The sequence below is a fragment of the Herpailurus yagouaroundi genome, unplaced genomic scaffold (assembly GCF_014898765.1).
Source record: "Herpailurus yagouaroundi ecotype Mexico unplaced genomic scaffold, PumYag 192, whole genome shotgun sequence".
Taxonomy (NCBI): domain Eukaryota; kingdom Metazoa; phylum Chordata; class Mammalia; order Carnivora; family Felidae; genus Herpailurus; species Herpailurus yagouaroundi.
The window spans coordinates 6,909,139-6,981,227 of record NW_024412423.1 but is presented as its reverse complement, the minus strand read 5'-3'; positions in this window follow the sequence as shown (position 1 = coordinate 6,981,227).

Genomic DNA, 72,089 nt, shown 5'->3' with positions numbered 1-72,089 from the left:
CTGCATTCAGAAAATTAATTGGAAATGTAGATGTAGCCAAAAGTATGTGCTGTTCCAGGCCAAGTTTTGTGGTGTAGGAAGCGAATTCCTGATGGTATTTTCAGTTGCAGCGGTTGTGGTCATGACTTTTTAAAAAACTGCACTTCTGAAATTGACAATGCATCATCATAATCTTCTTCTGTGCAGGAAACACCCACTTAAAATAGTTGGCTTTTTCTCTGAATTCCTGTAGGCAGATAATTTTTACAATCAAGTTGCATAGAAACCCTTCATTCATAAAGGATAACATCTGAGATCTATCAATGAAACATTCATGACCTCTGCTTTTTCTAAGCAGTAGGCAGTGACTTTGAAACTGCCCATTTCTTTCCTTTGAAAAAGATCAAAAAACAGCACCTGCTCAGAAGGATGTGTGTGTGTACACGTTATTATAAAGAGAAGTCACACCGTAATGGCCTGAAATCCTTGAGGGCAGAAACCACGTCGGCTCATTCAGTAATGTCCTCTCAATGCCTATGAATGTGTTTGGCATGGAGTAGGTTCTGGTGAATGTTGAGAAAATACATTTTCACGTGGTATCCTGGAACCTGCCAGGCTCTCTTTATAGGCAATGTCAGCCTACCAGTAAATTGACCACAGTTTATAGTTTAGAGTCAAAACACTGTCTGATTGTCTGAGAATATCTTGACATAGTCGAGACAAATGAGTGAATGTTTGCCTTATGGATTTTATGTTGTTTACATGCCTGTTTATTAGAAGTGCTACTGTAAAAAGTGAGTGATGATGAACCTTGCTATTTTGACAGTCTGCTAAGAATGTTTGGTTAAAAGCAGCAAAGGAACTGGAGTAGAAAATGGTTGAACACCTAGTCTCTACTTTGCCATTTATTTTAAAGAGGAATCCTAAAAGCATCATCAATAATTTCATGTGAAATGAACGTGGAGGTTGTTGACAGAGTAGCTGTTTATCAATTAGTCTTTGTGTGTAGCTTGAGCTAGCTACTTGCTCTCTGTACAGAGATGTCTTTGGTCTTCGCTTCCAGTGGGAAAAATCTATTAGAAATTCTACCTGTGATCGAAAAATAGTACCAGTGCCCGCTGACTGGAAAGGTTGCATAAGGGGAATCTGAGTACTTTAAATTCTACCTTAGTTCCAACATAGTCAGATCTTCCTGCCTCTGCTACAGCAACATGCTTTATGAGATCTTGACATTTTACAACCGCAGAACTTTCTTGAAGTACTTGCACAGAACTTTTTATTAAGATTGGGGAGAAAGAATATATAGATTTATTATTGTAAAAGTTAGATTATAGGAAAACAGCAATTTAAGAAGAAGGAATAAACATTAGATAGGGAGAGTATTCTGTTTCTCTGGGCCCTTTTTTTAAAGTAGACCCAAATTAGTATGGAAAACATGCAACTTAATTCCCTTTTTATTACCTTAAATATAGGGAATCATAATACAGTAGATTAGAGGAATATTTTTTATAAGTTATATAGAATTGGAAAATGCTTCTTAGAAGCAGGTTTTGGGATTTAAATGCCTGGTTTCTTCATCTTTATCTTTCAGTAAATATGTATTTTCCTAAAATCACAATGATAAGGTTTAGGTCACAAACATGGTTGTTTTTAAATACAGATGAGAAGAGAAAAGAGGTCTCATTTAGAAATGGAGGTTTTTTGCCTTGTCATGGTGGCTTATTTTAATGGAGTTACTTGTTTTTTTTTTTTTACATTTTCTTAAAATTTATTTTAATTCCAGTATGATTAACTTGCAGTGTTGTGTTAATTTCAGGGGTACAATAAAGCAGTTCAACAGTTCTGTCTCCTGGACTGAATCAGTTCTATGCAGACTAAGCTAGGACAGATGGAACAGCAAGCCGCGTCATCATATGACCCTTCAGTCATTGTGCGGAAATTGAAAACTCTAACAGTTATTTTAGTGGTTCTGAATATTTCCCCCTAGAGTGGGAAGTGATCATGAGCTTACAAGTGTGAGGAAAGTCTTCTAATTATGAGCGTGTTGGGTGCTGCACAGCGGTGAATCGACTGTTGAAGCCCATTTCCTTCCTATGAATACCGACTCAAATGAACTTGAACTTGGGGTCTCTCTGTGCATCACACTCCCTACTCATGCCTTCAATAAATACATTTTGAGCACCAACCCTGAACCTGGTACAGTATGGTCACTGGAGAAACACCAATAAAAGTATAGAAATAGACAAATCTATAATAGAATGTTAGGGAAGAAAGACCATAAAGAAAAATAAAATCTGGAAGGACATAGAGACTGACAGGTGCTATAATTTTATATTTAGTAGTCAGGAAAGATTTCTCTGAGGAGGTGATATTTGAACAAAAACATGAATGATGGCACGAACAAGGTGAGGGTGTGAACCATATGTGTATTGACAGGATGAATGTTCCAGAGAGTGAACCATGGGTGTAAACCACTTGAGGCATGAGTTTGCTTGGTGTGATGAACAGCGAGAGAACTGGTATGGAGGTGGGGGAAAGAAGAAGGGCATGAAATGAGGCCAGAGATGTAGCCAGGCTCCTTAGGGCCTTGTGGGTGTGGTGAGGCCTTAGGATTCTGTTTTAAGTGTGATCACTCTGGATGCTGAGTCATCAGGGCTGTGAGGATGGAAAAGTAGAAGCACAGATTGTATTTAAGAAGCAATGGAGCTCTCAGCTGGAGACCCTAGGGGACTGGAATGGTAAGATAGTGGTAAACTTGGTAAGAAAAAGTTGAGTTCATTTGTAGATTGGGTATGGGGTAGAGTGGCATTGAAGAAAGATTGAGGATTTCCTGTTAAGTATTTTCAAGCTGAATATTTTCAGATAGTGTTATTCTTGAGTACATAGATTTTACCAGGCTTTAAAAATAAGTCATAGAATAGTTTCACCTGCTCTGAAAAATCTGTGAAGCTTGGTAAACATTGCGCCCCACCCCCCGTGGGCTATCTCTGCCATTCCTTCATGTTTGCCCCATGGCCTGCTCTTTTAGAGGGTCCTTGCCTTCTCTTAAATTAATATTATGCTGATGGGCACCCACATGGATCTTTATCTTCTAGCTGTAATTGTGAAATCCCATTCACGAATGTCGTTTGTTCATTCCTGACCTATCCTTCGTTCTTTATTCTTCATTAGTTCACTTAGACAGCAAACACTCGTTCTTTTAACAAATCATTGTTATCTGCAGTGTACTAGGAATGAAGGACTAAACAAACCAGACAACATTCCACCCGCAGGACACTTAGTTCAAACGGAGGGAGAGAGAAGTAGATGAATAAACGTGCAATTTACCACGTGTTGGGAAGTCTGTGCAGGAGATGAAAGCAGTGAGTGGGCTTGCTGGGTTAGTGGGGCAATAAGGGAGTCTTAGAGTTTAAATCAGATGTCAAGAAAGGCCTCTTTGAAAATATGACATCCGAAGCAGGTAAGGCAACAAGCCATCTGTGTTTGTGGAAGGAAGTTGGTCCAAGGAAAGGAAATGCCATGTGCAAAGCCATGCAAAGGGGGATCAGCCCAATGAGTTCTTGGAATAGCAGGGAGGACAGTTTGGCAGATGAGCCGGAGCAAGAGGAAGAGGGGGTCTAGGGAGGGCAAAAAGGGCAAGAAAGCACAGGAGTCAGTTGTTGGATCTTTGAGAAAGGAAGGCTCCAGAAGACATTTGAGTAGGGGAATGACATGTTCTTATGTTCTAATGGGAATACTGTTGCTGTGTTTAGAATGATGTGGAAGAAGGAAGACAGCTCTGGAGGCTGTATCAATATTGCCATTATTGATTACATAAGCACAGTGTTCCACACATGTGGTGGGATTTGCTTGCTGTCCTTGGGAGACATTGTCACTATTGAATGATTTATCCTCTGTACATGGAAGACCATGATATTTCCTCACTGTTTTTGATGTCTGTGTGTGACTTAAATTCTCCCTTTTCCTTCCTGTTGAGATGATACGCCTCCCTCTTCATAAAACTTTTAAATCTTTTGAATTAAAGAATAGAAATGGATTCGCAAGCAACTTTAGGGTTCTAATTTTTACAAGAAAAACCTAACTATAGCCAATCATGTAGAAAGAAGGGTTAGAAATATGACATAAACCAAAAAAAATGAGTCTCTGAGGGGAAAAAAAAAGCTACCACCAGAAGATATAGCCCAATTTTCGTACCCACTGGGAGAACATGTCATATGCACTAAGAGTTAATAGGATTTACCTTCTGGAGATTATATGACCTCATTGTTGAAAGGAATTCAGCCTAAGTGTAGGTGGGAAATCTGAGAACTACTGATAGGGCCATCAATCTCTGCTGGCTGAGGACTTCTGTACAACAGTGGATGTAGCCACCCCACTCCTGGGCATAGCGGAGCTGCCCCTCATGTTTCCTGTCCTGTTCAAGAGCTCTATGTACTCTTGTCTGAATCCTTGTGCATCTGCTGTCCTGCCTGCTGAAGACTGCTTTTCTCAGCACAGGGAGAAAGGATGGAATTAGGACATCTAGTGAAGAACAAGGGGAGAAAGTTCAGGATTCAGGAAGCAAAGCTTTTGCCAGATGTCAATGAGAAGACAAATGGGGGGATGGATTTCTGATGTTTAGGTGACTTGTATGCAATGGAAATAATACTAAGAAATACATGTATAAGCCAGCTTTAATTGTTGCTGGAGCCGGCTCCTCATTTGGGTCGTCTGCCTTTTGTTCTCTCCTGCTAAGAATATGTTTAAGATGGAGATGGACTTTAAAACATAAAGGTATAAAGGTCTGATGTGGAGTTTTGGCAACCCAACAGTATGTGACGATGAAATGGGATTTTCTCCCAGTCCTCATAATTTGACTCCTCAGAGACAACCATTTCTAATAGATAGGTGTATTTGCATGCATTTTACCAAGACATTTCAATTTTTTAACATACCATACACTGCATCTGTTAAACTATAACCTGATAGTTTACTCAGCACCACTTCCTGAGCATTTTTCTGTGTCCATTTCTTACCCAATTGTGTTGGCTGCAACATCTCATTATGTGAAAGTACTGTAATGTTTAATCTGCCCACTGCTGCTGTTGGAAAGTCACTACCATATTTTTTCATGTAAACAGTATTGCAGTGAACATTCTTATGTGTTTCTCTCTGCCCTTGTATGTGATTTCTTTTTAGATTAAATTCAGGGAATATACATATGGAAATTTGGATGTATACTTTAATATTGCCCTCTAGAAAACATAATAATAAGGTTTCACCAGAAGTTTGAGTGCCCTTTTTATCCGTATCAAAGTCCATATTAGAATTTATTATTTGCTGTATTTATAAATATTATAAAGGTTGATATTTCATTACATTTTTAATTGAATGTATTCAAGTATTTGTGGGATTACACGTATTTTTATTGTCCATTCGCCATTGTGTCTTTCTGAGACTTAATCATTCACACGTTTTACACATTTTTCTAATCACACATTCATTATATATCCTACTCTTCAGAAAATACAATTTTTTATTTAGTTAGTCCATTGGTCTTCTCATTTATAGCCTTTAATAATACTTTCCAGGTCTTTTCCTGCCCCAATTTTATTAAAAAAAATCAGTCTCTGATGTTTTTGTGCTACATTTTGACACTTACCAACCACCAGCTATTTATAAATTATTCTTGCCTATGCTTTAATCCCAGTGAGAACTTCAGCAATTTTCTGAGACTTTTGGTAGGACTTCCATTGTCATATCTAGTTTGGCTGAAATAAAGATAGAATGACCTGTTTGTTTGTTTTTTTCCTTTGTAAAAATAATAGCTAATTAGCAAGCATCTTGTGGGATGATTCAGCTTGTCTGGAATATACCTTGCAAGTGTCAGAAGGAAAGGGGTGAGAAAGACAGGAATGGACCGTTTTACTGCAAGATGTATTCTGGGGCTAAGTCACACTTGTTTAATTTTCATGTAGTTGGTAGCTTTTTACCTGAGATAAAAGAAACTAACAACAACAACAAAGAAAACAAAGAAAACGAAGAAGATGAAAATGACATGTCTGGGGCTTACCCTGGAAGAAGCTGCTTTGATAACTACCCTATTTTTGCCAGAATCCTCATAAGAATAAAGAAAAAGTAGAGAAATAGAGCCAGGGCTTCTCGGCCTAGAGACAGGCTCTTACCATTGTAACAACGTTGATGGCATTCATTCCGTTGATAACAATTTATCAAAAGCCTATTCTGACGAGGCAGTGTTCTAGGGGCTGTGACTATAAGAGTAGGCAAAAGGCATAGTTCGAGTCATGGAAAGCTTACATTCTCACAGAATAGACAGACAATACAAAGTATAAGTGAATGCAATGTAATGGGCTCCATAACAAAATGGTAATGGAGACTGTGATTTGTGTTAGAAAGCACTCTATTGAAGAGAAGGTGGACGGGAGGGGTCACATTGGTGGAACGTAAGGTGAGTTGGCAAAGAAGGCCTTACTGAACAGGGATCCTTAATTTACTAAACCCTATAATTATTTTCCAGTTAGGTAGCCTGGCATATTGAACATATCATACATGTGATGCCAAAGTATTTTGGCTTAAAACTTGGTTCCTTTGGCACAGATGGTTACAAAAACGATAAGGAGTCTTAAGATAGTGTATTTATCAGACTATGTAACAGTACTTTTCTGGAACTGTTGACAAAAATATCCAAGATGACAGTGTTAACATAGAAATGGTTAGTGGCCTGTCAACTGCTTTATTTGAAGGACAGCCATACTTGGATTATACATTATGAGATCTGTGTTTATTAATCCATAAGGATGCCAGGAAGAGTATTTACTGAATTAGTGATTAACTTTTACACAGAGGAAAACAATTTATTTTAGGAAAGATTTTGTGGGGTTAATAAGCCAGAATTTAAATGTAGGCTGATACTAACCCTGTATCTGATATGTCATTAGCAAAGATCTCCCATTCTGTCAGCTGCCTTTTAGTTTTGTTGATTGTTTCCTTTGCAGTGCAGAAGATTTTTAACTTGACGAGGTCCCAGTCCTTCGTTTTTGCTTTTATTCCTCTTGCCTTTGGAGTTGTGTTGAGCAAGAAATTGCTGAGGCTGAGGTCAAAGAGGTTATTTCCTGTTTTCTCCTCTAGGGTCTTGATGGTTTCCTGTCTCACATTTAAGGTTTTCATCCATTTTGAGTTTAGTTTTGTGTATGTTGTAAGAAAGTGGTCCAGGTTCATTCTTCTGCATGTTCATGTCCAGTTCTCCAAGCACCATTTGTTAAAAAGACTGTCTTGTCTTTTTCATTGCATAGTCTTTCCTGCTTTGTCAAAGATTAGTTGGCCATACATTTGTGGGTCCAATTCTGGGTTCTCTATTCCACTGGCCGGTGTGTCTGTTTTTGTGTCAGTACCATACTGTCTTGATGATTACAGCTTTGCAGTAGATGCTAAAGTCCAGGATCGTGATGCTTCCAAAATCTATAAAGAATTTACCAAACTCAACACTCGAAAAAGAAATAATCCAGTGAAGAAATGGGCAGAAGACATGATTACACACTTTTCCAAAGAGGACATACAGATGGCCAACAGACAAATGAAAAGATGCTCAACATCACTCATTGTGGCCAACATAAACAACTCTGGAAACAACAGCTGCTGGAAAGGATGTGGAGAAATGGGAATCCTCTCACACCTCTTGTGGGAATGCAAGCTGGTGTAGCTGCTCTAAAAACATGTGGAGGTTCTTCAAAAAATTATAGAACTACCCAATGCCCCAGCAATAGCGCTACTAGGAATTTATCCACAGGATACAGGAGTGCTGATACAAAGAGCACATGTACCCCAATGTTTATAGCAGCATTTGCAGCAATAGCCAAATTATGGAAATAGCCCAATTGTCCATCAACTGATGAATTTATAAAGATGTGGTTTATATATACAATGGAATACTACTTGGCAATGAGAAAGAATGAAATCATGCCATTTGTAACAACATGGAAGGAACTGGAGGGTATTAGGCTAAGTGAAATTAGTCAGAGAAAGACAGATATCATATATTTTCACTCATATGTGAAACTTGAGAAACTTAACAGAAGACAGTGGGGGAAGGGAAGGGGAAAATAGTTTCAAATGGAGAAGGAGACAAACCATAAGAGGGTCTTAAATACTGAGAACAAACTGAGGGTGGATAGTGGGGGTGGGGAAGAGGCGAAAGATGATGGGCATTGAGGAGGGCACTTGTTGGGATAAATACTGGGTGTTGTATATAAGTGATGAGTCACAGAAATCTACCCCTAAAACCAGGAGCACACTGTATGTACTATATGTTCGCCAACTTACAATAAATTATATTTAAAAAAAAATTTAGACTGAATAGGAAAACCTAAGAAAGTTCTTTGTTCCCAAATACCTTCTCCATCAGCTGGTAGGGGTCTAACATACTGTTTATTTCTCCATTGAAAATGCAAATGCTGTTGGTTGAAGATGTTTTTAGCCAATGCCCATGAAAGAAGTTACATGTCGCTAATGATCTATTATCCTACTGAGTGTGAATACAAGCTCAGAATCATTCTTAAGTTACTACTATGGGTGAATATTAGCAACAGATCAGTCAGCCTTGCATTGAACATATATATTTATTTTTATATATTTTTTACACATTTTATTCATCAATGAACTGATTATACCTATTCCTGACAATTGATTTGTGATAGGAAGCAAGGGGAAAAAAAGGATCACGTAAAGGGGGGCTATTTAGGTGTTTGAAATAATTTTTCATATATTTGTAAAGGATTTTAACCTTGATTTATTTATTCGAGGAGTTGCAAAGGCTGCCATTTTTGTTCTAGGAAATCTGCTAGAAAAAAAGTAATTCCAATATTTCCTGCAGTGAAGCTTACATACTATTAAATTAGGAGAGAATATTGGTGGGGAGGAGGGTAGGGAATGGAGGGAAACATGGAAAACCATAAGTAATAGGAAACCTGCAGTCACATGAAAAAGTGGAATTGAAACGAAAAATTTGCCTCAAGTGTTTGGTAAGAAACCCAGGTGACCCATGAACAATGTGGGAGCTTCATGCTAGCCCCTCATGCAGTCACAAATTCAAGTAAAACTCTGGGCTCCCCCCAGACTTAATTGCCAATAGCCTATGGTTGCCAGGAATCCTTAGTGGTAACAAAAAGAGTTGAAGGGGTGCCTGGGTGGCTCAGTTTGTTAAGCGTCCGACTTCAGCTCAGGTCATGATCTCACTGTTCATGGGTTTGAGCCCCCCTATCAGGCTTTTGCTGACAGTTTAGGGCCTGGAGCCTGCTTTGGATTCTGTCTCCTACTCTCTCTGCCCCTCCCCCACTCAGACTATGTCTCTCTCTCTCCCTCCCTCAAAGATAATATACATTAAAAAAAAGAGTTGAACATCCATTTTGTATGTTAAATGTATTATATATTATATTCTTAAAGTAAGCTAGAGAAAAGAAAATGTTGAGAAAATATGTTTAGAGTGCTATGCTGTATTTATTAAAAGAAATCTGAGTTTAAGTGGACCCAGACAGTTCAAACTCATGTTGTTCAAGGGTCAGCTGTATATGTAGAGGTGTAAAGTGAAAATACTCATTAAAATAATATATTTTTAATAGACCTGTATTGATATTTTTTAAATACTTCCAGTTCATGACTATTGATTCAGAGCAATTTGTATACTAGAAAAGCAAACACAAAGTACTAATATTTCATTATAATTCTTTAGCATTTTAATAACTGTTAATTTTGTCATAATCTGCTAAAGATCTGTCAACACTGTTACCAAAAGATACATGTGTATATATAGGCCCACACATGTACACACATACATCTATCAACTTTCTTTCAATTATCATATACAATTTATTAATAACAAAAGCCAATGAAAACCCACATCTTGTCATTTTGAGAATACGTTGCAGACTGAGTATCAACTTCTCTACTTAACATTGTGGTGAACAAGACTGAGCCTGGAGAGGCTCGAGTGAGTGTTACTAGTGGTGTCAGATGACCTCACCAGGAATACTGATTTCCAGCCCAGTTTTTGGTCCTTTCTACTGACAGAGAAAGCCTTCCTGAGAATCACGTACTTCCTGGACACAGGGCTCTTCCTTGAGGAGTGTATTTGCGCTTTCCAACCTGAGAGCACAGTGGGATCTGATTGAGCACGTAGTTTAACTGCCGCCATTCTTGTCCATCCCACCCTCTTAAGTCATCTGCCATCTGTGGTTTCTGGACCCGTGTCTGCAACAAAATGCTCAGTGCATAGATTCTGCGTGGGTGTAAGGGGAGCACAGTACACCTTTTTCCCATGGTTAGTGAGTCTGTACTCCTCAATAACTTCTTTGCTGTTAAGACAACGCAAGGGGAAAATTCTGCTCTCCTTGAAAACTTAATGCTCATGTGGAAGAAACTGCCCTTTCATGTCCGAATATACATCATTGATTTCATCTCCTTTCTTCCTTTCCTACTCCATCACCTCCTACCTTCCTTTCTCCCTCCTTCCCTGTCTCTGTCTTTATCTGTGTCTTTCTCCATCACCTGTATTGGTTCAAACCAATAAGTAATTCTAAAATAACATATTTTAATATTCACATTACTGAGTTTAATATTCCCCTTCAATTCTCTATATTGTTTTTTCCATCTGCCACCTGTTTTGTTTTCTGGACACATAAAAGTGCATATGTAATGTAAGGAAGAGAAGAACTTGACGTCCTCAAGGAAGTTACTTCGTAAAACACAATGAATAGAAAAGTAAAAGTAAATTTTCTGTGAAGAAGTACATTTCATGTACTGTTTCTATTTTTTGGGGAATTTAATGTGTAAAGAATTGCAAACAATAGTATGTATACCTAACACCTGGAATTAATAATGGCTGATATGCCTTCATATTTCTTTCTAGACTTTTTTTTTTACCAAAAGATATCATAACATTATGAGTATTACAGATAGGACTACAATTACCTTTACCAATGCCTGTGTTCCTATTTCTCTTCTTCCATTTCCAGAAGTAACCAGTATCACACATTTAGTATTTTTCTTTGAATTGCATTTTACACACCTAAGTATGCATGCACAAGCAATCCAAGGGCATTATTATTGGTGTATTCTTTATTTATTTATTTTTTTATTTTTTTAAATTTTTTTTTCAACGTTTATTTATTTTTGGGACAGAGAGAGACAGAGCATGAACGGGCGAGGGGCACAGAGAGAGGGAGACACAGAATCGGAAACAGGCTCCAGGCTCTGAGCCATCAGCCCAGAGCCAGACGCGGGGCTCGAACTCACGGACCGTGAGATCGTGACCTGGTTGAAGTCGGACGCTTAACCGACTGCGCCACCCAGGCGCCCCTGGTGTATTCTTTATACCAGATCATTGCCGTAGATTGTTCTACATCTTCCAGCCTCATGTTTTTGAGACATATCCACATTCTTTATGTTTTATAATGTTCAATCCTGAAACCGTGACCCATTGTACAAATGTCTTCCTCCATTTTTCCACTTGGAGACCTTTGGGTTGTTCCCTTGATTTTGCTATTAAGGAGAAATGCTTCTTCATGTATGTCTTTTGGTGTACATGTGTAAGAGATCTCTTAGGTATACACTCAGAGGTGCAGTTGCTAAACTGAGATGTGTGATATACACGTACTTAAAATGACTGGTGATTGTCAAATTGTTCTCTATGTGAGTGTATCAACTATGGTTCTACTGGCTGTATCTGAGAGGACCAATTTTTTTTCCAGAACTTCCCAGTACTTGACATTATCAGCCAGATCACTTTTTACCATTTTGGTGAATTGAGTACAATTGCAGTTATATTAATAATGACTTTCTTCAATTATTAGTGAGGTTGGATGACTTTTTATGATTTATTGGCTATTCTGGTTTCTACTTTTCATCTCTTTTCTCATTGGCTACATATGTTTTATATTACTGATTTGCAAGTGTTCTATACACATCTGGAATTCAGAGTAATTAAGGATGACTCATTGTTTTTGGCCAGAGACACTAGAAGAATGGAGGTGCTATTTACTGATATGGATGGGATTTTTTAATTTTTAAGTGCTTCAGTTTATCAGGATAATAAAACTATTTCAAGTAGCTTTCTTGAGTCTTTCATAAGCAATGCTGCAAGGAAAATAATAAACAGGGTCCCAACCCTGAAAGACAAGAGCAACACAGTTTCTAGTTCATTCTTACCTTGGGATGAAGCTACCTCCATTTGGCCAGCACTATTGTTGTGTTATGACATCAGTGATGAAGAAGGGTCCACCCAACACAACTTCGTCTCTTTCTCTTCTACGGTCTCTTTTTCCCAGTGGTGTGGGGCCAGTGTTAGGGAGGAATGTAACTTTGTTCAGTTACAAATATGAGTGTTCCTTTCTAGAGGATCCCACAATGCCTTGGTCTGAAAGAGCAAGTTATCTTTGAACAATCTGACTCAGCCACTGCTGTAGCAGCCTTCAGATGGCATACAATATAGATCAGATTGTGAACGGTACTAGAAAATCTAAATGTGTTAATTCTGAACTAAAGAGTAGGATACTGATCCTTTAGCTCTTATGCATGTCATAATAATGTCATGTTAGTTACTTGTATTTGTACCTTGCTCATGGTGAACTTGGATATGTACAAGTGTCTCCTGTTAATGTAATCAAATTTATTACTGCTTTCCTAGGGTATGTGCTTTGAAATCTTTTTTTTATTGTTAATAATTCTTTTTTAATTTATTTTTTTAAATTTAATTTTTTAAAATTTACATCCAAGTTAGTTAGCATATAGTGCAACAAAGATTTCAGGAGTAGATTCCTTAATATCCCTTACCCATTTAGCCTATCACCATCCCATAACCCCTCCAGTAACCCTCTGTTTGTTCTCCATATTTGTCTCTTATGGCTTGTCCCCCTCCCTGTTTTTATATTATTTTTGTTTCCCTTCCCTTATGTTCATCTGTTTTGTCTCTTAAAGTCCTCATATGAGTAAAGTCATATGACACTTGTCTTTCTCTGACTAATTTTGCTTAGCATAATACCCTCTAGTTCAGTCCACATAGTTGTAAATGGCAAGATTTCCTTCTTTTCGACTGCTGAGTAATACTCCATTGTTTGTGTGTGTGTGTGTGTGTGTGTGTGTGTGTGTGTGTATATATATATGCATGCATACATACACCCCACATCTTCTTTATCCATTCATCCATCGATGGACATTTGGACTCTTGCCATACTTTGGCTATTGTTGCTAGTGCTGCTATAAACATTGGGGTGCATACGTCCCTTTGAAACAGCACACCTGTCCCGTGGATAAATAGCTAGTAGTGCAATTGCTGGGTGGTAGGGTAGTTCTATTTTTAATTTTTTGAGGAACCTCCATACTGTTTTTCAGAGTGGCTGCACCAGTTTGCATTTCCACCAACAGTGCAAAAGGGTTCCTCTTTCTCCACATCCTCGCCAACATCTGTTGTCTCAGTTGTTAATGTTAGCCATCCTGATAGGTGTGAGGTGGTATCTCATTGTGGGTTTGATTTGTATTTCCCTGATGATGAGTGATATGGAGCATTTTTTCATGTATTGGTTGCCGATCTGGATGTCTTCTTTGGAGAAGTGTCTATTCACGTCTTTTGCCCATTTCTTCACTGGATTATTTGTTTTTTTGGGTATTGAGTGTGGTAAGTTCTTTATAGATTTTGGATACTAACCCTTTATCTGCTATGTCATTTGCAAATATCTTCTCCCATTCTGTCAGTTGCCTTTTAGTTTTGCTGATTGTCTCCTTTGCTGTGCAGAAGTTTTTATTTTGATGAGGTCCCAGTAGTTCATTTTTGTTTTTGTTTCTCTTGCCTCCAGAGATGTGTTGAGTAAGAAGTTGCTGTGGCCAAGATGAAAGAGGTTTTTGCCTGCTTTCTCCTTGAGGATTTTGATGGCTTCCTGTCTTACATTGAGGTCTTTCATCCATTTTGAGTTTAGTTTTGTGTATGGTGTAAGAAAGCGGTCCAGGTTCATTCTTCTGCATGTTGCTGTCCACTTTTCCCAGCACACTTGCTGAAGAGACTGTCTTTATTCCACTGGTTATTCTTTCCTGCTTTGTCAAAGATTAGTTGCCCATATGTTTGTGGGTACATTTCTGGGTTCTCTCTTCTGTTCCATTGATCTAAGTGTCTGTTGTTGTGCCAGTACCATACTGTCTTGATGATTACAGCTTTGTAGTATAGCTTGAAGTCTGGGATTGTGATGCCTCCTGCTTTGGTTTTGTTTTTCAAGGTTGCTTTTGCTATTTGGGGTCTTTTCTGGTTCCATACAAATTTTAGGATGGTTTGTTCTAGCTCTGTGAAGAATCCTGGCGTTACTTTGGTAGGGATCGCATTGAATACGTAGATTGCTTTGGGTAGTATCGACATTTTAACAATATTTGTTCTTCCTATCCAGGAGCATGGAATCTTTTTCCACTTTTTTGTGTCTTCTTCAATTTCTTTCATAATCTTTCTATGGCTTTCAGTGTATAGATTTTTCACCTCTTTGGTTAGATTTATTCCTAGGTATTTCATGGTTTTTTGTGCAACTGTAAATGGGACTGATTCCTTGATTTCTCTTTCTGTCGCTTCGTTGTTGGTGTATAGGAAAGCAACCAATTTCTGTGTGTTGATTTTATATCCTGCAACTTTGCTGAATTCATGAATCAATTCTAGTTTTTTTGGTGGAATCTTTTAGGTTTTCCATATAGAGCATCATGTTATCTGTGAAGAGTGAAAGTTTGACCTGTTCCTGGCTGATTTGGATGCCTTTTATTTCTTTATGTTGTCTGATTGCAGAGGCTAAGGCTTCTAATACTATGTTGAATAACAGTGGCAAGAGTGGACATCCCTGTCTTGTTCCTGACCTTGGGGGAAAGCTTTCAGTTTTTCTCCATTAAGGATGATATTAGCATTGGGTCATTCTTATATGGCTTTTATGATCTCGAGGTATGCTCCTTCTATTCCTACTTTCTTGAGGGTTTTTATCAAGAAAGGATGCTGTATTTTGTCAAATGCTTTCTCTGCATCTATTGAGAGGATCATATGGTTCTTGTCCTTTCTTTTATTGATGTGATGAATCACGTTAATTGTTTTGTGGACATTGAACCAGCCCTGTATCCCAGGTATAAATCCCACTTGGTCGTGGTGAATAATTTTTTTTAATGTATTGTTGGATCTGGTTGGCTCATATCTTGTTGAGTTTTGCATCCATGTTCATCAGGTAAATTGGTCTATAGTTCTCCTTTTTAGCGGGGTCTCTGTCTGGTTTTGGAATCCAGGTGATGCTGGCCTCAGAGTTTGGGAGTTTTCCTTCATTTGTATTTTCTGGACAGCTTCAAGAGAATAGGTGTTAACTCTTCCTTAAATTTTTGGTAGAATTCCCCTGGAAAGCCATCTGGCCCTGGATTCTTGTTTTTTGGGGAAGTTTGATTACCAATTCTATTTCCTTACTGGTTATGGGTCTGTTCAAATTTTCTATTTCTTCCTGTTTCAGTTTTGGTAGTGTATATGTTTCTAGGAATTTGTTCATTTCTTCCAGATTGTACATTTTATTGGTACATAATTGCTTTTAATATCCTCTTATTTTCATTTCTGCTGTGTTGGTTGTGATCTCTCCTCTTTCATTCTTGATTTTATTTATTTGGGTCCTTTTTCTTTTTGATCAAACTGGCTAGTGGTTTATCAATTTTGTTAATTCTTTCAAAGAACCAGCTTCTGGTTTCATTGATCTGTTCTATTGGTTTTTTGGTTTCAATAGCATTAATTTCTGCTCTAATCTTTATTATTTCCTGTCTTCTGCTGGTTTTGGGTTTTATTTGCTGTTCTTTTTCCAGCTCTTAAAGGCATAAGGTTAGGTTGTGTATCTGAGATCTTTCTTCCTTCTTTAGGAAGGCCTGGATTGCTATATACTTTCCTCTTAAGAGCGCCTTTGCTGTGTCCCAGAGGTTTTGGCTTGTGGTGTTACCATTTTCATTGGCTCCCATATACTTTTTAATTTCCTCTTTAACTTCTTGGTTGGCCCATTCATTCTTTAGTAGCATGTTCTTGAGTCTCCAAGTATTTGTTACCTTTGCAAATTTTTTCTTGTGGTTGATTTCAAGTTTCATAGCATTGTGGTCTGAAAATGTGCACAGTATGATCTCGATCTTTGTGTACTTGCTGAGGGCTGATTTGTGTCCCAGTTTGTGGTCTATTCTGGAGAACATTCCATGTGCATTGGAGAAGAATGTATATTCCACTGCTTTAGGATGAAATGTTCTGAATATATCTGTTAATCCATCTCGTCCAGTGTGTCATTCAAAGCCATTGTTTCCTTGTTGATTTTTTGATTAGATGATCTGTCCATTGCTGTGAGTGGGGTGTTGAAGTCTCCTACTATTATGGTGTTACTGTCAATGAGTTTGTTCATGTTTATGATTAATTATATACCTGGGTGCCTCTACATTTGGCACATAAACGTTTACCATTGTTGGGTCTTCTGGGTGGATAGACCCCTTGATTATGATATAATTCCCTTCTGCATCTCTTGATACAGTCTTTATTTTAAAGCCGAGATTTTCTGATATAAGTATGGCTACTCTGGCTTCCTTTTGTTGACCATTAGCATGATACATGGTTCTCCATCCCCTTACTTTCAATCTGAAGGTGTCTTTAGGTCTAAAGTGGGTCTGTTACAAACAATATAGATGGATCTTGTTTTCTTATCCATCCTGTTACACTATGTCTCTTGATTGGAGCATTGAGTCCATTGACGTTTAGAGCGAGTACTGAAAGATATGAATTTATTGCCATTATGTTGCTTGTAGAGTTGGAGATTCTGGTGGTGGTCTCTGATCCTTTCTAATCTTTGTTGCTTTTGGTCTTATTTATTATTATTTTTTTTCATCTTTTCTCCCCTCAGAGAGTCCCCCTTAAAATTTCTTGCAGGGCTGGTTTAGTGGTCACAAGCTCCTTTAATTTTTGTTTGTCTGGGAAACTTTTTATCTCTCCTTCTATTTTGAATGACAGCCTTGCTGGATAAAATATTCTTGGCTCCATATTTTTCTGATTGAACACATTGAATATATCCTGCCACTCCTTCCTGATCTGCCAAGTTTCTGTGGATAGGTCTGCTGCAAACCTGATCTGTCTTCCTTGTTGGTTAAGGACTTTTTTCCTCTTGCTGCTTTCATGATTTTCTACTTGCCTGAGTATTTTGTGAATTTGACTGTGACATGCCTTGTTGATGATCAGTTTTTGTTGAATCTAATGGGAGTCCTCTGTGCTTCCTGGATTTGGATGTCTGAGTCTTTCCCCAGGTTAAGAAAGTTTTCCACTATGATTTGCTCACATAGCCCTTCTATACCCCTATTTCTCTCTCTTCCTCTTCTGGGACCCCTCTGATTCTGATGTTCCTTTTAAATGAGTCACTGGTTTCTCTTATTCTTAAATCCTACTTTTTTGCTTTGATCTCCCTTTTTCTGGTTTGTTATTCTCCATTAATTTGTCCTCTGTGTAGCTGATTCTCTGTTTTGCCTCATGCATCCTTGCCACTGCAGCATCCATTTGAAATTGTAGCTCAGTTATAACATTTTTTTATTTAATCCTGACTAGCTTTTACTTCTTTTATCTCCACAGAAAGGGATTCTAATCTGTTTCCGACTCCAACTAGTATTTTTATTATTGTGATTCTAAATTCTGGGTCAGATATCTTGCTTGTATCTGTGTTGGTTAAATCCCTGGCTGTCATTTCTTCCTGCTCTTTCTTTTGGGATGAATTCCTTCGTTTTGTCAATTTGAAGGGAGAAAAGGAATTAGGTAGAAAAAATTAAAATTAAAAAAATTAAAATTAAAAGATTAAACACACACATACACACACACAAAATCAAATAAATGATGCTAGATCCTAGGTGTATGTTAGTCTAGGTATTGAAAGTGGCTTGGTATATTAGATAAAAAAGGGGAAAAAAGAAAAAAAAAGGATATTATTTGAAAGTTTGAAAAAAAGAATACACTGAAATAGACTAAAATGAAATGATGGAAGTAAAACAGAATTTGAAAAAAGTTACACAAAAGTAAAAAATATGGTAGAAAAAAATTAAAGAATATTTTTAATAAAAATTGAAAATAAAAATGAATTTTTTCTTTCTGTATTCAAGAAAAAGAAAAATGAAAAAGAGGAAAAAGAAAGAAAGAAGCAAAGAAAGAAGGAAAATTGAATAGTTGGACCAGCTAACAGACTGAAATATGACTGAAATTACTTTGTTTTCCACTAAAAAAAAACTGTGAAGCACTTTATAGTCCATAAACTAAGCAGGTGGTGAGACTTGTGTTCTTGAACAGTAAGGTTAGCCCAGTTGGGTGTGGCTTAGTGTATCGGCTCTGTTCTCCACTAGAGGGCGCTGCTAGCTTACTGGGGTGAATTGTTGTGGTGCTTGTAGGTGTGTATGTGTATGCACGGGAGCGGTGAAAATGGCATCACCCAGGTACCCAGTCTCTTGTACGGTAACTCTTTTCTCCCCAGTCAACAGTTGTGCCCCTGTCCTTCATCTTCAGCTTCCATCCACTCCCTGCTTCCACTCCATCCATGACCAAGCCCCAGGTAGCACCTCCCTCCAGAGTTTTGTCTCAGATGCGGCTCCCTTCCCTGGTCCCCCACTTGTAAGGGACTGTGGCTTTGACCTGCTCAGCCCCATCGAGGAGGGTCTCACCAAGCAATAGCTGAAGGCTGGCCACACCCATGAAAGTTCATGGGACCGTGCTGCTGCCAATGCCCAGAGACTGCGGTTGGGTGCCAGCCCACCCCAGAAAAAGTTTGCAGGACAGCATAGCAGCAGCGCCTCAGGGATTGTGGGAAATCACAACACATATCTGGCACCAGGCTTCACCCCCAACAACATTGTTCTAGCACAAGTGAATGTGGTCATTCTCTGGTGCTGGGCCTGGGTGGCCACACAGCCTCTACCAAATGTCCTTCCAGCAGTGGAACTGCTTCTCCCTGTGTGGCCGGAGAACCTCCCAGACCCTACTCTGCTCCTGGGGATTTGCCCTTCCCACCAGAGCATAGCCAGGTATCAAGTTGTGGAGTTGCAGACTCTCTGCACTCCCCTTGTTTACAGTCTTAATGGAATTTAAACCCTTTCCTTTCTCCTTTCTCCCCTTTTAGTCCCTGCACTTGTTGCCAATTTTCCACTTTGTCTCCAGCTGCTTTTGGGAAGGGGTGCTTTTCGCACATTCTTCCCCAATCTCCTGTCTCCATCCTCTCTCTGAATGCAAAAGTGGCTCCCTGTCCTCCGTGGTTTCTCTCTCCCCAAGTTTACCTCTCCACACTGCATACCTGCTGAATTCTGTGGTTCAGGTTGTGCAGATTGTTCTCTTGATCCTCATGTCAGTTTTCTCCGTGTGCAGGATGGTTTACTGTTGGTCTGGCTGTATTTCATGGACACAAGACACACAGAAAACTTCCATGCTCTTCTGCTGTCTTGGCTCCTCCCTTGAAATCTTAATTAACAAGTCTTTTTCCACCTGTTTTTTAAGTTCTACTTTATTGTACATAGATTTCAGGTCTGCTTACATTTATTTAAAAAAATTTTTTTTCATGTTTATTTTTTGAGATGGGGGTGCAGAGAGGGGAGAGACAGAATCTGAGGCAGGCCCCAGGCTCTGAGCTGTCAGTAAAGAGCCCAACATGGGGCTTGAACTCATAAACCATGAGACCATGACCTGAGCCAAATTCAGATGCTTAACTGACTGAGCCGTCCATTTGCTCCTGCTATGTTTATTTTTAATTTCATTTGTTGGAAAGATCATCTTTTTCCATTGAATTTCAGCACAATGTTGAATGGAGGTGTTGAGAAGGGGTGTTTTTGTCTCATTCCTGATTTTAGGAAGAAAGCATCTAGTTTATCAACATTAAGTGATGTTAGCTGTTGGCTTTTTGTGGATTTTTTTAACCAATTTGAAGAAGCTCCCTCTACTCCTAGTTTTCTGATAGTTTTTATCATGCAATGGTACTACATTTCATTTTATGATTTTTATGTGTATATTGATAGGATTATATGTTTTTTCTTCTTTGGCCAATTGATATGATGAAGTATATTAATTTTTGAAAATTGAATTAGACTTTGATACCAGAGAGAAACCCCACTTTGTAATGGTGTACAGTCTTTTTTTTCACATTGTTAGATTTAATTTGGTAATATTTTGTTGAGGATTTTTGCACTTATGTTCATGAGGAACATAGGTTTATAATTTGTCTTTCCTTTCAATTAGGGTAGTGCTGGCCTCATTGCATTAGTTACAAGTAATCTCTCTGTTTAGTTTTCTGGAAGAGATTATAGACAATTGGTATCATTTCTCCCTTAAATGTTTTATATAATTTTCTTTTCACACTCTTAATTTTTTCCCTTGATCTTCTAGTTGTGGAATCATTTTTACTCTTCCTGAAATGGATCTTTTAGTAATCCTTTCAGTACACATTTGTGTATAGAAAATTCTTTTGGATACCTTACGCTTATATCTAAAAACATCTTCATTTTCATGCTAGTTGGTTGAGATTTCAAGTTGATAAATAAATTTCCTTGGCACTGTGGAAGTATTATTATTCTTTGGTCTCATTTCAGTTTCACTACCCCAGGCACTGCTTTCTGAGTACTGACATTTTTCTCCATCAAAATGTTAAGGCCTTATTGCTAACCATTTTCATGTCTCAGTAAAATTTAAAAACAATTCTTGGAATTCAAGATGTACTTTTAGTGTGAAGAATTATATTTTCAGTTATTAGGAATTTTATCCTGTAATTATATATTTCTCTCACACTCTCACTATTTTTTTTTTCAGGAATTTCTATAGATTCTGTGTTTCTTACCTTCTTTTTCATCCCTCCAGTCTCTTTGTAACTTTGTGGTACATTGTGAGAGACTCGTGATTTGTTTTTTCATTATAGTAATTTATTCCTCATCTCTACAGTTTCAGTTATTGAATGTTTTATTTCAATGACTATATTTTCTGTATTATTTATCCTTGATTATTATTATTTTTTGTATCTACCTTCTTTCAGAAGATCCTTTATATGGATTATATTTTTGCCTTCATGAGACATACTTATTTTAAACATCCCTTTTGGATTGTTCTGTATTCCAGTTTGTCAATTATAATTTAATTTATTTTTGTTTGTTTGACAGAGAGAGAGTGTATATGAGTGGAAGAGGGGCAGAGAGAGAGAGAGTCTTAAGCAGGCTCCATGCTCATTGTGGAGCCCAACACAGAGCTCGATCCCACAACCCTGGTATCATGACCTGAACAGAAATCAAGAGTGAGACACTCAACCGACTAAGACACCCAGACTTCCCTAGTTTGTCAATTATAAATTTCCCAGTTTATTGATTCTATGGAGTATATTTTATGTTGTTAATGTGAAGTTTTTTCCTTGGGAATACTTGGGAGAATTTCCTCATTCCCTTTTCACATGGCCCTTCAGGTTTCATCAAGTATGACCCAATATATACGTATCTTTTCCAGTTCAAGAGCTTGATAATTAATGAATGTGCCATCATTCTTACTTGGCATGTGCCCCAATTAACGTATGTGCTCATACTTCTTACTTGGTATGGTCGAGGATTTTCTTTTGCCACATATTTCTGGGGAACCAATTTGTTTCAGGCTGCAAGAAGTTGGCTACTTTTCAGAAAATTTCCAGTCACTATTCCTTCCAGCAATATCCCCTTCCTCAGCCTCATGTTTGTACAGCATGCTGGGTGCTCTTTCCCTGACAGTGGCAAGACTACCTGAATCTACAGTGTTAAAAAGATTATTTGCTTCTTTGCCTTTGAACTTGGTTATGTATTTCCTCAAAACAGCTTTAATTGAGAAGGATGGATATACCTGTGTTTGCTCAATTCATCATCTTGACTGTAAGCCTCCAGAATTATTCTCCTCTGGGGAGAAAAAAAACCACTAAGAAACACAACACCAAACTTTTAAGTGAAGCTCAAGTACCTAATTGGCTACTACTGAAGTTTTCAGCCTTCCTTTGGAATGATTGTCTTTCTAATTCTTAGTTGGAGCTATGGTTTTTATGATTACTATCTCTGGGCTCAGCCCAGTGGTTCACAAAGGAAGATTACTTTAATTGCTCGCGTCACTTTTCCTGCTCAGTGAAAATAGAATGTTGGAACATGGGTTCTCTCTTTAGTTGCCATACGTCTCAAAACTTCCTGTTCTGTTTAGGAGACCTTCTGGACAAGTACAGGCAGCCCCACTAATTATTTAACCTTCTGTGTCTTGAGTTTTCCTGGGATTGTCAGGGACATCAAGAGCAAACGTGCATCATCAATTGATCACTTAAGAACAACCTCCTTTGTCAGACAATTACGTTATAATTTCTTTTCTTAGAGATGAAAAACAGAACAGCAAATATAGTTACACCCTCATAACTGGTTAATGTTGATCCAAATTTGTATTCTTCCATTGGCTTCTTGATTCGTCCAATATGTATATATTGAATGTTGATTGTATACCAGGTATTACAAAGTGTACTGAGGTACAAAACTAAACACTACAAAGCATGCCCAATGCCTTTCTGGAGTCTATATCATCCAATGAAACGATGGGCAAATCGTGGTCAAAAGGCTGCTGAAATACACACCCATTTGTTTACTTACTGTTTTTGGATGCTTTCTCATAACAAGGGCAGAGTTGAATAGTATAAATGGAGACCCTATGTCCACCAAAGCCCCAAATATTTAACCTCTAGGTATAACAGAAGGTAGAGACCTTAAAGAGTCAAATACAAAACTCCAACTAAGTAGAGCCTCTGAGAACAGTAGAGGGTCTCACAGCATAAACATGGGAAGTATGTCATGTCTCAGCATACCAGACAATGGCCTTTGGTCTAATGGGTGCTTAAGAATGTGTAAGATTTGGGGCACTTGGGTGGCTCAGTTGGTTAAGTGTCTGACTTTGGCTCAGGCCATGATCTCACAGTTTGTGAGTTTGAGCCCCGTGTCAGGCTTTGTGGTGACAACCTATAGCCTGCTTTGGATACTGTGTCTCCCTCTCTCTCCGCCCATCCCCTGCTTGTGCATGCTCTCTCTCTCTCTTAAAAATAAACATTGAAAAATAAAAAGAAGGTGTGAGATTTACATGTTAGGGGAGAGAGAAGAGAGAGGTTCACTAGAGTACTGGGGCAAGGAGATAGCATGTGGAAAGAGTAAGCTTAGCAGAATATAAGAACAGAAAGGAGGATGTATCTGGAACACAGTAAATTAGGGTGGCCCAAAATGAGGCTGGAGAGGTAGGCAAGGGCCAGATCACACAAAGGCAATTAGTTTTCACTGGTATTTTAGATTTTTTCTTAGGAACAATGAAAAGCTATGGAAAGTCTTTCAAGCAAGAAGCATCAGTTAGAAGCCTACTGTAGTATTCCACATGAGTCTGAGTGGTCTAACCTGGACTTGAGTAATGAGCAAGTAGAGAACAGAGTGAATGGCTTTAATTGTGGGCAGTGTTTTGGGGAGTGGAGAAATTACGGTGACCGTCAGCCTTCCATTTTGGAGATTGTCATTTTTTTTTTTTTTAATTTTTTTTTCAACATTTATTTATTTTTGGGACAGAGAGAGACAGAGCATGAACGGGGGAGGGGCAGAGAGAGAGGGAGACACAGAATCGGAAACAGGCTCCAGGCTTCGAGCCATCAGCCCAGAGCCCGACGCGGGGCTCGAACTCACGGACTGCGAGATCGTGACCTGGCTGAAGTCGGACGCTTAACCGACTGCGCCACCCAGGCGCCCCTTGGAGATTGTCATTTACTAAGATGGTGGATACAGGAAGAGGGCTAGGTTTGAGTAGAACAGCTCATGAGTTAAATTTTAGGGGTATGCTGAGTTCAAGGTATCTATTGAATCAGTAGCTAGCTATGTTTGTCTGGAGCCAAAAAAGACAGTTATGAGTATAAAGATGGTAATTTTAAGATAGTCATTTTTTCTCCCAGAATGAACAAAACAATAGAAAAGGGTTGATTATATATTTCTGACTGTACATTTGCTGGGTGTATGAGAAAGCCTCTATGAGGTTAGCAGTCTGTGGGCTTGAATTGTAAAGAGCCCCTGAATGGAAACCTTTGCTGCTGCCTTGCCCAGCCATTTTGTGTTTTTGATTAGGAAAATATCTGTTGAACTTAATTTGTATCTCTCTGGTCTAAATGGAAAAAAAAAAAAAGCATAGAGGAGGGGTGCAGTAGGGGGTATAGGCATCATATGAAACCCTGTGTGTTACAAATTTCCCCAAAGGTATAATATATTCCCAGCCCACAAAATGAAATGTTACATCTAGATTTCTCAATTTGGGTAAAATTGCGTGTGTTCTAAATGTGCTGAAATGATTTATGATAGAAACTAATAAATACATTCTCTGTATAGGACCTTTGTGATGATAAGATTCTTGTATTTCTGGTTAATGTCCTTCCAGGTACAATTTGGTTTTTTAAATTTTTGGGGATGTTTTATTTATTTTGAAGGACAGAGAAACAGAGCTTGAACAGGGGAGGGACAGAGAGGGAGGGAGAATCTGAAGAGGGCTCCCGACTCTGAGCTGTCAGCACAGAGCCCAGTGCACGGCTCAAACTCATGAGCCATGAGATCACGACCTGAGCTGAAGTCAGATGCTTAATCGACTGAACCACCCAGGCACCCAGTTTTTAAACTGTGCCTTATTAGGTGAAGTAGCTTAGGGATAGGTATATTTATCTTCTTTCCAATTCCTTTCCCTATCGTGAGTGTCAGTGGAACAATAGCTTCTCATTTTATCAACGGATATCTTTTCTAGGGTGATGGAGTACCTTTTTAATAATAGAACATATTAATCCATGTGTTCTTATATACTTATCTTTAAATGTACATTTTCATCTCCATTTACACAAAAATTGGTGCCAGGTAACCAGTGTTTGAGAATTTATTGTATCATTAATATGATTGTTTTTGTTGTGTGATTTACTTAGCATTGTTTGCATAAATTATGGAAATTTATACGATAGCCCCAGGTATCAATCAAGTACAAATGTAATAGAAAATGTTAGCAGGCTGCTTCTTCTGCATTTTGTTGAGTTGGTATTGTTAAAACCACACTTTCATTCTTAGGACTATGGGACATGCTTAGAAAGGGTCCCAAAGCCTGCAAGTGCTCACTAAAGTTGCCCTTCCTGCAAGGAAATGTCTGCCCTGGTAGGCAGGAATAAAATAGTTTCTACATTACAGGGTCATTGATAGGAACATTAAGTACTGAAATTAACATCTTAAACCCAAGGCTAGCAGATAAGTTAGGTCATTCTTCAACTAATGGCAAGGAGGTGACAAAAATCTGTTAAAAAAGAATGGCACATTTTCACTGCACTTTAAATTCATGGTCATCTGCGGAAAAGCACAACCAGTATCTTTATAAACGACTTGAAAAATAAGATGAGATTTCTGTGGTGAGACCCGTTATTTGTGTAGATAGTTTATTAGGGTATAGTGACTTTGGTGTAAGTGGGAACAGTTTAAAGATAGGATGTAAAAGTGGCTAGGTGTAAGACATGAATATGTACCATTTTTGAATTTAAAAGACGAAAAATGATAAGTCACAATGTAATCCATTAGAGAGAAATAGCAGGCATGTGAAATACTGCTCCAAGGTCAACAGTGATGGTTTGGAGGCTTAATCAAACTGAATTAACTTTCACAAATGTGACCCTAAGGTAGATTGTTGATGATCATTCTCAATTAGTGAATCCTCTGTTTTTCTCATGTTTAATGGTCAAATTTGGATACATCTAGGCAGGGACAGCTGTGGGTCATTCCCTTCCAAGTTACTCAATTCAATTCCTGCCAAGATTTCCCCAGTGTCAGTAGCAATGTCACTTGTAATGTTAGTGTTTCCAAAAGAGTGCTTGAAGGTTAAGACTGGTTTCCAAAAGAAGATTTTAAATTCTATGATTAAATGTTTTGAGTTTGGTGCAATCAGCTATTCCTTTTTTCTGTAACTTTATGTCATCATTTTTTAAAGGTTTATTTATTTTGAGTGAGAGTGCAAAAGTGGGGGAGAGAGGGAGAGAGAGAGACTCTGAAGCAAGTTCCACACTCAGTGCCCTGCATGGGGCTCGATCTCAAAATCATAAGATCATGGCCTGAGACTATATCAAGAGTTGGAAGCCTAACCAACTGAGCCCATCCAGGTGCCCCTACACCATCATTTTAGAAAACAGACCCAAGTTTTAGCTCTGGGACCCTCCAGGTAGCAGGATTTTAGGGGTACATTGAAGTTTTTGTGTGGTTTCTAAATTTTAAAAAGTATATGCACTGTTTATTTTTTGAAATACTGAGTTACTAAAGTAAGATGTATAAATTATTAAACAAAGTGGTGCTAAAGGCCTTATAATTAAAAAAAGTAGTCCTAATGTACCCTTCCCTCCATTCCCCACAGAGCTTCATTTCCAATACTTTGGTTTGTTTTATTTATGTACTCTTTAAAAATATGAAAATATACTGGTGTTTAAAATTTTTTTCTACTGATTGCTGAATTAAGTGAAGTATTGGTATTGTTACCATGACTGCTCCCTACTCTGCCCCTACCACACATACTCTCACCTTCCATTTCAACTTACTACAAACTCTAAGTACAGTTGTGTCTTTAGTTGGTTTCTTTTGGTTAAATGACTATACAGGGATTATATTATTAAGACTGTGGCTGACTCTTAATGATCAAGAACAAACTGAGGGTTGATGGAGGGGAGGTGGGTGGGAGATGGGCTAGATGAGTGATGGATATTAAGGAGGGCACTAATATGAGCATTGGTTGTTGTATGTAAGTGATGAATCACTGAATTCTCCTGAAACCCATACTGCACTGTATGTTAACCAACTAAAATTAAACAAAGACTGTCAATGGCTATGTTTTTTAAATCTTAGTCATGGGGTGTACCAGAATATACTGTCTTGTCATTACTTATGCTTGTCTTTACTTATCACTTAATTAGCCCTGAAATCTGTAATAATAGTAAGCCTCTCAGTGTGATCAAATGCATCAGTTAAGATCTCAGTTTTTGTGTTGGAGAGTTTTTTTGGAGTGTTTCATTCCCCTAATATCTGGACCTGAATTTTTTTGGAAGAGAGTGGTGGATTCTGGCCATCCAGGGCATTCCTGTCAATTGTTGTGTGTGTGTGTGTGTGTGTGTGTGTGTGTGTGTGTGTGTGTGTGTGGTGTTGGATTTTGTTTTCTGGATCCTGTGACTTCTTTTCGCTTATCACCTCATTTCAGTGGAATACTTTCCTTCCTAAAAAAAGACTGCACTGGATGAAGGTTAAACTCTTTTGAGTCCACAATTGTCTGAAAATACCTTAATCTTATCCTTGCACTTGATTGATAGTCTAACTAGGTATAGAAGTCTAGACTTGGTCATTTCCTCTTGGAATTACTAGGCTATATATATATATATATATATATATATATATATATATATATATATATTTTTTTTTTTTTTTTTTAAACTTCTAGATGAGAATTAGGATGTTTTGATTCCTGGTCATTTATATGTGGCCAAATTTTTCACACTGTAAACTGTTATAGAATTCTCACATTATTCTCAGTATTTCTGAAAAATCAGTATGATGTACCTTGTTGATATTTTTTGTTCTCTGTATTTATGTGTCACATTTATTCTGGAAACAGATTTTCATTGCTGCAGAATTTTTTATTTTATTTTTTAAATAAATTTCTTTCTGTAGTTTCTCTGTTCACTCTTTCTGTAGTCCTATTTTTTGAATGTTTGACCTTCTGGACAGAACTGTTAATTCCTTTATGTTTCCCCTCCCCCATTTTTCACTTCAACTTTTCTTTTTTATTTTCAACTTTTTGGTACTGTGTTTTAATTTTTTGTAGCATATTTGTAACTTCCTAAGTAATTTTCTTTTTTTCAGAATGTTCTTTTTTGTAGCCTTCTATTGTTATTTTTACCTGAAAATATTCTTTGAGGTAACTGTAGATTGATGTGCAGTTGTAAGAAAAAATACAGAGACTTTTCATATGTACTTATTAACTGTTTCCTCTGATGGCAGTATTTTGTTAAACTACAGTAAAATTTCATAGTCATAAAATTGACATTGATGTCACCTCTTCTTTATCCCTTCTTCTATTGATGGACATTTAGGTTGCTTCCATAATTTGACTACTATAAAAAATACTGCAATAAACATAGGGGTGCACATATCTTTTCAAATTAGTATTTTTGTATTGGGTAAATACAAAACTTGGAATTATTGGATCACATGGTAATTCTATTTGTAACTGTTTTGGGAACCTGCATAGTGTTTTCCAGAGTGACTCCACCATCTTGCATTTTTACCAACAGTGCACAGGGGTTCCTTTTTCTCCACATCTTCAGTAACACTTGTTGCTTGTGCTGTTGACGTTAGCCATCATGACAGATGTGAGGTGATAACTCATTGTAGTTTTGATTTTGCATTTCCCTGATTATTAGCATCTTGTCATGTGTTGGCCACCTGGATGGCTTTTTTTTGAGAAATGTCTTTTCATATCTTCTGACCATTTTTTAATTGGATTCTTTTTTGAAAAATTGTTTAATGTTTATTCATTTTTGAGAGACAGAGAGTGAGTGGAAGAGGAGCAGAGAGAGAGGGAGACACAGAATCCGAAGCAGGTTCCAGACTCTGAGCTGTTCAGACTGTGAGCACAGATCCTGATGCAGGGCTCAAACCCATGAACCGCAGGATCATGATCTGAACTCAAGTAGGTTGCTTAACCAACTGAGCCACCCAGGCACCCTTGGATTCTTTTTTGTGTTGAGTTATGTAAGTTCTTCATATATTTTGGATTGTAACTCTTTATTGTTTTATATGTCTTTTGCAAATATCTTCTCTCATTGTGTAGGTTAACTTTTCATTTTGTTGATTCTTTTGCTGTGCAGATGATTTTTATTTTTATTTTTATATACTCCAAATAGTTCATTTTTTATTTTGTTTCCCTTGCCTCAGGACATATATCTAGAAAGATGTTGCTATGACTGATATGAGAGAAATTACTGCCTATGCTCTCTTTTAAGATATTCATGGTTTCAGATATCACATTTAGTTCTTTAATCCATTTTGAGTTTATTTTTGTGTGTGGTATAAGAAACTATAGCTTTTATATGTAACTATCCAGTTTTCCCAACACCATTTGTTGAAGAGACTGTCTTTTCCCACGTTGCATATTCTTACCTACTTTGTCGAAGATTAATTAACCATATAGTTGTGGGTTCATTTCTGGGTTTTGTATTCTGTTCTGTGGATCATTGTGTCTATTTTTATGTCAATGCCATACTCTTTGGGTTACTATAGCTTTGTAGTGTAACTTGAAACCCAGAACTGTGATACCTCTAGGTTTTCTTTTCTTTTTGAAAATTGCTTTAGTCTTCTGTGGTCCCATACAAATGTTAGAATTTTTTAATCCAATTCTGTGAAAAATGCTGCTGGTATTTTGATGCAATTGCATTAAACCTGTGGATTGCTTTGATCAAGTGAACACTACAATAATATTTGTTCTTTTAGTCCATGAGTATGGAATATACTTCCATCTGCTTGTATTGTCTTTATTTTCTTTCACCCATGTTTTATAGTTTTTACACTATAAGTCTTTCACCTTTTGGTTAAGTTTGTTTCTAGGTGTCTTCTTATTTTTGGTGCATTTATAAATGTGATTTTTTTCTTCATTTCTCTTTGTGCTGCTTCATTATTAGTGTATAGAAATGCAGCAGATTTTTGCATTTTAATCTTGTATAGTGTAATTTATCATGAATTCATTTATCAGTTTCAGTAGTTTTTGGTGGACTCTTTCAGGTTTTCTGTATAATAGTGAAATATGCAAATTTCTGCAGATTACTGCAAATAGTAATCTGCAAATAGTGAAAGATTTACTTTTTCCTTATCATTGTGGATTCCTTTTATTCCTTTTTCTTACCCTGTGGTTACGACTTTCAGTACTATGTTGAATAAACATGATGAGCGTGGGCATTTTTTTCTTGTTCCTGATCTTAGGGGAACAGCTCTTGGTTTTTCACCATTGAGTATAATGTCAGCAGTGTATTTTTCTTCTATGGTCTTTAGTATGTTGAGGTATGTTCCTTTTAAAACTACTTTGTTGAAGGTTTTTATCATGAGTAGATGTTACACTTTGTCAAATGCTTTTCTGCATCTCTTGAGATGATCATAGGGTTGTTATCCTTCTCTTGTGATTTTCATATTGATTGATTTGCAAACACAGAACCACCCTTGCATCTCATGATGAATTCCACCTAATTGTGCTGAATAATTTTTTTAATGTATTGTTGGCTTCAGTTTGCTAATATTTTGTTGAGGATTTTTGCTTCTGCATTCATCAGAGATACTCTGAGAGAACCCTAGTTCTCTTTTCTTGTAGTGTCTTTACCTGGTTTTGGTATCAGGTAATGCTCACCTTGTAGAATGAATTTGGAAACTTTCCTTCCTCTTCTATTTTTTGGAATGGCTTGAGAAGAATAGCTATTATCTTTTCTTTAAATGTTTGGTGGAATTTGCTTGCAAAACTCTCTGGTCCTGGACTTTTGTTTGTTGGGAGTTTTTTGATTACTGATTCAATTTCATTGCTGGTTATTGGTCTGTTCAAATTTTCTATTTTTTCTGATTCATTTTGGGGACATTATATGTTTCTAGGAATCCATCTATTTCTTACAGGATCCCCAATTTGTTAATTTTTTAATGTTTATATTTTGAGAGAGGGGGAGAGAGAGAGATAAATAGAGAGAGGTGAGCATGAGTGGGGGAGGGCCAGAGAGAGACAGAGACAGAATCTGAAACAGGCTCCAGGGTCTGAACTGTCCAACACAGTAGGCCTTGAACTCACAAGCCACCAGATCATGACGTCAGCCAAAGTCAGATGCTTAACCAACTGAAATACCCAGGCACCCCCATAATATTCTCTTGTAATTGTTTGTATTTCTGTGATGTCAGTTCTTACTCCTCTTTCATTATTTCTGAATTTGCTTATTTGAGTCCTCTGTCTTTTAAGAAAAAAATTTTTTTAGGAGTCTAGTAAAGGTTTATCGATTTTGTTGATATTTGCAGAAAAAAAAATTCTTGGCTTCATTGATTTGTTCTATAGTTTTTTGTTTGTTTCTATTTAGGTTTTTTTTCCTGCTCCAATGTTTTTTTTTTATTTTCTTCTCTCTACTCATTTTAGGTTTTATTTGTTACTATTTTTGTAGCCCCTTTAGATGTAAGATTACGTTGTTTATTTGAGATTTTTCTTGCTTCTTCAGATAGGCCTGTGTTACTATAAACTTCCCTCTTAGAACTGCTTTTCCTGCATCCCAAAGGTTTTGGACAATTGGGTTTTCATTTTCATTTGTATTCATGTATTTTTTGATTTCCTCTTTGATATATTGGTTGAGCCATTCATTATTTAGTAGCATGTTATTTAACTTCCATGTATTTGTGTAATTTCCAGACTTTTTCTTATAGTTGATTTCTTTTTTTCTTAATGTTTATTTATTTTTGAGAGAGAGAGACAGACAGACAGACGTGAGCAGGGGAGGGACAGAGAGAGAGAGAGGGAGACACAGAATCTGAGGCAGGCTCCAGGTTCTAAGCTGTCAGCGCAGGGCTCGAACTCATGAATTGTGAGATCATGACCTGAACCTATGTCAGACTCTTAACTGACTGAGCCACCCAGGTGCCCCTCTTGTAGTTGATTTCTAATTTCACAGTATGTGGTCAGAGAAGATGTGTGGTATGACTTCACTCTTTTTTGAATTTGTTGGGACTTGTTTTGTGGCCTAATTGGTGATCTCTTCTGGAGAATGTTCTGTGTGCTCTTGAAAAGAATGTGTATTCTGCTATCGTAGAATGAAATGTTTTGAATATATCTGTTAGATCCATCTGGTACAATGTGTCTTTCAAAGACACTATTGTTTGTTGTTGTTGATTTTCTGTTTGGATGATCTATCTGTTGATATAAGTGAGGTATTGAAGTATACACTATCATTGCATTATTATCACTTGTTTATGTTTGTTATTAGCTGCTTTATGTTTTTGGGTGTTTCCATATTGGATGCATAAATATTTACAATTGTAATACCTTAATGGATTTTTTCTTTTGTGATTATATAGTATCCTTCTTTGTCTATTGTTACAGTCTTTGTTTTAAAGTCTATTCTGTCTGATACAAGTATTTCTATCCTGTTTTTTTTTTTTCACTTCCATATTCATGACAGATACTTTTCATTCCTTCACTTTCAATTTGTAGGTGTCTTTAGGTCTGAAATGAGTTTCTTGAAGGCAGCATATAGATGGTTCTTGCTTTTTTATACATTCCATCACCCTATGTCTTTTTTTCTTTCATATTTATTTTTTTGGGGGGTGGAGTGCAAGAGTGGGGGCAGAGAGAGGGGAACAGAGGATCTGAAGAAGGCTCTGTGCTGACAGGCTGACAGCAGTGAGCCTGATGTGGGGTTTGAGCTCACAAACTGTGAGATCATGACCTAAGCTGAAGGTCGGGCACTCAACATATTTAGGCACCCAGCGGCCCACCCTATGTCTTTTGATTGGAGTATTTAGTCCATTTATATTCAAAGTAGTTATATGGATAAGAATGTAATTATTGTCATTTCGTTACTTGTTTTATGGTTGTTTTTGTAGTTCTTCTCTGTTACTTTATTCTCTTGCTCTTTTATCTCACAGTCTGCTGGCTTTTTTTAGTGATATACTTGGATTCCTTTCTCTTCTTTGTTTGCATACCTATTACTGGGTTTCTATTTGTGGCTCCCATTAGGTTTGTATACCACATCGTATGCATATAGCAGTCTATATTCAGTTGATAGTCGCTTAAGTTTGAACTCATTCTTGACTCCTATCCTTGCCATATTTTAGGTATATGATGTCATACTTTACATTCATGCATTTTGTAAATTCCTTGACTGGGTTTTATAGATGCTCTTAATTTTACTGCTTTTATTCTTTCTACTTTTCTTACTCTTGCTTATGGTCTTTCCTTCCTACTCAAAAAGTCCCTTTAACATCTCCTATAGGGCTAGTTCAGTGGTCATAAATTCCTTTAACTTTTGTTTGGGAAACTTTTTATCTCTCCTTCTGTCCTGAATGATGGCCTCACTGGATAAAGTGTTCCTGGCTGCAGGTTTTCTTCTTTTAGCACCTTGTATGTCTCATGGTACTCTCTTGCCCACAGAGGTTCTGCTGAAAAATTAGCTGATAGCATAATGAGGTTTCCCTTGTATATAACTGTTTTCCTTTCCATTGCTGCTCTTAAAATTTTCTCTCTATGATTACCTTTTGCCATTTGAATTCCTCTGTGTCTTGGTGTGGACCTCCTCATGTTGTTTTTACTGGGGGCTCTCTGTGCCCCCTGCATCTGGATTTCTGTTTCCTTCCCCAGGTTCAGGAAATTTTCAGCTGTTATTACTTTAAATAAATTTTTCTGGGTGCTGGCTTTTTTCACCAAGTATAAAGCCTTTCTGATTCATCCAATTTGTTATGTGTATCAATAGTTTATTTCCTTTATTGCTTTGTGATATTTGTTGTTAGGTATATACAACCATTTGCTTAGCTGCTCACCTCTTGAATGGCAGCTGGGCTCATTGCAGTTTTTGGCTATTAGAAATAGAGATACTATCATCATTCATGCACAGGCTTTTACATGAGTATAAGTTTTCATTTCTCTAGGATAAATACCCAATTGTGTAATTGCTAGGCTGTATGGTAGTTGTATGTTAATTTGAAAAGGACTTGCCATTGGGGCACCTGAGTGGCTTAGTTGGCTGAGTGTCTGACTCGTGTTTTTGGCTCAGGTCATGATCCCAGGGTCATGGGATCAAGTTATGTGCTGGGCTCTGTGCTGAGTCTGGAACCTGTTTGGGATTCTCTCTCTCTCTCCCAATGCCCCTCTCTCCCACTCCCACTCTCTCTGCCTCTAAAATAAATGAATGAATTTATAGATGAATAAATAAAATTTAAAAAATGGAAAGAACTTGCCTTTGTCTTTATTAGATTATCTCTACTATGTTACATTTTTTACCAGTAATGTGTGAATAATCCAGTTTCTCTGCAATCATGCCAGAATTTGGTGTTGTAATTTTGTTACTTGAGCCTTTTTAATTGGTACGTAGTGCTGCCTCATAGGTTTTAGTTTGAATTTCCCTGATGATTATGAATTGGAACATCTTTTCATGTTTTATTTGAAATATGTGTGTTCTTTATTGAACTGTCTATGTCTTTTACATTTTTTCTAATTGGATTGTATCTTAAGGTTGAGATTGGGAAATTTTATTTGTTTAATCTAGAGACTGTTCCTTTGTTGGATATGTGGTTTGCAAAACCTTTCTCCCAATGTATAATTTATCGTCTCATCCTCTTTACATGGGCTTTCAAAGTGAAAATGGCATAGTCTAATTTATCAACTTTTCTTTTTAGAGATCATAATTTTATGTCAAGTCTAAGAATACCTCAGCCATAAATCTTGAAATTTTTCTTTTATAATGTTTCTAAATTGTATCTTCTTTATTTTAAATCTGTAATCCATTTTGACTTAATTTTGTTAATTTAAAGTGTCAGGTTTAGATTGAAGTTCACATTTTTGCTTAGGGATGTCCAGTTTCTCCAAAAGCATTTGGTAGAATGGTTATCATTCCTCCACTAAGTGGCTATTTCACTTTTGCAAAAAAAAAAAAATGAGTTTGGCACATTTGTGTGAAACTATTTCTAGGTTCTTGCTTTGGTCCATTGACTTCCATGTCTATCCCTCTGTCAATACTATACTGCCTTGGTTAGTATATCTATATAGTAGGTTGCAATATTGGGTAGGTATAATGGATCTTTTATTATTGTCTTATAGGTCCTTGAGATCTGAAATGAAAAGGTTAATGTTTATATAGCATATCATAAGATCTAGTTTTGTTAACAGGAAGTTTGTGATTAACTGGCAGTGTGCACCTTTTTAGACTTAATACTAGTAAGGAAAATAAAATTTCAGCAAGGATGATATACTTCTTATACACTTCTTTTTATGAGTCAGAATTTAAAGCTATACTCAACTTATTCCTTTTTATGTATATATCTTGGTGACATGTAGTACATTCACAGTGTTTTGCAGCCATCACTACTATTCATTTCCAGAACTTTTTCATCATCCCAAACAGACACTCTTTATTCACTTAAAAACAAATCCCTATTCCCATCCCTGGTAATGACTGTTGTACTTTATATCTCTATGAATTTGCTTATTCTTTATACCTAATAGAAATAGAATCATACAATATTTGTCCTTTCGTGTCTTGCTTATTTCACTTAGCATGGTTTTCAAGACTGATTTGTATTGAGTATGAAGAAATTATGTTTCCTTCCATGGTTGAATAATATTCCAGTGGAGTATGTACCACATTTTGTTTATTCACATCTTGATAGATGTTTGGGTTATCTCTACTTTTTGGCTATTTATGTTCTTTAAAATTTGGAAGTTCTTACAGAAACATTACGAGATAATTACTATAATTTCCTTTTAACCTCTTCAACAGAGGCTAAACAGAAGCCTAAAGATCTCATAGACATCAGGTCACTTTGAATGAGTTTGAGTTGATGTATATCTCACGAGAGAGGGACACAAATCATTAGATAAATTTCTAACATTGGGAAGTGCCTTGTAAATAAGGGAAGAGTTTGAGAAGCTTCTGATAGACTCTCAAAATACCCAAATTTAACCAGGGAAGCTCCCCCTTTATATGATTGACAGCTTGGTAGGACAAAAGTTTCTGTATCTAAAATAACTGAAAAGAAGTGCTTTAAATGAAATGATTCTTTCTATCTCAAAACTCAGAAATTTCCAACAGTATTTATATTAATAGGGAACAAATGCCTGAAAGTGTAGAAGGTGACTGCATAACTTAGGACAAGAAAAGGGATATGGTTTTCTAATTAAGTTGGAGAATCTTTGTATGGAAAAATTGTGCAATATATGCCAAAGAATACTGAGTCTAATGTCTTGTTCATCTTGCTGGGTAATTTCCACTTTACATCACCTTTGAGCTATTTTACAATAGCATTTGTAGAAAATTGCTTATAAAGCAAATTATTCTTGTCCATAGGCATGCATATGAATACCATCTGATGGAATGCAATTAATTATTTTCCTGTGGAAGGATAGTTTTTCACATTATTATAAATGCGTTTCAGAATTCTGGTTGAGCTAGGTAAATGAAGTCATCATTTTTCTGCTGGTAACATTTTAATGGCTTCCTCATTAATAAAAAATTTAAAGTCCTTTACAAGTGTTTATTTTGAATTTGTATGAGTTAGGATATTACCTTTTTCAATTTAAAAAAAATTAAGTTTTTAAATTTATTTATTTTGAGAGAGAGCACGAGCAGGTGAGGGGCTTGAAAGAGGGAGGGAGAGAGAGAGAGAATGAGAATCCCAGGCAGGATTCACACTGCCAGCACAGAGCCTGAAGCAGGGCTCAAACTCATGAACTGTGAAGTCATGACCTGAGCTGAACTCAGGATGGGGACACTCAACCGACTGAGTAACCCAGGTGCCCCACTTTTTTATTTTATTAATCACTTAATAACATGGTGACCTGGGGTTTAGGTAACCTGCCCAAGGCCTAGGAGATTAGGTCTTGGCCAAACCTGGGAGAAATTCTGAAGAGAATGAAATTACTTCCTAGGTGCCCAGAGGAGCTTACAGAAACCCTTACAGAATTCTAGAATTGTACAAACAGACTCAAGATTTCCTGACTTCCATCCAGACTTGTCTTCACATTGTAGATAATAAAGCCAAAAGTCAGCAGCTCCACCAACATATTCAGAGTCATCTAGCAAGGGAGTTACACACTTAGGGGGCAATTCCAAGACTCAAATTAGGTCTCTTAACCTTACAGCAAGAGAACTCTTGCTTCGACTAGAATTTTCCCTATAAGCACAAAACATGCAGCTTTTGTAAGTCTAAGGAGAGAATGTTTGGAATAGACATAAAATGAATTTTGCTAATAGAAATAGTGTTTTCTGAATGATAGGAACACATTGACCCAACTCATGCAACAATTTGCCTCTACTTTTATAAATTTTTACCTTTAGGTGATTGAGATGACTTTGTGACTTTCTGTTATATAAGTTATTCATGTGGTTGGTTTTGTGATAAATAAATATTGGCATCTTCAGCATTTTAGGCTAATGGTGTTGAGGCAAGTATATTAAAAATGGGCTGCATTATTTAAAATGTTAAGGTTTATTCTGTAGTTTTGCTTTATAAATAACCTGGAAGGGTGTTAACAATGAACAGAGCCATAACTGAACCTATCAATAATGAATCAGAAGGCCTTAATCTAGAAAATTCACTTACCTGTGGAGCAAAAAAAAATTTTTGTCCAAGAAGGAAACAAAGGTCACAAACCTAACATTTCAAATCATTTCCTCAATAAATATGCTACAGATAGCAGAAGTGACACTTCAGTACAAATGGAAACTTATTATTGTAATTTCATCATGAATTTTAGGGAGAAGACAAATATTAAGAATGAAGAAAATAAATATATGTATCTTAACCTTGTCGTGTTGCTTTCAGATGGTTTCTATCTCTGGCATACAAGTTGTTTCTACGCTAAAAATAGTCTCTTCCTTCTGAGAACTTACCCTTAGCATGCACACTCGCTCTCTCTGTCTCTCACTCTCTCTCTCTCTGACATTGAACCTGGATGACTTAGGCATTTCCGTTATTGATGTAGAATTCATGGCATCCTTAGATATTCAGTTAACAACTTTGAGAATCTTTATGAACCAGGATCTGACCAGAGTATTATCACTTGACTTGGGTCTTGAGGGAAGAAGAGTAAAGGTAGCAATAGAATGTCAGAAACTTGGAGCAGCCTCTGTGAAGGCATGAGATGGTGAAAAGACATGGCATCTTCCAGAAAGGTGTTGATACTTAAAGCATAGAGTCTTCCTACTAGTTGGAATTGAGTTTGGAGACAGAGTTGAGGAAGCTCCCCTCTCAAAGGCAGTATGCCATGATAAGAAATCTGGTCGTGTTGTTAAATAAATGACCTTGGTTGGGTCTCTACTTCCTAACTGGATTTTATGTGCCTGGAACCTAGAGATACTATAGTATATTCTTGATTTTTTGGATATTCTTGTATTTATATTAATTCTTAGATATAGTTAATTAGGGTAATAATGTGACCAGTATTACTGAAGGTATTTCAGTATACATTCTCTCCCTTTCCCCTGTATGGAATCCCCACATTTCAGCAGGCATATGGTAAGACACGTGTGTATATGTGATTGGATGTGTGTGTACATGCATGAATACACACGAACATATGTTCTAACTTGAAGGTCCTTGCCCAGCTTCAAGTCCATGAAAGCATGGACTTAATAGTTAGTTTCCTGCTATTCCTTAGGACAGAGCCTACCCTGCTGCAGGTGTTGAACAAGTTAAGTTGATGAAACAATGAATGTATTCAGTGGTGATAGTTGGAATGATAGGATTTTGTGAAGAATGAAACCTTTCCTCTAAACAAAAATGCACACCTCGTAAATCAGAGGACATCACTGGAGCCTGAAAGAGAGAATGAAGCAAGCACGTTGAGCTATTAAACATTTTCCTTCACACGTGTTGGAAGATGAGGGTAAAAGTCTTCAAGTGACTCATTTCCTGGGTAAAATGGAAGAGAAAATGATAGATGGAAAAATGACCTAAGGAAGATAGAAAAACGTAAATGTCAAAGAGAAAAATAGATTTCAAGCAAGAAACCTGAAGAAAGGACCGGTTAGTTGCTAGTTGATAATTAATCAAAGAGCACATTGTGGAAAGAAAAACTTTCCTGGTAAGACTGTGAAGAGCAGGATGCCTCATGGTGCTTGGAGTTTAGGGTTTTAAATTGCTATGACTGTGTGTGTGTAAGCGAGAGATTAATCATATTTTTCCCAGTGCAAAGCTAAGGTGAAGAACCCAAGTGCTGAGAACGGGCCCTGAGTTTGGTTTTCATATAAACAATTTTAAGAGACAATGCCAGATTTGCCCTATTTTATGTTTTTAATATTACAATGAAAGTTGAATTTATTCAAGAAAGGTCACAGTGTGCATTATTAATAGTCAAAATAATTAAAGGAAGTCACCAGTGAGGCGAAACTACTAAAAAATATTTAATAATGATCCTTACTGTGTGCAGACACTGCATGCACCACCAAGAGGAAGAAAAGATGGAGCGGAAACTAGCAGTTCTTGCCCTAATGGAACTTCCATTCACGGGAAGGAGAGAACGAAACACACACACAAATTAACTAAAGAAAATAACAGTCCCTTGCTACTGCTTGCAACAGAAATGAACAAAAAGCAGAGAGAGGAAGTGATACAGAGTGAAGGGATCTTCTTAAATAGCATGGTAGGGAAATCTTTTTAAAAAAGTGAATTGAAGGGGGGCGCCTGTGTGGCTCAGTTGGTTAAGCGACTGATTTTGGCTCAGGTCATGATCTCATAGTTCGTGGGTTTGAGCCCAGTGTGGGGCTCTGTGTTGACAGCTCAGAGCCTGGAGCCTGCTTTGGATTCTTTGTCTCCCTCTCTGCCCCTCCCTTGCTCATGCTCTGTCTCTGTCTCTCAGAGATAAACATTAAAAAAATAAAATAAAAGAAGGTGAGTTGAAGGGTACCTGGGTGGCTCAGTCAGTTGAATGCAGACTTTGGCTCAGGTCATGTGATCTCAAGGTTCATGAGTTCCAGTCCTGCATTGGCCTCTCCTCTGCCTCCCTCTCTCTGCCCCCCTCCCCGCCCCCCCCACCCCCACTTGCGCACGCACTCTTTCTCAAACGTTAAAACAAATATATGAATTTAAAGTGATATCTTAAGATAAGAAGGGAGAGGGGAAATAAAGTTCCTGGTAGAGGATGTAGTGTGTGTAAGGTCCTAGGGAAAGAACTCTGTAAATCCAGAATTACAGAAAGCTCACGTGTGCAAGTTTCAGGGAATAGGAAGAAGGTGGAGAATGTGGAGCTTCCTATTCCGTGACGCTGGAAGGCACTAGAGGAGAACAAAAATAAGGCAATGAGGCCTCCTCGTTTTTTTTGTGAATGAATATCAGAAATAATAGTTACTTGTTTCAGCAATATAGCCACTCAGTTGAGTCATGTTTACAAAAATACCTCCTGGAAATGTATTCCTATTTTTACTAAACTAGAAAAAGACTATTGTGCTTCTTTATATAGCTGGGAACAAAATTTATGGCTGATGTAGGTTAACTATATTATTTCCCATTCTTTTTTTTTTTTTTACTGCATACAGTATATTTTAGGGGGAAATTATTTGACCTCTGCTGAATCTAAGTGTGCAAGTCGTTTGAGTTGATAATCACTCCAAAACTTTTTATACTGAAGATTTCATATTTACTTATCTTGATCTAGAGCTGAATAGTTTGTGATACTTTGCTTTGTTATACCAGAAGGTGAAATGATAGGTTTAAATGATAAAATTAGTTAATCTAAGTAAGTTACCTACTTTATGTCATGAAGGAATCAAATTTTGGTGTAGTTAATGTTTCCAAAAAATTGTTATTTGTGTATTACAGACAGGGATTTGGGTTTTCTCAGCATTATTATGGGCCTTGTCTTGAGTAATGATATAGAGGAAATCATAGATCTGACGTGCTGGTTATATATCTTTGATACACATTAAAATGAATGCATGACAATACCAAAAATCATTGTTTATCATCTACCAAGTACAGTTATCTTGGGTACCACCGGTGTTACATAAAAATTTGGCATAAGCCAATGAGGCTCTTTTCTCATAGAGCCTGATCATGTGCCTAATCCATCCCTTGAGTAGGCAGACACAGCCTCTGTGCCTTCAGAAAAATCAGTAGCAACAAACCATGATGGAAGCATAAGCAAAAATGGAGCCCAACCCAATTCTAATGATCTGTACTCCCTGTAAACTGCTGAAGCCTGGGGCAATTCGGCATGTACTGCTCTGTTGGCAGTACATGAATTACTTACTGATGGCCACTCTCAGACTGAAGAACCTCGAATTTTGAGTTGTGCTGTAGATGCCTAGAACTAACTCATTACATACACTGATCAGAAGCTCATGACTTACAGAAGGCTAGCAAAGACAAATATGACTCATATGGATGCACCCTTCTCACCTCTGGCTTCTCCATGTAAGACACGCTTGGTTACACAGATGTCTTTTGCCTACTGTCAATTAAGAAATTAAAACATTTGAGAAAGTAGGGCATACGTTGACAACTAAAAGCAAGATTCATGTCGAGGCTAATTTAGATGAGGTAGACAGCCTCAGTCATCTAAAAGATAAGCCAAATCTTAATTACATTGGAATGTCATCAGGAATTCTCTTTTAAGCCTCTCCTCAAGAAGCAGGTAGATAGTTTGTCATCTTAAGAGGGAGAAATCTACTTGTTAAGCCTAATATAACCTTCAGAGATATGCTTTAAAACAAACTACTCAGAAGATCAATAGTGTTACAAATGGGAGGCTGAGGTAAAGGTTAGGACTAGAAATGTACCATCAGATTCTCTAATGGGGCTTTTCCAGTAATTTATTTTTTCCTTTCTTGCTCCCTTTTTCATTGTATTCAGACTATATTTTATACTTAAACATGAGGGAATTTTAAAGATACACCATTAATGTAGAAAGAATGTCATATAATGAAAACATCAGTATAAACCAAATGAAAATGTCAACCTCCATTGGTGTTTTTGTTTTGTTCATTTTAACTCAGCAAACACTTGTGGAGTGTCTAGCATGTGGTATAGTTGTTGCCGCCATTTTTAGGAGAGAAACCAAATGACATGACCCTTAATCTGAAGGAGTTCCAGTCTAGTGGGTTGTGGTCATAGATGTAGGATTTACCCATGAAGAGCTTGATGACCTCATGCAATGTAATGTGGGCTCTAGGGAGGTTTAAAAGGGATGCCACTCTCTTCTGCGCTTGCTAGTTCTGGCCACAAGAGTATTGGGGTGGCTTCACTGAACAGATGGAATATATGCTGGAACTCTTTTTTTTTTTCCAAATTTTTTCTTCTTCTTTTTTTTTTTTTAAAGGGAGAGGGGGAGTGGGGGGGCAGGGAGAGGGAGAGAGAGGGAGACACACACACACAAACACACACAGAGAGGGAGGGAGGGAGAGAGAGAGAGAGAGATAGAGAGAGAGAGAGAGAGAGAGAGAGAGAGAGAGAGAGAGAGAGAGAATCCCAAGCAAGCTCCATGCCATCAGCACAGAGGCGGATGTGGTGCTCAATCTTATGAACCACGAGATCATGGCCTGAGCTGAAATCAAGAGTCAGATGCTCAACTGACTGAGCCACCCAGGCATCCATTTCCAAATTTTTATTTAAATTCTAGTTAGTTAACATAGAGTGAAATACTGTTTCAGGAGTAGAATTTAGTGGTCTAATGTTCATCACTTATATTAACACCCAGTGCTCATCATAACAAGTACCCTCCTTAATGCCCATCACCCATCTAGCCAATCCCCTGCCCACCTCCCTCCATCAATCCTGTTTGTTTTCTGTAGCTAAGGGTATCTTTATGCTGTAACTCTTTACCTAAACTTCACATTTGTTATATTTCAGTTAAATATTCACCTTTGGGGAACAAGGGTAATAGGAACAGCCTATACCCAACAGTTAAATAGAATTCATAAGTATCCCACATTAAGACATACTACCTTGTATAAACACTGCTTCTCTCTCTCTCTCTGTCCCCCCTTTTTTTTTAAAGGGGAATTACATTTGAGTCTGTATCTCGCTGTATGTAATCTTGTCTCTGCATTTTGAACTCCTGATGGTCAGTTCCCCATTACTATCATTGCCCCCATTTCTGTGTTCATACCATGAGATACACTCAGTGGTTTTTCTCAGTGGAATAATAGTATGAATCTGAAGCCCAGGATACACAGAGGAAACCTCACAACTTTCCCAGGGAGCAAGAAAGCCACAATCTGTGAATACTTGTTGACAATAAATGCAAACCAAATCTAGTTTTATTGGCATTTGGATTAGAGAAGGGTAGGTAAGAGTGACTGTAGACTATCCATATGGGAAAATAGGTCTTCCTTATTTCTGTTAACACCTGACAGTGTGGGCATACCTTGTAATCATCCTTTCATTTGACTTCATGACAACCTTTCCCTAAGAAAAGAGTAATTCTAAGAGGTTAAGAAAATTCCCCAGACACAGAATCCATAAGGCTCAGAACCGGGACCAGGATCTGGATCCCATCTTCTGGCTCCATTTTCTTGTCATAAAACCACAAACAACTTATATGATGCAAGAATTGCCACTTGAACCATGAAATTATGTCCTGCCAAGATTGTCCTTTTTGTGAACAACAAAGAGCAATACATGTCACATAAAAACTAGCCAGAATTTCTGAGGCTCTTTTTAGCCATTATTTCCATAGGGCTTTGAGTGATTCATTTGATTAATTAGAATGGCGCTGAGTCAGCCATGTTCTACTTGATTGCTTTTTGCCCTAGCATAGGATCTATTTTTATTGATTGTGCTTCTGAACTGTTCACTGTTATGTTGTCAAATATTGTCCTATTAAGTGGTTTAGTTCCGTACAGTGACTTAAGCTGCACTGAAAGGAACTTCATTAGTCAGAAATTCCTCCTAATTGGACGTGAACGTGAAATGTTTACATGTCATCATGAACAACCTCTACAATCTGTTTTATCACTCAGTGGCCTCTGGCCTTCCCCAGTGCAGCATGTATGCCTCCATGTGCCATCATGCCTTCTCCCCCCTTGAGAATGATCCGTGAGCATGCGTTGATACATGTATTACACATGGATGCATGGATCTTGAAGCTGATTTGTTATGGGTGAAAGATGCTACAAAAAGGTGCTGTTGTAATAGAAAAATTAAATGGAAAAAAGTCATGAATAGTTTGAGAAAGAGAGAAGTTTCATGTTTTTAGTGTCAGTATCTGGACAAAAGGGAAAGTGTCCCTATGATCATTGAAAGAGAAAAAAGGGGAGATAAAATTAATAGTAGCACCATTTCTTAATTAGAGTCTCTGTCAGAGATGAACTCTTTCAATAGCTCATTAATGATTGTCAAAGGGACAACTTTACTCTCAACATAATGGACTGGTACCACTATGATAGGGGTATATTTGTATCATTTTACTAGCTCCATTTAGGGGGTCTGGGTGGCTCAGTCGGTTAAGCATACAACTTTGACTCGGGATGATCTCGCAGTCCATGAGACCCAGTCCTGTGTTGGGCTCTGTGCTGACAGCTCAGAGCTTGGAGCCTGCTTCAGATTCTGTGTCTCCCTCTCTCTCTGCCCCTCCCCTTATCATGCTCTGTCTCTCTCTCTCTCTCTCAAAAATAAAGATTAAAAAAAAAATTTACTAGCTCTATTTGGATTGTATTCTTAGCTGAATAATGTACTGAAAATAAAGGTGCAAATGTCCCCAAGGAGCAAAAATTCATTCTTCAGAGGACAGAAATCCTACTCTTTTTGTGTACCAGGAACAGATATACATAAAAAATAGAAACATACGTATGCATATATGTATGCATATTAAAATTTCTATGTATATGTTTTATCTATGCATATCTGTGATATTGAAATTTCATAGTGGGGGCAACTTGGAAAACAATGTCAAAAAAGTCTCCTTAGGGAGTGATAATAAAAAAATGGTTGAGAAACGCCACTGTAGACATAGTAATCTTTTTTTTTTTAATGTAGATTCCCAAAATAAGTCTGGTTATAATCTGTCACTTTACAAAGATATTAAAATTTTATTGACTGTATTCTCTGTGGTGTACATGATATTCTCATGACTTATTTACTTTATAGCTGGAAGTTTGAGCCTCTTAAATCCCTTTACCTATTTGACCTGCCCCCTTGCCCTCCCCTTTGTCCTCACCCCCCCAACACACTGCCCCTGACTGGTAACCAAATATTTGTTTCCCATACCTATGAGTCTGATTCTGTTCTGTTTTGTTTGTTTGATTTTAGATTCCAAGTATAAATGAAATCATACAGTATGTGTTTGTCTGACTACATATGTTGTTGTAAATGGCAAGATTTCATTCTTTTTTTATGCCTGAGTAATATTCCACTGTGTGTGTATGTGCACGTGTGTGCATACACCCCATATCTTTTTATCTATTTTCCTATTGATGGAGACTTCGGTTGCTTTTATATCTTGGCCTTTATAACTAATGATGCAATAAACATAAAAGTGCATATATCTCTTTGAACTGAGGTTCTTGTTTTCTTTGAAGAAATGCCCAGAAGTGGAATTGCTGGATCATATGGTAATTCTAATTTTATTTATTTATTTATTTATTCATTCATTCATTCATTTGTTCATTCATTTTAATTTTAACTTTATGTATTTATTTTGAGAGAGAGACTGAGTTGGGGAGGGGCAGAGAGAGAGGGAGAGAGAGAATCCCAAGCTGGTAGCTTGGAACCTGATGTGGCCTCCATCTAACAAAATGTGAGATCATGACCTGAGCCAAAATCCAGAGTTTGACACTTAACTGATCGAGTCACTCAGGTGCCCCAATTCTCATTGAACATGTGTGAGGAACCTCCATACTATTTACCAGAGTGACTGCACATCAATTCACCTTCTCACCAATAGTGCATGAGTGGTCCCTTTTCTCCACATCCTCACCAACATTTGTTTTTTCTTCTCTTTTTGATAACAGCCAATCTGACTTGTATGATGTGATACCTCATTGTTTTGATTTGCATGTTGCTGATGAGTGATGTTGAACATCTTTTCTTGCACCTGTTGGACCTCTGGATGTCTTCATCTGGGAGATTTCTATTCAAGTCCTCTGCCCATTTATTTGTTTATTTATTTATTTAAATGTTCTATACGCCCATCATGGGGCTCGAACTCACAGCCCTGAGATGAAGAGTCGCATGTGCTTCTCTGCCCATTTTTTAATTGTTTTTTATTACTAAGTTTTATAAGTTCTTTATGGTTTTTTGATATATATACCTTACCTGATATATGAATTGCAAATATCTTCTTGTTTTTTTCCCAAATATCTTCTGCCATTGTGTAGGTTGCCTTTTCCATTTTGTTGATGGTTTCCTTTTCTGTGCAGAAGCTTTTTAGTTTGATGTAGTCCCAGTTGTTTATGTTCGGTTTTGTTGCTCTTGCCTGAGGAGACTAGTCCAAAAAATATTGCTGAGACTGATGTCCAAGAGTTTACTGCCTGTATTTTCTTCTAGGAGTTTTATGGTTTCAGGTCTTAAGTTCAAGTCTTTAATCCACTGTGAATTTATTTTTGTGTGTGGTTTAAAGTAGTGGTCCGGCTTCATCCTTTTGCATGTAGCCATCCAGTTAGACATGGCAGTTTCTAGGGTCATTTTCAACACCATCTTTCTATGATGATGGACTTTTACATCTTGAATGTTACGATTATTGTATCTTTAAAGAAAGTGAGATAAAGAGACTGTTTCAAAGTGAACAATGATGCATGATTAGCAATACGCATGGTGTGGTCTGGAGGCTGTGGAATTGCTGGGTGTCGTATGGGGTACCCCGGGAGAACTTAGAAAGGGTAGGACATTTCATTTCTTGCAACTCTGATGATGTGTTGATTTGCATGGCAGCCGGAGCCTGAAAGTAGGGGTGGAATGTGGTAGAAAGCACTGGTGGAGAGACCTGGTAGAATTTGTGATAGAGTTCATTTGTAAACATGCCAGTTTCTGTGTGTCAATGGTAAAGTTTAGGAATATTTAATCTCAAATGTTTGTGTGGTTACTCTTATCTCATTTCTTTGATATATTAGGTAAGCAATTTCCAAAAGACATAAAGTAAGAGAGAAAATGACAAATTGATAATCATTTTATATTGCCCTGGTAATTGCATGCTGCTTTGTGCATATAAAATAAATAGCCATTGAGTTTTATTCCTTACGTGTAGCTCAAGTCAAGTGGAAGGAGTTAAAATGAATTTCAAGGACATCCTTTTAGCTTTTCTATAGGGATGGGGTGTGCCAGTGTGCCCTTAGGCCTCTGGCATATAACCATAGACACACACAGTTAGAGCTACACCACGTTATGATTTATAGATGCACTCAAAAATAAAGCTTACACTGTTAATGTACTTAAGAAAGGCTAGTAAAAATCAGAGTCCTGCCTCCATAAAATGTAAGTTTCATTACCTGACTCAGGGAATTGAGTGTCTCTCCACTTGTGAACACAACTCTACCACTCAAGCCCAAGTCACGGATCATTTATTAATGTAAAAATGACGAGAATAGAGGGAATAGGACAATTACTATTCTGGTCCATTCAGTCAATTAGCAAGCAAGGACATACACAAACAGCACTGGGAAGTGTGGCTGTTATTATTTACTTATTTAATGGAGAAAGAATTGAATCATGAGACAAATTTAGTGGGATCTTAAGATGTAAATAACAAAAATCAGAAAAATCAGAAGAGTGAGTATTATCCTTTTTTGGTTCTATAAATTGGTTCTAAAATAATTCTTTTTTTATTTTTATTTTAGAGAGAGAGAATATGTGAGCAGGGGAGGGGCAGAGGGAGAGAGAGAGATTGTCTTAAGCAGACTCTATGCTCTGCATGGAGCCCAACGCAGGGCTTGATCCCATGATTCTAGGATCATGACCTGAGCTGAAATCAAGAGTCAGAAGCTCAACCAACTAAGCCACCCAAGCACCCCAAGAAATAATTCTTAAACTAGGATGCTAGATACGAATTAGCAGGTAGTTACAGAATGAATACAAGTCTAGGTTTGCATTTGGGACTCTATTGTTCAGAGCTGAATCCATGTTTCATAATTAATTATGGCTATATTTTCCTTTTCAGGTAACATTTAATACATTTCATGTGTACATTTCCCATTTCATATAAGACTTAATTTTACAAACATTTGTAGAACATTTATGATGTCAATATAATATTTATAATTTTTTTTCCAGAAACACTGAGAGTATTTTTTTTCACATCTTATTATGCACAAACTTCTTTTTGTTTATTTGTGCTCTGGGCATCTAACTTGAGGATCGATGCACAATTTGAACAATAAATTCCTAATTTTTACTCGTTTCTTAAGAGCTAAGTATAAGAGATTGCGTGTGCACACCCATATGTATATACTGCCTAATATCAAGCCATATCTTACCCAGCTCCATTATTTAGTGGCACTTCAGGCACATAAAATACACTTCCAGGTAGATTTATTTTAGATTGAAAAAATGTTTAATCCTGCTATTGAAGGAATAGCTGTTTTTATCTAAGATGATAAATTTGTTTTTCTTTAATAATTTTATCTGTTTTGGCCACCATTAAGTCTTGGTAACTCCCTGAGCTCTTAACATAAAATGCCGTTGACTAAAAATAGCAGTATTTATGATAGGATCCAGAAATTGAGTTTGCTTTTTGAATTAATTTGTTTTAAAGTCCTTTCTCATGCTTATTACTACCACAAAGTCTGACATTCCTCAAACTGACCAAGTTAATTTTGGGGGTTTGGGATTTGATCCAGATCATCTGAATCTAGATGCTTTACAATATGTGTTATCCCTTAAAAATGGTTACTTTAGCTCAACTGAAACTCCTAAAAAATTCACATATTCTCTACTTTAAACATCTGAATTCTTTTAGGATCCCTTCAAAGCTGAAAAGCTCAATTTATCATCCAGATGGACTATATAAAATGAGCATTTAGTGTTTTGAGAAGTATCCTTACCTTTTCAGTTGAGCTGGCTTTATTTCAGCTTCTGTGTTACCCACAGAGAGAACACTACCACTCCATAATGTGGCTCTGTGTGTAAGTTCCTCGTGGGCAGGGGTCAGTGGGTGGTGGGGACGGTGATGGGGTTGTTTGGAGTCAAGAAATGAAAGGGAGACAAAGAAATAAAAGTACATAGGGGCTCTTGTGCTAAAATATGTCAATTCTGCTCTCTGATCAAGTTTCTCAATTGAATGTCAGATAATGGCCCTATTATTCCCCATGTTTATGTGTTATTTTTATGGTTCTCATTTCTTCTCTGTAATATTGGGGCAGACTCAGAGAACTTCCTGGGATATTACAAATGGAACCTGCACAGTAGTTGTATTGTTCAAGTGAGAGAAGAAATAGAACCAAGGGGGGAAGCTTGGAAAGGAAGTTGTCCTCGCTGGTAAAGGCCTGTTATTTTTAACCTTAGAAGGCTGTCTTAAAATGAAGGATTGTTAAGACTACAGTACCCAGGACTTGCCATATTATTTAATATCTAAACTCACTTTAGGTTAAATCCATAATTGGACCACCTGGACTAGAACCGTGAGGGGCTTTGGTTGTGAATGTGTGTTTGACAGCTTAATTCTCTTTGGAAATTTTCAAATAGAAAGACTTACATTTCCTCAGGGGACCAAAAGCACTGGCTTAGGCCTGCCAGGACAAGAATTTCTTAGCTTTGTATCTGACTCGCTTGATCTTCCTTTGCTTCTTTGTGCTCATTTGCAAAATGTGAATTGAAGAATTAATTTACCTCTCAAGGTACTATTGATGGAACCAAGAAAAATGGTTGTAGAACGTTTTGAATATATAAAGACCTATGTAAGTGTCAAATTATAATGACAAACTGGGTAGCCCAATTATCTATTACAACACTTCCCACTGTTTGATTAACCAAACAAGATTACCCATATTTCTTAAACTGCATCCTTCAAAAAATGTGCTGCTTGCTCTTGTAGACTGTCACACTGAAGTTTTAATGGTGAAAGGTGTCACATCTTGACAACCTTTTAAGCTTGTTTATGTTTATGAATTACATTACAAAAAGCCTTTTCATTTATGTTATAGGTTCTGAGTCGAGACTTCATTTTTATTCAAGACTTAAATCTTCATATTACCATGGGCCATATTTTGACTTAATTCTGTGACTGGAGTAGAGCCCAGGTCAAAGTTAAACTTGTATCCTGTTTACGTTTTAAAAAAGACAACCTTAATTCACTTTAGAAATAAGATGTTTCCAAAAATACTGTGGGGTGGTTTTTTATCTCATTCTAGGAAAATATATCATTCTAGGATAAGGGGTAAATTTGTTCTCTCTCTCTCTTTTTCCCCCAAAACAAATTTGTGTTGCCTAAACTTACGTGCATGTAGAGTAGGCCCCATGCCACAGGTTTTGAGTTGATAATTTATCCTCTTTTTTAACCACAAAGTTCAAATATGATTGGACCATAAATGGTTAAAGAAAACAAGAACCTTACAAGGTCACCCTATGAGCCAACTTCATAAATAGAAATTAGTAAATGAAAATTCAACCAGAGTTCAGATCAATCTCTACTGATAAATAAGTGATTGTAGATGTTTTTAAAGACTGTTTTAAAAGAGTCAACACCATAAATAGTTTACGATTAGAGTGTGGTCGTTGATAAAATGCTTTACCTTGCAAATCTGCATCCTGGGGTCCAGCTGCCTTCAAATTCATATACCTATAAGTATGCCATAAATAGTTCCTGCATTTGGGCTAAAATGGTCATCTCTCCAGATAGCAGTGTCTAATGTAGTGTCTCCTGAGAAGAGAGACATACAAGTATGCTATGATTCACACATTTCCTCCTGTTCATGCATCAAAATTGTTACCTGTATCTGTGAGAAGATAGTTAATCTCATACCCAACCTCAGTTTTTCATTAGAAGGTCAAGTTTGAGTAGAAGATAGAGCAAGTTCAAAAACGAATTGATTTGTTGAAAGGTGATACTGGACACATGTCTTTAGACATTTGTCAAAACCCATAGCCTGCACAACATGAAAAGTGAACCCTCATGTAAACTGTGGACTTCACTTAGTAATGATACATCTGTATTGGCTCATCAATTCTAACAAATGTGCCACACTTATGCAAGATGTTAGTAGGGGCAACTGGTGTGTGTGTGTGTGTGTGTGTGTGTGTGTGTGTGTGTGTGTGTGTGGTGGGGAGAAGTTTCAGGAATGCTCTACTTTCCACCCATTTTTCTGTAATTCTAATATTCATACTCTACAAAGTACAAATTTAATAATCTTTCAAGAAGGAAATTATACCCAACGATCATGATTAGCCCCTTTTGTGGTACATTAAACCTTGGTTTGCAAGCATAATTCATTCCAGAAAGACACTTGTAATCCAAAGTACTTGTATATCAAAGCAAATTTCAAGAACCCTTGGCTAAGTTGTGATCATGTGATGTTTAGCATTACATACTACTTGTTTTGCAAGACATTGCTCATTTATCAAGTTAAAATGTGTTAGAAATGTTTGCTTGTCTTGTGGAACACTCTCAGAACAAGTTACCATCGAGGTTTTACTGTATATTTTAAATTCTACCTCTTCTGTTATTAACAAAAATCTCTGAGATTGCTGAAATCTTAATAACACTAAAATCTTAATGGTTGTCCTGACCAGGAACATTACCATGCCACCATATTAAAAAAAAAAAAAAGAAAGGAAGAAACAGAAACAAATGTAAAAAAAATATGTATGTGGTTAAAAACCTTATTTAAAATTCCCTGTTCTGGAACAGAGGGGAAAAGATGAGTCACTGGTCTATTATATCTGAGTGATGACAATTGCTTCATGACTTAACACTGAATCATCTTGTAATTCCTGAAAAACAAATAGGATCTTATTCACACAGCATATCAAAAGTGAAACCCTTACCTTTCTTTTTCCATGGCATTGGTGGTAAACTCATGAAACTATTTTACAAATTAATATTAGAAAAACAAAATGAAGATTAACCGATTTTATTTTATTAAAAAATTTTTTTTAATATTTATTTATTTTTGAGAGAGAGAAAGAGACACAGAGCATGAGCAGAGGATGGGCAGGGAAACACAGAATCTGAAGGAGGCTCCAGGTTCTGGGCTGTCAGCACAGAGTCCGATGTGGGGCTTGAACCCACGGACCATGAGAGCATGACCTGAGCTAAAGTCAGCCGCTTAACCAACTGCACCACCCAGGCAACCCAAAGAGTAGCTGATTTTAAATCAAGATGGTAGACTTCAGTACATGTATTCATCTCTCATCTCTCTTTGGACTTGATAGAAATAAAGCTATAAAATATAAAAAAATCATAAACAAAAATGGATGTGAGTGTATTTACAGATGAAACAGTTTGTAAATACTAGTGGGCATATACTTTACACATCATTGTATATACTTTTCTTTTTCTTGAAAATTGAATGTATTGAAGAAGTCTTAGTATATTAGCACATACAGACCTGACTTTTTACTAGATTCCCGTTCATGGGCATTTAGTTGTTTCCAGGTTTTTGTTTTGTTTTGTTGCAAATAAAAATGTTTCAATTGGCTTGAACATAGCTTCCCCTGCAAGTGAAAGAACATTTATAGGACAAATTATTAGGAGTGAATTTTGGAGTCAAAGGATATGTGCATTGAAAATTTTGATACTGTTAATTCAGCAATGTCATATACTTAAAAATCTAATGAAATCTAGGGGTTTAGTTGGCACAAATTTATGATGAGTAAATCTTAAGGAATTACTAGAGAAGCCAATATTAAAAGCTGTAATGTTCAAATTCATATAAAATCTTAACTCAGTGTGAAGAAAGCAAATAGCTATAACAAAATGTCACAACACAGTGGACAGCTTCCACATGATTTGTCAGCCGAAACTGTTGTGTCGTTGCAACTTTACTTAGGGAGTTGCATTTAATGTGTGAATATCCTTTTTTTTTTTTTTTTTTTTTTAGATACACGGGTGATGTTTCCAGCTTCACTGTATTTCTGAAAATAACTAGAGTTTGATCCATAGTTGGTTAGGTACATCTCATTATTCCTTCCTACCTGTTTGTTTAGTCACTGGCATGAAACTTGACCGGAAATCTTTCTTCTGAGAAACCAAATCAGAAATTTATTTTCTCTGCCTCCATTTCCATTAGAATGGCAAAGTAAATTTGCAAAAGAAATTTAAAAAAGTAATTAAATTAAATAAAAGATCTGCCTTGTGCTGAGAAATTCCTCCATGTACCATTTTTTTTGCCCTCAGGCTATAAATTTGCATTGCTAATCAGAGCATTCTCTGGCACATGTCATTTTGATGGCTGTTGAGGGTAATGGCTAGTGCAGTTACAGTGCACCAGGAACCCCAGGCAGGAAGCCCCTTCTGTTGGCTCTGCTCTACAAGACTTTGAAGTAAGAAGGAGACTGTGATTATAACACGTCCTTCCTAGGGGACACCATGGAGATAAAGTTGAAAACCACCATCTGGATTCTTTAAGAGCTATGCTGAGGCATGCCTAATGATGGTAGCTCTGGTAATGTACCCCATACTGTCTGGCAACGGCATAATGATTGTTTTTAATGCATGATATGTAGGTCATACAGCTTTCTTCAAGTGAACTCTAAAGGTTTGCGTTCTCTCACTTTATTAAAAAAACATTGAAATTGCCTACGTGGTGCTGGAATAGTGACCCTGAAAACACACATGGCCAAACAGTTAAACTAAACAACATGCCTTATTTCATATATTAATGCACTTTTCTCCACAAAGAACCAACCCTTGTAAAGTTTTAAGTGAACTGTGAAAAGTTTAGGCCATTATTATTCCAGTGTTATTTAACCCAAGGTTAACCATCATAATGCGAGAACAGGCGCCACTAAGCCCTGATAGGAAGGTTTTGTCTGCACAGACCGGTGCTTGCCTGCTGTTTGCCTAATGGGACGATGTCACCTCCCACAGTTCAGAGACCTGGTTTGGGACCAAACCCCATAGGTCTTTGATGAAAAAAATCTGAGAACATTCTGGAGATGCTTGGAACTTCGCACAAGTCGTGGCTTCTTGACTTACTCCATAATGTTTACCGGGACAAGTTCTACCTTGTCCTTTCAGATGGAAGGTGCCTTATCTGGGTGCAAGGTTTCATTTCAGTTCCAGATGAGCTTTGAAAAGCAGCACAGCAAGGGAGGAGTCTATTTGATCACATGTGCAGACACCATGTTTAATTTGCGTTTATTTTTTAAATGTTTATTTGAGAGAGAGAGAGAGAGAGACAGACTGACAGAGAGACTGTGTGTGCACATATGAGTAGGGAAGGGGCAGAGAGAGAAGGAAAGAGAGAATCCTAAGCAGGCTCCACACTGTCAGTGCAGAGCCTGATGCAGGACTTGATCTCATGAAAGCCGAGATAATGACTGGAGCTGACATCAAGAGTCTGAAGCTTAAGCAACTGAGCCACCCAGGCGCCCTTCAATTTATTTTTAAACTTCATTTCTTCAAGATTTAAGCATTGGCATATACTGCAGAGCTGAGGACCAGGCAGCAAGACTTCTTTCCTCTCTGTGAGCACAGATGGGGGACTGGACGGTGGCTCATACAAGCTCACAATTCAGTAGAATTTCATTCATTTCCTACTAGGATACTCTATGTTTTGAGGAGCCCCAAATTACTAGCAGTGGGTTCCCCAGTTGCCCCAAAGAATTGGGCCCCACTACGACCTCCTCCTATCCATCCCATCTATTCCTACCTTCCCGGATGTATGCTTCATTCTAAAATCTTCAATCTAAAAGTCTTTGCCTAATGTGAGATAGTCAACTGTTCTTCTATCCTCAGAATGAAAAGAGTTGAGGTTGGCTGGGTCATGGGTTTTCATCTTTTGCTGTGTGCCTGGCATGGCTTGTAGCACTTTGACACACACTATTTTATGTAATTTTCATAGGTACCTTACAATGTAGGGTTATCATCTTTGGTGTCAAGATGAGGGCACTGATGTTTACCTGATGTACTCTGAACATACTATCTACTATCTAGGACCTCAGTGTATCCGCTGCCAAAGTTTGTGCCAGGCTTTATGCACAAAGTCCTACCACCTTCTAACTTTTGATCTGTGTTGTGTGGACAATTGGGGTGATAAGGGAGAAACCTCAAAGTGTTATTTTCCATTATTGAAAATGTTCTGAATATACACACAATATATTTGTAGGTGAAAACCTTAAATTACACTTTCAACTGGTAAAGATGTCTCTGGATGGTGAGATCACTGCAGTTTTTCTTAATTTGTACCTTTTTGTGTATTTCTAAGTGTTATGTATAGAAGATAGAAGTTTTGTAATAAAAAATGTGTGACAAATGATAAAGATTTTCAGCCATCAGTGATAAGTTTAAACCATTCCATGATTCCTCTAAATACAGTGAGTTACTTAGTATAGTTAGCCTGTTATATTTTTTAGCAGTGAATTCCTACTGTATGTTTATAGCAAGACTGAAATGACAAACTTTGTTTCCTTAAAACAATAATTTAATTCTTCAAGGTAGTAATATCACATACTTATTTACCTGTGTGATTATATAGGTGTACTTTTATGTCTGTATGTATGTGCTTATTTTCCAAGCATACTGACATAGAAAATTATCTGAAAAAAAGTACCATGGCACATACCCCAGTTTCTGTGTTTCAGGTACCTAAAAATTGCTAAAGGTACCAATAGCAGGGGCACCTGGGTTGTTCAGTCGGTTAAGCATCTGACTGTGGCTCAAGTCATGATCTCACAGTTGGTGAGTTCGAGCCCCGTGTTGGGCTCTGTGCTGACAGCTCAGAGCCTGGACCCTGCTTTGGATTCCATGTCTCCCTCTCTCTCTGCCCCTCCCCTGCTCACACTTGGTCTCTCTCTCTCAAAAATAAGCAAACATTAAAAAATTAAAAAAAATAAAGATATAAATAGGAGATACTTGCAGTAAATGCACTCCTATTTTTCCATTTAGCTAGTAGACCTGCAGTGCATATTCTTCAGTATTAATTTAGAGGAGAAAATATTCCTTATTCCCTAAGAATAAGAACCAGATTCCCAACTCTGTGAAATTGCAAGGCAGAATTTAAGAATAGCGTTCATAGAAAAATAAACTGTGATTTGTAGATGATAAACACTAAGGCTTAGAAGTCTTTCACTGGGCATCAAAATGCATTAATTATTCATCATGAAATAACATAATCTGAGCCAGAAGTTAGGCTAGTGTGGTCATGGGGGAGGATTTTACAACGGCTAAGATGTCATAATTTGGAAGTATTCGGGATTTTGTGATAGCCAACAGGAAGACAGAATTAAAAAACCAGATCAGATGGGATTTTAATAAAGGAATTAGTCTGCAGGTGATGCATTTCTTAGTATCTTCAAAGATTTGTCTGGATTCTCAACTGTCCCATCGCTTGACTTGATTAGAAGTCAATCCTCTGGAGCCTGGAGAACCTCAGGGCTTTCTCAGACTTGAGAGGTTCCAGGTTGTCCTGCCGTGCGTGGTGGAGTGAGGGCTCTACACTGGTACTGAACTTGAGCTGAAGCTTACTTTGAAGTAAAAAATGTAGGATTACTTAAAGATTTGTTGTTGTCACATAGAAGGAGAAACATCCCTGTGTGCATCCATATTCCAATGAATGTGAAAGCCGACTGAGGAGTCAGGCTGGCTGAGTTAGCCATGGTTAAAATGATCACCGGAGATTACCTGCAAGGAGTGTATAGAGCTACAAGGAAATTAAAGTACTCAGGTGCCTGCCTCTGAACTAGTTACCTGTGGTTCACTGTAGCACGTTTGGAATCTATCCTCTGGGTCCTAGTTTAATTTTTTTTCACTTCTGTATTCTCTGATCCTCATTTTACTGTTGGACTAGTCTGCTTTTGGATCCCTTTCCTCCTCCTCCGCCCGCGGCGGGGGGGGGGGGCGCCTGGGGGCGCCTCCTCCCTTCTCCTCTCGCCCCCTCCCTTCTCCTCCCTCCTCCTCCTCCCTCCTCCTCCCTCTCCCTCCCTTCTCCTCCTCCCTCTCCCTCCCTTCTCCTCCTCCCTCTTCCTCCCTTCTCCTCCTCCTCCTTCCTCCCTCCTTCCCTCCTCCTCCCTCCTCCTTCTTTTCCTCTATCCCTATTGCTTTGTTTCTTTATCAGTTCATTTGACTGTTTTGCCCCAGACTCTGGACCAAATGGTCATCCCGTTCATTTATCCATTGCTATTTGAAAAAACAGACAGCCCAAAGTGATTTCACCAGAAACAGTTCTTTTCCGGGGAGACCTGTGCCAAAATCGTTAATCCAAATATTAAATCAGGGTCCCTGTGGAATCATAACTCAAAAAAATGGAAAGTTAGGGGCTTATAAAAGTTTCTGTGATTTGGACGTTTTTCTTTCTGTGTGAATTTCAGCTAACATCGATTGCCCCATATCCTCAGTTTACTCTTGTTTCTTGGTATAGTTTGTGGACAATCTCTAATTTCAAGTCCTTGGGTTATTTAATCGTTCATTGGAGAGTTTAAAAAATTGGGGCACCTGGGTGGTTCAGTTGGTTAAGTGTCAGACTTTGGCTTAGGTCATGATCTCATGGTTCATGGGTTCAAGCCCCATGTCGGGCTCTGTGCTGACAGCTCAGAGCCTGCAGCCTGCTTCAGATTGTCTCTAGCTCTCTCTGCCCCTCCCCCTGCTTGTGCTCTGTCTCTCTGTCTCTAAAATAAATGTTTAAAAAAAAATAAAAAAAAAGAGTTTACAAAATTAAGCTGTGAGGAGAACTAAACAATGTTCATTAATTTACATAAGGAAAAGAAAATCTTACTCTAGAACTGCTAACCCTTGATGCTTTTCTAGGAAATGATAAAATTTATCTTGATATTTAAATGCATGAAATACTAAACATGCCCGTATTTGAAGTGTGGCTCTGAGCATGAGAACATGAATGTGTTTGAACTCTTCCGTTTATATACAGAGTCTAATTTCATCAAATAATTTCATTTTGCCTTGTCCATAATAAAATGTTGCCTAGTTACATTTCAGCTTTTTCGGAAATGTATCTTTTGCGGGACAGTATGAAAGCTAATTATTAAAATATAAGAAGACATGTTTTTTCTCAGGGGCTTACAATTCATTTTTTAACATCAGTATACTGCAAGACTGGGGACATGGTATTGATTTTAACACCCACTAGGTCTTTCTTTTTTTCCCCCTCATATGTATTATTGCCTTTAGTGTGACATGATGATTTATGAACCTTCTTCTGAGTCTTGATGTGAGAATGCTTGTAAATGTTTAAATACACTGGCATTTCTTGAGGGTTATTAATTTCAGATTACTTTATCTTTTACCTCTTTAGCTTCTATCCATACAAATCTGGATCTTCCCTATTCATTCAATTTATTTTTCTCCTTTTGCCTACTGCCTTTGATGTCATTTTTCTTTTGCTTTTCTGTAAACCTAAGTTTTCTCTAACTGGGCTCCCCTCCCATAGTTATGGACTACTTTTCTACTGAAAACAATGATACTTTGATTTTTTTTAAACATGTTTATTCATATTGGAGAAAGCATGAGTGGGGAGGGGCAGAGAGAGGGGAGGAGAGAGGAAGCTGTCTCTGTGCTGACAGCGGTGAGCCCTACGTGGGGCTCAAACTCACGAACTGTGAGATCATGACCTGAGCTGAAGTAAGATGGACCCTCCACCGACTGAGTCACCCAGGCGACCCAATGCTACTTTCAAACTTGATCCCTGCAGCTGAATCTCACTCTGAACAACATTGCAGTCCCTGAAATCCGCTTTCTACTGAAGATTAGTCTTCTGGCTTCATCATGGAGTCATTTAGTTTTTCACAGTGAGTGGATTAGAGGTCAGAGTTGAGGAGAAAGGGCAATGAAAAGACAGCTATTTAAATATGATTACCCTTTAAAACCTCCTCTTTCTGCATTTGAATTCATGATCATTAATATCTTCCCCTCACTGTCTTCATCTCTCATGTATCTCGTTATCAATTCAGGTACTCTTAAATTTTAGACTAGGTTATATTAAATTCCTGACATTTTAACGTTGGCCCTCCTTATGTCTCCTTTTCTAACTTTTATACACTGCTGCTTGTATTTATTTCTTGGTTTCAGACTGAAGATGCAAATGGTTAATTTTCATGCTTTTTTCCTCAATATAATATTCAATTGTTTTTGTTGTATAATGAAAGAATCTTAACAAAACCTTATTTAGATGGCTCGTTTATGAGACCATCCTAAGATGTTGGTTAGAACACAAAGAAATGGTCTTAATTTGATTTTATTGGTCAAACTTTTTTCCCTGTCATTTGGGGTGTTAAATTGTTGGGCTCTCTTGTGTATTTAACATGCTTAAAGGTGGTAGCAAAAATGGCAGGAAAGCTTGGCTCTGCTGAACAATGATTGGACAGGTAGTATACTCAGATACTTTCTGCTATTCAATTTAACAGCTAAAGGGCTTCATGCAACTTAATGTGGTTCTTCTCTTTTGAGTCTGATTGTGTCATTGCTAGGGGTCAAGTTCTCTCTCCTTTTCCAGGTGTAGTCTATGGGATGCCTACCTATAATATAACTAGATACACTGAGTGGTTCTTACAGTTGAAAGGACTTTTGAAAGGTCTCTAAAGTCAGTTTTGGCTTAAAGCATGAATGAGTTTGAGATTTTCACTTTGTGCTTTATCCATTCTGAGTTGATCAAAAAATTTTTTTAATATATTGTAACTTAATTGTTTACTGATGATGTTAACTTTCTTTTCCTCTAGATACTAGAAAACTTTAGGTACTGGGCCTCAAACATTTTCCCTTGCTCTTAATCTAATATGATTTGATTAATTGCAATTATATGACCAATACGAAGACTCTGTTTTCATGGACTTTAAGCTGTCTGTTTTCTCCTAGCCCTCTTGGTCAGATGGGTAAATTATTCTATTTGCCTATATCTGTCTTGGCTCACTTTTAGCTCGTCTCTTGCTTATTTTTGTCTTGCGTTTTTTTTTTTTTTTCTGCCGAAAGAGTGCTTTGATCTGGCTATATTATTATTTGTCTTTAAGACTTTTGTAGTTTCATTGTTATGAGATATTTGAGTTTTGACCTTCAGTCACATTTGGCATGTAGACCCCAATAGCTAAATTTATTTTCTTAGGGATCTCATTTCATTATTCTCACACTGTAAAAATCCTTTTGAGTATTAACTTCTTTTTTTAAAATTTTTTTTACATTTATTTATTTTTGAGAGACAGAGACAGAGCCTGAGCGGGCGAGGGGCAGAGAGAGAGGGACACAGAATCAAAAGCAGGCTCCAGGCTCCAAGCTGTCATCACAGAGCCGGACACGTGGCTCGAACCCACAAATTGTGAGATAATGACCTGAGCCGAAGTCAGACACTTAACTGACTGAGCTACCCAGGTGCCCCATAACTTTTATTTTTTTAATGCTCATAGTCTTATATGAAGAGTCATACATTTCTAGGAATCATTTCTAGAAATTTCTTCTGTTAAATTCACTTTGGTCTGCTAATAGTTTGCTCAGAAACATTGATTGACTCTCCATCATACTTCTAGGTCTGACATTCAGTATGGCCTGTGCAGTATGCTCCATCTCAGTGCCTTTTTGTATTGTTGATTTTGTTTTGTGTCCAGTAATGAAATCTAGTTGGACTACTTGTTTTTTTTTTTTGTTGTTGTTGTTGTTACATCTTAAGTTTGTACTTTTTAAAAAAGTTTATTTATTTTGGGGGGTGACAGGGAGAGAGGAAGAGAGAGAGGGAGAGAGAGCCTGACATGGGGCTCAAACTCACGAACCATAAGATCATGAACTGTGCCAAAACCAAGAGTTAGACACTTAATCGACTGAGCCACCCAGGCACCCCTAAATTCTGTACTTTTAATAAATGCTTTCTTCCTACAGAATTTCTTCTTTCCATTTAGACTGTCTCTTCTCATCTCTCTCCTTTAATATACCCATAATGCAAGCTCTTTGGAGCCAAGAACAGTAGTGCTGAAGTCAAAGTCATGGGTCACTTACCTTCACGCAAGAAAAAAGCCAATTTCAGGCCACATGTTTACCCTTATTCATGCTTTCTTGACTGTGCTTGTGATTGGTTCCAAGGAAGCAGAACCATATTCTGTGGGCAGTTCAGTATTACCCACACCTCCAGCCCAGACAGACACAAACATACACAAGTTTCCCAAGGAAAACAAAACATGTAATAATTCCTATAAGCAAAACTTTTTTTTTCTTTTTTTTGGGTACTTTTTATCAAAAGAATTACTTAGAAGAATGTGCCATACTGAGCGAATGCCATTGGAAATACACATGCTTTGAAGTATAGCTCAGTGGGATAGTGTTCAGATAAACAATGCATAGTAAAAAATAAGAGCCATGCCAGAGTTGGGAAAAAAGGTTAGGGCTAAATGTGGAAATGACACGAAGGGTGTCCCATAGGGACGAATGGGGATGTGTTATAGCTCGTCTCTCTGTCATCATGCTAGTGGCACTACCAAAGTATAGCTCTGGGAGAAGTAAAGAATGTGCCCCCTCCCCTCACTCCATTAGTCCTTCCTCCATGGATTACTATGAATTAATCTAAAAATGCCCACATGGTTGCTCCTGAGCTGCTACTTAAATTTTGGAGCTTTTCTAGTGACTCCATACATTGACTGCAACCACTGGGAATAACAAAAAGGTTAAGCAAACCAAAATGGCACAGCTCCTTGGACACTTTGTACTTTAATATTACATGAGGGCCATTCTGTTGAGCCTGTGTATGTTTACAAATTTCTTTTCCTTAGGCTACCCTCCCTCCCCCACTGACTCATGGTGAGGGAGTAGGGTGTACATCAAGTCTATTGCTACATTCTTTGCTTCTGTTATAGTTCAATAAAAAGTGTTTCTAGAGAGTTAGCTAAATAGCTGTGAGAACTTGATTAAACTAAGTCACTGGTATAATTGTCTTTCTCCTGCCAATCATCAACCCATGTATCCAATATTTATTGACTACCTACACTGAAGATATCCTGAAATTTATTGAGCCCTTTGGATCTATAAGCTTCTGTTTTATTGTTTCCTTAGGAAAATCTGGAAATCCTAGACTGAGCCTGTATTTCTTGTCTACTTGGTCTTTCATATTCCCTCATTTTTCACTTGTTTCCATAGAATAGCATTCATGTTTATCCTTAGCACAACTGATAGGATTGATTTTAGTGTATATTCTTTTTACTAATTTTAATGGATTCTAAATTTATTGAAGATTTCACTCTTCTTCTATTATGTTAAATCATTGAGTTTCAGTCTTCACCTGAACATGTTCTTTTCTTAAGTCCCATGGTTCTTGATTCCAAAACTATTTGTGTTATTTGTCTCTTTCTGGGTGCACTTCTGAAATCCTATTTCTGGTTAATTATCTGCAGAGATAGAACTTTGTTAAAGATAGGGAGAGATGTCTTGTTTTCTTTTTGTTTTAGTAATTCTTTTAGACTCCATAAGAAATCTATTTCCAGTGCTTCCCCAAAGAATGGCAGGATGGAATGTCTTTAGCTCCTTTCCATTAAGATCTAAACTTAAAGAAGAGGAAGATGGCTAAATTGTTCTTGAAGAAGCTGCAAAGGCATCATTTCATTATAAAACACTGGGCTAACATGGACTTCTCTGTGTTGAATATTGAGTTATCGAACCCCACACTACTGCAGGTGTGGTTCACAGAATATTGCCGGTATGCAAAATGTTGGCTACAAGTCCACAACAGATAATTATGGTAATTGAAAGTAAGGCTTTTGAAACTTGCTTTAAAAAAAATCACAGTTAGGGTAATTTCATGGCTGTTGAGTCTAATTGTTGAAAAAATATTGTCCTTAAATTTTGTATGATGGATGGTTACTTTAATTTGCTAAGTAATTCACTTTTATTTTCATTTTCTGAAGTATCATTCTGCCACAGATTGGAAATTTTAACAAAATGAATACAGTGATTTTTCACACAGGATAACTTGAGAAGCGCTGGTCTAAATAAGCAACAGAATCCTTAGCAGTATGGTTTGAAAAAAAAAAAAGGTTGTTTATTTTTGAGAGAGAGAAAGAGAGAGAGCCAGAGCATGGCATGAGCATGTGAGCAGGGGAGGGGGAGGGACAGAGAGAGAGGGAGACAAAGAATCTGAAGCAGGCTCCAGGTTCTGAGCTGTCAGCACAGAGCCCCAGGGATCTTGACCTAAGCCTAAATCAGAGGACTAACCAACAGAGCCACCCAGGTGCCCCCAGCAGTATGCTTTTAATTCATGAATTCAGAACACTGTGCTCCAATACTATTCCAGTATTAAAATTCAGCTGTAGTTTCTGAATGACTTAGGAGGAACAAGGGAAGGAGGAATGGCTCAGGATCTGGCTGATTTAGAAGATAAATTGCCTAGATTTTGAGGAATAGCAGCTTCTTACTGGGCAGCGATGATGTTGCATGAAGGAGCAGGAACTCAGCTATCAGGGTTGTATTTCCTTGCCTTAACGGGGCTTGGGGAGTCCATTTGGTCTGGGCCTGTCAGACCAAGGGGAATGGGTTAGATGGAAGAATGGATTTTCGAATCTATCCCCGTAGAAGGTGCCTTCAGTGTGAACTGCCATCCTACCCCCACCTGGGACTTTGACAAATTATCTACACTTATTTCTGTTTCCAGGGATTTTCTCAGTTATTATGTATTTGTTTACGTTCATGGGTATTTTATGAGGACCATTAGGAGGGATCCTACAGCTAGGTAATCTGCTACCTTAGTTTTGCAGAAAGGCTCCCAGTGTAGTTTACAAAGGACACCCCTTTGCTTCCCTTTAGTCGCAAAGAAAAAAATGTCTACCTTGTGTACTTTCTTTATGAACACATTCCAAGAGATATATTGAAGCTGCAGAAAGGAGGAGCCTTTTCATGACAGAGATTTCTAGCATGGAGACAGCTCTGTTAAGAGGAACTAATGATATATTGATTAATGTGAACTGAGCTTGGGGTTATCTCTTTTTTCTTCCTTCATCTACCATCTTACTCTGACACTTTGGGTTCTTTAGTATTGAATTTCTGCTTTGGAGCAAAATTCGACTTTATAATAGTCCTTTCAGTTATATTTATCTGACATAGATAAGATACAAACCCTGTTGGATCATGATCTTTGTCATCCATAGTAATCCCCAGAATCATCCAACTTCAGCAATTGATAACCTTATCCATTATGATTTAACTTGAGAAATACGCTATTGCCTTCTACAAAAAATGTAAACCTTTTCTGAGTGTAAATAAAACTTTCCCTGAAGACATACCAATAGGCATAAAAATAAGCCAAGTAAATGCCCTCATGTTGGAGGCTGGAGGTAGTGACAATGAAATGTCGGATGGGTTGAATTTGAAAGCCCTCGGCATGTGAAAATTGATTACCCTTAGCTGCTCATGCATTTTCCTGGGAATAAGAGCCTCTCTCTTTCCTTGGGAATTGAATAGCCTTTCATTACACCTGCTGTCTCTTGCTCCCAAACACAGATGCAACTAAATATTAAACAAGAAGCCAATAAAGTTAAATTTAATCTAATATTATGAATGCATCAAAATTGCCAACCTGTTTTTGCAAATTGATTGCTTGATTTCTGAACACTTGGAGGACTTTAGATGTCATGAGTATTTTTTTTTTTTCTGCTTCCACTGAGTAGCTGTCCATGTTGATATTCTTCAACCCTTTACTTGACATTCCAACGTCAATCTGTGTTCAACACAGTGGAAGATGGGGTAGACTTGTAACTTTTCTATATGAAGCAACAGAAAAGTGATGAACGGTCAAAAGAAAATGGTATACTAAAGTAACAGTAAATTCCCTGCAGGCCTCAAACTTTGAGATAAACTGATTGTGTGTCCTCAAGTAAACCAAGTGTGAACAATCTTAACTGAAAAGAAATTAAACAACAACAACAAAAACCTTCAAAAGGACTTAAATTGATTGCTTTCTCATTGGGACATTACTCATCACTGTCAAAACATGATTTGAAAACAAACAAAATGGCATCACTGAAATGTTCTTATTTCAATAAACTTAACGGATACTAAATTCAAATTTATAAGCTACTTAAACTTCATTCCTCCCAGCATCTGTGCCAATCGGAGTCTAACACAGAAGTCACGTTTCATTCAGAAAAAATGAAAGGGAGAAGAAAGGGGGTAAAAATGAGGGTGGCATCTGGTGGTATGGTTGCAAACAAATAGTTTTAGGTCAACTTAAAACAGGCCTTTTGGTTTTAGAGTAGATTTGTGCTGTGGAAAACACTGAAACAGGATCCCAACATTAATGAACAACCATGAGCCCTGTGAGGTTTGAAACAAGAGGAACAAGATGCTTAGTGCTTCCGAAAAAAGTTCCCTGAAATGTTTTAATTTTAAAGTTTATTTATTTTGAAAGAGAATGAGTGCGTAAGTGGGGGAGCAGGAAGGGGAGAGGTAAGTGACAGAATCTCAAGAAGCCTCCATGCTGTCAGCACAGAACCCCCAGTGGAGGTCGGGGGGTGGGGAGGCTCCACCCATGAACCATGAGATCATGACCTGAGGTGAAGTCAAGAGTTGGATGCTTAACCTACTGAGCCAGCCAGGTGTCCTAGTTAGTCTTTAGATTAAAATCAGCTGAGCCTAACTCTAGGTCTTTCTTTCTGTACTCCAAGTCAATGCAATGAATGAAAGCTCACTTTAATTTCTACACATCCTATGTTCTTAGCAGTAAGTTGCTAAGCAATTCAGGCAAAATACATTCTTTTGATATGAACCACATTGGTACCTACCCTGTATGGGTACTCAATATCTTTTGAATTAAGTAGATGTATGGAGTCCTACAACTCAGATTGGTGTCACATTTCAGTTTTGAAAGTATATTTACTAAAAGAAAAATGGATGTTTTATTTTTTATTTTAAACTGTTAGACCACAGATTAGTTCCTTGTTGTGAAATACACACATTAATAAATTCAGGACCTTAGTTTTTAAAAATATACATTTCAACCTAAAATCCTAATTCAAGACTTTAAGAATGAATGGTTAAATAGAAGTACACATTTTCTTATTGATTACAGTATTCTGGAGTCAAGAGTGATGGTTTCTTAGGTCAAATAAAAAGCTCATAAGAGTACAATGATTAATTTTTTCCACTTTATCTTATCACATAGTCAAAACACTAACTGAATATGTATTAAGTAATGTAGAACACTAACTGAATGTGTATTAAGTAATGTAGATTTAGTCTGCATTACACCTCTACAATGCCAAAATAATAATTCCTTTAAAAAAAAGTCTCTTAAGTAGTGTCCATCAAATAGGATGAAAGTTTAATTTATTGGGTCACATTATTTAGTTTTATGTTTAGGAAATGATTTTATCATTTTTTAACTTGTTTAGCTATATATTTGAACTACATACCAATATATATAATTGTGAATAATGGAATGTTGTGTTATAGATTTTAGGTTGTAATTTTGAACACAGATGTTTTTTCCTACAGAAAATAAGCCCTATATATTACATTTGGTTGCTAGAAGAGTCTTGAGAATCTTATCTAAAATAAACCTACCTAAAATCACTTGGGCTACCAATAACAACACCAACATCAAACTGTCACTTCTGATAGCACTTGACTCTGACAAAAATTTGCCCTGGATTTGAGGAGCCAATCCCCTTTGCAGAAAGTGCACGCTGAATCATGACCTCTCATGCAATCTCACTTGACAAGAAAGAAAACTGAGTCCTAGAGAGGTAAGCCTTACTTAAGAGAACTAGTTAATAGTGACAAAAACTTAAGTTTGTCAGCTTCTAATATAGTCCTTTTGCTATCATATGAAATAGTTAGGACTACCTGATCTTAGATACATGGGAACATTTTTGGTACATTTCGAGTGGTAAGAATCATGATTTTCCTTGGTAATATAAACTATAGGACCAGTGTATAACAAAGCTGTATGCTAATTAACAAAATATTTCTTTGGAAACATTGATTTATTGCCTGTTTTGTGCCCGGCTATGTGAAGGATAGCAAGACAAGAGCCTCTCTTATGCGGTCTAGTGGAAAAATCACTGTCTTGAGATTTGATAAAAAATAAAGAAAACTACATTAAATACCTACTGCATACACTACATCAAAAAAAGATGTTTTTATATCACTTTAGTTTTGTACACAGAGGTAAAATATGTATTCATATGCGGCCCATTTACAATAGCCAAGATAGAGAAGCAACCTAAGTATCCATTAGTACGTGAATGGATAAAGGAAATGTGATATCCTGGCATACATACATATATCACATCTCCTTTATCCATTCATCTATTAATGGATACTTAGGTTGCTTTCTAAGTGTCATATATATATATATATATATATATAATTGCATATATATATGTCATTGCATATATATATATGATGCATATCATGATATATCATTGCATATATATGAGTATACACACATATATATGCAATAAAATATTACTTAGCCATAAAAAGAAAGAAATCTTGTCATTGTGACAGCAGATGCTGTCTAGGATGGATCTTCAGGGTATCGGACCAAGTGCAATATGTCAGCAAGAGAAAGACGAATACTGTATGATTTCTCTTACATGTGGAATTTCAACAACAAAACAAGTGAGCAAAGAAAAGAGGAACTCAAACATACAGAGAATAAACTGGTGGTTGCCAGAAGAGAGGAGGGGGTGGGTGGGTGAAAGAGGTAAAGGGGATTGAGAGGTGCCAACTTTCAGTTATAAAAGGAATAAGTCACAGGGAGAGAAAATACAGCATAGGTGATACAGTCAATAATATTACAATAACTGTGTATGGTGACAAATGGCAAGACGACTTACCATGGTGATCATTTCACAATGTAGATAGATGTCAAATCACTCTGTTGTACACCTGAAACGAATATTGTTTGTCAACTATGATACAAAAAGCTAAAATACGTTTCCAAATGTGATTTCTTTCTCTTCTTCTTATATCCTGTTCCTTATTTGGACCTGACTTGTAAAATAATGAAATAGAATGGTTTTCCTCCTTTATCTAGCTCTGTTGACCATTTTCTGTCTGGCAAAATGGCATAGATGATCTGGTACTGCAGGATGATATTTTAAAACAAGCAGGAATATTTGGTCAGTCATATTAGGTTATTCTTCTCCTTTGGCATACTGAATCATTGCCTCTTTTGCAATATATAAAAATTTTAAATCAACTCAATTCCAGCGACCATCTGCCAACTCCCCTCTGGGATTTTCCTTTAGTAGGAAAAACAAAAACACACACACACACACACACAAAAACCCAACAACTAAATAGGGAATCATTTGGAAATGGGAAACAGAAAAGACTTATATTCTCAGCCAAACCCAAACTGACTTTGGAATAAGTGCTCTGGGGAAAAAAGAGTTTTAAAAAATCAGTTACTCTTCTCTGACTGATGCTGGATAAACTGGGAAAATCATCAGGATCATATCCTAATGTTACACTAATTTTAAAAAGACATATATAATGATAATAGTATCTTTTAAGTTATTCACTTAGATATTTTTCAAACTCCACCAAGAACAAATGACGGTTAAAATAAATGCTTAGCTATATTCAGTGTTAAAATCTTCACTTTAGTAATGTTCTTCTAGTATATTTATTCTCCCCCAACGACAACTGTGAATTTATGTTAACTTAGAAAATTTAGTGGTATTTCTATAGACATCAACAGACTTGTCCATATTAATTAACTGAATCCTTTTTAATCAGGCACAAATGAGTTATTTAAATTAACCATAAACTGTTGAGAAAAGAAACAATGCGATTAGAACACAAAACTAGATTGATTCCCCTGCCCCCAATTGTCAACTAAAATTTAACTTGGATGGGAACCGGAACGAGCTTGACATAAGAGGTATGGAATTATGATTCGATTGTCTTAATTTTAGTATTTAAATATGTTTGGAAAATGGATTATTTACCTTCTGCCTATAGTTAGTAGCTCCTGTTCTGTTAAGTCCCCAAACAGGACCCCAGAATAGCCTGTTCTTCAAACAAGAAGATCACCACCCTGCAAAGTGATTAGTAATGCTTAGAATGCAGCAGGGGTCCTGACTAATATAGAGATAATGTTTATAGGTGGTTTAAGGCAGGTGTTTCACATGGCTTAGAATGGATAAAACCTGATGAGGATTGTGCACCTTTTTAAAAAACACTTATTTTCTAGTTAACATACGGTGTAGTCTTGGCTTCGGGAGTAGGACCCAGTGATTCATGTCTTAAATTTGACACCCAGTGCTCATCGTGAAAAGTGCCCTCCTTAATACTCGTCACCCACTTAAACCCCTCCCCTACCACCCATCCACCCTCTTCAGCAACCCTCAGTTTGTTCTCTGTATTTAAGAGACTCTTATGGTTTGCCTCCCACTGTTTTTATCTTATTTTGCCTTACCTTCCTGTATGTTCATCTGTTGATTTTCTCAAATTCCACATATGAGTGAAATCATATGATATCTGTCTTTGACTGACTTATTTGTACACATTTTGACATGGAACAGTTCAGAATTGGTGGACACAGCCAGGAGAAAGTTTTAAAAAACAAGTTGAGAATTAAACAGTCCTTGGAAAAGCCCAGCCAACCATTCTATTCTACAAAGAGGTGATTACTCGCATGGAATCTAGTTGAATAGGTTAGGTAAATAGATTTTCAGAAAGTTCCTGAAACCAACAATAAAGTTATTTGTAATTTTGTCTTCCAGGGAGAGATGGTTCTTGAATAATAATAGTAAGTGTATTACTATTTGAAATAGTAATACTAAATGAAATACACACAGAAGCATTGTGTCTGTATATAGATTCTGTTCTCAAGTAATTATTGCCATAAATATTTTTACAATATCAATCAGTAAACCTGAAATTCTGTTTTCTAATTAGCTGATTACTATGTAATAGTTGTCATTACTAATAAAGATTATCTAATAGGATTTATACCAGATACGTGCCCTGAGCCATGTTTACCAAATGAAAGTCTGAGAGTAAGCCTGTTACCATTCGTTATGGTTCTACATATAGATAAAGATTTACATATGCCTTTGGAGGAACAATGTGCTTCACAAGCCAAAGAATGCAAGGTTTTCACCAGCCCATTAGAGTCTTTTAGTCTGTAGGGGCACCTGGGTTGCTTAGTCCATAAGTGGCCAAGGGGCCAACTTCAGCTCAGGTCATAATCTCACAGTTCATGAGTTCAAAACCCTCATTGGGCTCTCTGCTGTCAGCACAGGGCCTGCTTTGGATTATCTGTCCCCTCACTCTCTCCTCCCCTGCTTGCACTCTCTTTGTCTCTGTCCCTCTCTCTCTCTCTCTCTCTCACAAGTAAATAAACATAAAAGAATCTTTTAGTCTGTAGAAAATTAAAAACGAAGCGTTTTCCTTGTTCACGGCTTAAAAAATAACATGATGTTCTTTTCCCCAGGCTAAAAAACGTGAAGACAGGTAGGTGGCAGGATAAGGAGTGGGAATAATAAAAAACCTCCAGTTTTTACTTTAAGTGGGGAGCGGCAGTGTTTCAGCAAGCCTGAGACGTAATGTTATGTACTCCACTACCTGTAGCAACTTGGACGTGTTTGTCTAAAGGGTGATCGATAGCGGTGACCCCTTCTCTTCTCTCCTGCTATCTGCTCATAGTTATAGTGATGTATTAGGTTTTCCTTGGCATAGCAAAAGCTTTCAAAACCTACTTGCTTTTTTTTTCTTTTTTTGGTCAGGGTTTGAGTGCCTTTACAAAACAAAACGAAACAAAAAAATCTCTCCTATTTATCTTCCTGCAGTTTGAATTGCCTAGTGCTTTCCAGTTTCTTTCTGCGGCCTGCTCCTGACTGCATGGGCAGGGAGAACAGTGCGTTCAAATCTTATTAATATTTTTTACTTCCATTATGATCTCAAGTGTCCAGCCAGAGTATAAAGTAAGCCAGGGTGCCCCCTCCTTGTCCTAAATATATGTGGCCCCCATGTTTAGTTTCAGTATCCAAGACTTACCTCAGTCTCTTGCTCTGTGTATGTGGGTACAGTCACTTTGAAACTTGGAGCTCCAATTTCCAAGAGTGACTATGAAGGTAGAAAATAATTCGAGTATGGAAAAAGTGAATAAACCCACAACGCCGTTCATTCATTCACTCATTTATTTTTTTAACATTCTGTAACAGAATTAACCGCACTTCGACCCTGGAAGAGCAGAAAGTGAAGCTCACCCCCAAGTTGAATTCCTTACGAAAAAGAAAGAATTGTAGGATTTTATTCCATTTCCCAATCGATAACCTTCTTCACTTCTGTTACATTTTATGTAATGAAGTATTTCTATTTATTTCTAGTGCACAAAAGCATTGCTACTGGGTATTTCCCCCCCTTTTTAGATACAATGAGATGGAAACAGCTTAGCTGCGTTGGAAAAGCTTGTAGTCCAAAATATCTACATTTCAGTCCCAGCTCTGTACTTATCAGATACGTGAGATCGAGCAAGTTACATATCTACTTTGAGATTGCATTTTCTCATATGGCAGCTGGAATAGTTGTATCTGCTTAATTGAGTGCTTATGAGGCTCAAATGAGGCCGGCCGGTACTGTTCCTTCAGTCTTGTGGATCTGATCTCTTAACCACGTCTCCACTATAGTCGGTACTCAATTAAGGGTGAACAGACAGAACATGTACTGCCTGCAATCCACAGAAGCTTTCCCAAGGCAGATATGTTGAATGTCAAAGGCACGGGGTTTCAAAGTTTGTATCTTGTGTTTCTCAAGTGTAAGTGGTAGGGAAAGTGAAGTCCATAGAAATCAAGATGCTTACTCGGAAGAATTCATGTTGTCAGTGGCCCATCTAGGATCAGAATTTACCTCCTGATGTCTAGGCTGGTGCCATTTATATTAACCATATGACTGTGTAATCCATGGAAATTGGATCTTATGTGGAGTGTCATTACAATTGCACTGAAAAAAAAAAGTTTGAGAAAAACATTTCTCTCATCGCTTAGTAAATTCACTGGTTGGAAGGGTCAATATTCATTCTGTAGTAAGACACATTAATGTTAGTCAAAGTATTACAGATAATGAAGATTCTACATACACGTTGGTGTATTGACTGATCTACACAACCCTCATTTACTAAGTACTTGAGTATCAGCCGCGAGTGTAGTTATAACAACACTGTGACTGGCTCAGGGAACATCCAGAAGAAATCACAAGCCCTCTAGTGAAGAGATGTGAAAACAAGTGACTTCACATCCTAGTAAGGGTTTTAAAAGGAGGGAGGGGGTTTTAGGGGACAGACGTCAGATTGTCAAAGAGAAGTAGG